The sequence below is a fragment of the Zonotrichia leucophrys genome, chromosome 26 (genome assembly GCF_028769735.1).
Source record: "Zonotrichia leucophrys gambelii isolate GWCS_2022_RI chromosome 26, RI_Zleu_2.0, whole genome shotgun sequence".
Lineage (NCBI taxonomy): Eukaryota > Metazoa > Chordata > Aves > Passeriformes > Passerellidae > Zonotrichia > Zonotrichia leucophrys.
Window position 1 is genome coordinate 7,222,349 of NC_088195.1, and position 67,395 is coordinate 7,289,743.

Below are 67,395 nucleotides of genomic sequence, written 5' to 3' on the forward strand. Positions count from 1 at the left end.
TTAGAACATGACTGTATGGACATAATTGAATACCAAACCAAGGTGAGGGAGGACCTGACTGACCAGCCTCTCCAAGGAGGAAAGATCCTGTCTATAGATGGCTCCTCAAGGTATATACAAGGGCGATGGAAATCCGGGTATGCCATCAAAAATGAACAAAAGATGATGGTAATTGAAAAAGGGAACTTGCCCTCTGCCTAGTCCACTACCCTAAGCTTGTGAGTTGTATGCTTCAGTCCAGGCTTTAAAACTACTAGACCATGAAAAAAGGACAATCTATACTGACTCAAAATATGCCTTTGGAGTAGTGCACACCTTCGGAAAAATAAAGGAAGAAAGAGGGCTGCTTAACTCAAGAGGCAAGGGACTGATACATGAAAGGTTGATCCCGGAAGTCTCAGAAGCCCTGAGGTTACCAGAAGATATTGCTGTAGTCCATATTAAGGGGTCACCCCAAGGGAATGGCCATAGAGAATCAGAGGAAACAATCTGGCCAATAGAGGAGCAAAGGATGCTGCAGAAAATAGGGAGGAGAGAGTGATGATAGTCCTAACATCAAAAGACAAAGAATCAGGGATTCCAAGGTTTAGTAAACCAGAGGAGGACAGATTGAAGGAGATAGGGGCAGAGAAGAATGATGCAGGTATCTGGAGGCTCCCAGACAGAAGGCAAATGTAAAATAGACCCCTTACCAAATAAGTATTAGATAGACTACACCAAAAGACTCATTGGGGTACCCAAGCCCTCTGTGATGAGTTTTTAAAGAATTATGGGTGTGTAGGAGTCTTTGGAATAGCAAACAAGTAATTGGTAAGTGTGGAATTTATCAAAAGGTGATCAAAAAGGCAATGAGAAAAGTAATCTCGAGAGGTCAGGAACTAGCCCTAAGTCTCTTTCAAAGTATACAAGTGGACTTTACTGAACTTCCCAGATCCAGTGATGGAAATACTTACTGGTCTTAGTGATCATTTGACTCGCTGGGTCGAGGCTACACCTGCTGTGTGCTGTTGTATTGTCTCCAAGATGCTGTTAGAACAAATTACTCCCCTGTACAGGATGGTGAAGAGGATTGATTCAGATAGGGAGACACACTTCAATTTCAAGGTTTTACAACAGATAGTCCAAGCAGTGGGAATAAAAAGGGATTCACATACGCTACAGCACCCACAAAGTTTTGGATGGATTGAGAGGATGAATCAGGCCCTTAAAAGAACCTTGACTCAGTTAATGGTAGAGACTCAAATGTCTTGGATAAGATGATAACCCCTAGTGTTACTATGGGCTAGAATATAACCTTGGTCCGACCGAGGTATATCCCCTTATGAGATGATGTTTGGGTTACCCTTTTTAGCTTCAACCCATGAAGGTGCAACCTATGAAGAGGGGGAAGTAAATGTCATGAAATATATTAAGACCATAGCCAAAACCTAGAGTGTGGGATCTCAGCACCTCAGGACTGAGGTGCCGAGTCACCGAGACCACCCTTGGGGGGCTCGGGAGTCCTGGAATGTGCCAGAAGTGTCTGGTGGCTGGACTTTGATCCTACACAGGAGACAACACCTGTATGAGGATAGGAGGATTTCACCGGGGTAAATGGTGAAGGGATTAGTTAATTAGAGGGTGAGACACAGGGTTTAGGATTTCTGTACAGGGGGGTTTAGAGAAGTAAGATGGAGGAATTTGGGCGTGTCCTGTCCTCCTTCTTCTTCTTCTTCTCCTCCATCTTCTGTGGTGATGGTGGCACTTTGGGATTGGTCATTACTAAAAGTGCACCGGGCAATAAGGGTGAAAGATATTGGGGAAAAATTATAAATATTGTACACGCAACTTTGGGTATAAAGATAGGTGACTGTCCGGAGGGGAAGACAGTGTGCTCATGGAGTAGTGCACACTGTGGCTGGCTGCTGAGCAGACCTCTGTCGGGCCGAAAGAAAATCTTTTAGATAAACAATTAATAAACACAGAGACCGAAAGAAGAACTGAAGCCTCTTCTCGTCCTTTGATACACGGGCTGCCCCAAGGCCACCTCGGGCCTTTCCAGGCCCTCCAAACAGCCGAAAACCGGACACTAGAGGACTTACGAAAACAAGGAATGATTCTCCAAGTTTCCCCTCTAGACTTCAAGATACATAAAACCTGGGGATTGGGTGTTAATTAAATCCTGGAATGAACAACCATTGATACCATAATGGGAAGGTCCCTTTCAAGTGCTAATAACAACTGAGACGGGCGTCAGAACTGCTGAACAAGGGTGGACCCAAGCCGAGTCAAAGGACCTGTGGAAGAACCCAAGGAGTGGACTATAACATCTGAACCAGGTGATAAAACTGACTCTTAAACAGGGATTAAGAGGTAATGAACTGAGGTGATCCAAATAATCCAGAGAATGTTCCAAGGAGCACAGAATGGGGAAGGACAGCCAAGTTTGTATGGACTCTGAGACACCTTGATTTCACACCAGGGAAAGACACTTCAGCTCCCAGCAGCAAGACCAGGATTGTATTTGTCAAAAGGGAGGGGGTGTAATGTATTGACATTAGTATGTGATGTATTATTGTGGTTATCTCTCTCTGTGGATGGAAACTACTAGAGTCTGTTAAATGGGAAGGGCTCGGAGGACAAGGAAAAGATCATAATGGAAAAAGTACTAAAGGCAGCTAAAATTGGAAGGTGGCAAAATTGGGAGAAGTAACAAAGGGATGGAGGGCAACTCCGGGTTGGCCTTTGTACTTGCCACCAGGAAAATCATACACATCTGCTATAGGTAGCGACCCTATAAGGCATGGTGGAAGTAAAAGCCATACCAGACCTCTGTCACTCCCATTTTTGTCTGTCACTTGCCTTTTGTCACAGAGGACTTCCCATGCCATGAGAGCCATCAATCATTTTCTCAGGGAGACCCAAGGTTTTTGCTGCCCTCAGCCACGTCAACAGATACTGTTAGGACTCATTCAAGTATAATCAGATATAAGGAGAACAAGTTAAGAGAAGTTGATTTTCCTAGACAATTGGATGTTGTAATATGGTTGATGTTGGGTTGGAAAATTTTAAATAAATATGGTTAATGTTGGGTTGGTCAATTTCAAGTGTTGTAATGAAATTGGAAATGAGACTCATTTGCATGAGCCAAATAAATGAAGTATCAAGAGACAAAGGAGGGGATTGTAATGAATAAGGTGTAGTGATTGGCTCATGCAAACGAGGAGTTATTAAGTATGGTGAGAAAAAGTTCTGTTAAGGTTTACAGTTCTTTTGACATGTACTTTTGTTGTTCCAGTTTGGTTTTGAACCGTTTTCTGCTCTCCCTCCAAGCCTCCCCTCCCCCAGTGTGGTTGCTGCCTGGCAGCTTTGGCCAACAGAGCTGTCAAAATGTGGGGCAGGGCCACATGGATACCTGCGCCTTGCAAGAGGTGGCAGGGACTGGGGGACACTTGTGGTGGGACACTTGGCAGGATAGCATCTCACCACCAATCAAGATGTAAGAGGGGCTCCCCCAAGGAGAGGCACAGAGAGCTAACATACAGACCTTGGGAGGAGCCAAATCTACTTATAAGAATAAGGTCATGGACCCCGGAGGAGCCAAGTGTACATATATATGTATGGGCAAAGCCACGGACTGTGGGAAGTCCTGGGAGGACACAGAGGGACTGTGCATGAATACTAGTGGGGCTGATGCAACCTGGAGCGTATAAAAGGCAAAGATGCCGTTTTGTGAGCTGAGCCTCTGGTGAGCAGAGAGAGTGTCACTATGCTCCTAGCGCTGTTTCCTCTTTGCTTTGTAACTTATCGGGTTCTAATTAAATTTTATGTAGTCATTCCCGCCCGGAGTCTGAGTCGTTTTTACAGTGATGAGCTGATCTCTGCTGGGTGATGAAAGGCTGAGGCCTCAGCTGCTCCCAAAGCCCTGGGCGTGTCCCTGTCTCAGTCGAAGTTGTAGTAAAGGCAGAAGGCGAAGAACATGGCAAAGATCTGGAATGATGGAGATGGGAAAGGATCAGCCCCATGGCAGGGCCGTGCCAGGCCAGGGGCAGAGAGGGGCTGGAGGATCCCTGGCCTGGGGCCATCCTGTGCCCCTCGAGCTCTCCTGGTGCTGCACAGGGACACCAGGGCAAGGAGACCCAGGGGGAGTAAAACAAACCCTTCCTTGTCCCTTCACCTGCACTGTCTGCAGCAGAGAGCAGGCTCTGTACCCCAAGACAGACCTGAGCCCATTTGTGCTCTCTCTGCTCAGTGAGCAACCCCCTGCCACAAGGAGTGGATGTTCCTCCTGCCCTGTCCCCAGCCCCCCTCATTACCTCAATGCCCAGCACGGCTAAGCTGCAGGTCCCAGGGAGGGAGATGTACCTCTGCAGGGTCTTGCCGAAGGTAGAGAAGCAGCCCTGGGGGAGAGAGAGGAGGGAAGGGCTCTCTCATGGTCCCCATGGCCACAGGGAGCCCAGAGGGGCACTGGGTTTCAGGGGGATGGGGGAGGGTCCCCTGTGGGGCAGGACGAGCTGAAGACTTTGGGAGCCACTGGACTGTAGAACCACAACAAGGCAATGTCCCTGGTTTCTGTCCTTCGTGGTCTCCTCCATGAGCCTGGTGAGGCTGTGACACGAACACACACTCAGCAGAGTTGTGCCATACCTGCTCATGGATGTAGCCAGGGCTTCTGTCCTGGCACTGCTCCCAGCCCAGGAGCTCTCCCGCCTGCAGAAGCCCATCCCGGGCACAGCATGCCCGTGGCCATGGCATCCCTGGGTGCAGCTCTTGGAAGCGGGAGCCATTCCCAAAATCTTCGGGTCCTAAAACACCACAGCACGAGAACTGGAACAGAAGGGAAACATCATCACCATGGTCACCCTTGGTGGATCCTGTGCATAGCCCAGGAGCCTCCCAGCTGCTCACCGTGACCATGAGGGTGTTCCAGGCTGTGGAGAACACCTCAGCACCCTCGTCCCCACCATAGTTCCTCTGCAACTCAGACAGGAAGTGCTCAGGCTGGACCTGCGGAATTGGTGCCAGGGCTGGGACTGTTCCTCTCCCACTCTGCTCAGGACTAGCTCCCTTTGAGGGGAATTGGGCACCCAGTGGATCCCCTCCACCTGCTTTGCAGTTTGTGTTGTGCTGCTGATGATGAAGGTGAGGGGAAGGGTGTCCCTCCACCAGCCCCAGTTGCCTGGTGGACTCAGAGCCATGGCCATGGCATGACAGAGGGAGGCTGGTGACACTGGGGATGGTGTTGGTACCTGTTTCCAGTGCACCAGGAAGAGAACGGCCCCAATGAGCTGCATGAGGAAGATGAGGCTGACGAGGATGAAGAACTGGAAGGCAGCAGGTGAAGGAGTCAGAGATCAGCCTGATCCCACCAGCAGCTTGCTCACATCATCCCTGCCCTCCTCTGCACCATCCCTGCCTGTGCCCTGTGTCCCCGAGACCAGGGACATGAGTACAGCTCCTGGGGACGGATGCCACCTCTCTGACCACTGCGGCTGCAAGACAGGGGTTAAAAACAAGCAGTGTCTGCAAGGAACTGATCATGCCAAAGAAATGGGGGTCCTGGTATTCAAACAGGTGTTTTTCTGCCCCTTACCAGCAGCGGGGTCATCTTGGAAATGCCATGTGAGAGAAGCCAGTGGCTTCAGAGAGAATTGACCCTACTTGGTGTCTTTATAAATCCTCTGGGCTCTAAATTGAGACTCATGAGGTGGGGAGTGGATGGCAGGACATGTTGAGGATGAGGAGCACCAGCTCCTCGCTCCCCCAGGAGCACCTGCATCCCAGCAACGCCACCATTCAGCCCGTGACTCCTGCCCCCAGAGCCCCCGGCCATATCCTGCAGCCCTTCCCACCCATCTCCCCTCTCTCACCAGCAGCAGGAGCGGGCGGCTCCGGCGCAGGGCCCCGCAGCAGCCCAGGAAGCCCAGCAGGGACAGGGCGATGCCCACGGCCAGCAGCAGCCACGCGCCCGCACTCAGCACGGCCCTGGCGGCCACGATGCCCTGGAAACCAGCCGGGTCCACGGCCACCCAGACTCCCATGGCTGCCAGGCACGTTCCCCCAGCCTGCAGGGGAGGTCAGGAGATGATCACGGGCTCAGGGCATGTCCCAGGCTTGGTCCCCTCCCTGGGAATGGATGTCACCCACCCCTGAGCCAGACAGAAATGTCTCCCCTTGTGGATGGGGGATGCTTCAGCCCTTGGTTCCCTCCCTGGGACTGGTGTCACCCACCCCTGAGCCAGCTGGAGTTACTGGTCCCCAGGCACAGGTTCCCTCCACCCTTGCACCCCACAGGGCCCAGGGGGACTCACAAACACCAGCACGTTGAAGATGAACATCAGGTACTTCATGCAGCTCAAGACACCCATGGGGACACTGGGAGGGGACACAGGGCAGTATTTGTCCCTATGGAGAGGAGAGCAGAGCGCTGACCACAGCCAACCCTGACTTGCCCGGGACCCCATGGCTCCAGCAGAATGTGGGGGGATGCAGCTTCCCAAAATTCCCACATCATCTTCTATCCCCACCATCTCCCACAACACCCCAAAAAGCCCCAAACCTGTGTCCTCTCCAAATCTGTGTCCCCTCCCAATCACGTCCCCTTCAAACCTCATGTCTCCAGTCCTCTGTCCCGTCTAAACCCTGTGTCCCCTCCAAATGTTGTGTCCCCTACAAACCCAGGTGCTCTACAGACCTCGTGTCCCCATCAAATCGTGTGTCCCCTACAAATTCCATGTCCCGTCCAAAGCCATGTCCCCTCTAAATCCTGTGTCCCTTTCAGCCCCCACACCACTCACCCTGCAGGGACAGTGGGCGACCCAGGTACCTCCAACCTTCCCAGGTGCTGCCAGCACCTATATAACATCACGAAGGTCGGAAAATCTCTCCCCCCTTGCTACTCCAGCAGCCCCCAAGAAATCTCTTCCAGCAGCAAGGCCATGAATGATTGATGGGGAACAGGATCCACTATTGTGCAGCCGGCGGCTGGGAGTCTCCTGCTCTTGTCAGCCAAGGAAATTAAACCTGTGGGCAGGGAAAGACGAGCCACCCCACCAGGCAGGGGGTGACCTCGGCCTTTGATAATTGCTGCGGCCGTTCGGGAAAGCCCTCAATGGGCACACGTGGGCGGGCAGGTGGTGCTGCAGGGCTATCGGCTGTTGGGACGCAGGGACATCCCAGGTGGATGACAGGGTCTGTTTCCTCTTGTTGCCTACTTTAGGAGCTCTCTAAACACAGAGTCACGTTAGAAAGGCAACATTATTTATTCTGCACCCGGAACAAAGAGGAGGTTTCCACAAATCAAGCACACCGAGGGGTAAAAGGTTAAATACAGCAAAATTTACACGAACTGGCATATCTAAAGCATATTCTTCGCCTGCCTAATGCGTATTTGTTTTGGTGATGTAACTTTACTCAATGCCTGAAACACAAAGTTCTTCATTACAGCATCTTCTGATGGAGAAATTGAATTATGACAGCTACGTTTGCAAGAGGTGAGGGAATTCATCCCGAGGCCGATATTCCTCTGGACGGCGGTGTCGGTGTCACCGCGGTGCCACCCGGGGCGCTCGGGACTCTGTCCCCCCGCGGTACCCCGGGCTGCCACCAGGGGGCAACGGAGCGCGCAGCCATAGAGCTGCGCCGCGCGGCCAGAGCGGCTTCCGCCGGCACCCCAGCGGGGAGGCTCGGCCAATCGCAGCGGGCGGCGGCCGTTGGGGCGGGAGAAAAGAGAGACAGACAGTGATCTCGACCAATCATAGAAGGTCTTTTTTCGGGGCGGGGCCCTGGCGGGGGCGTGGCCCCGAGGCCGGAACCAGCGCTGTGCGTTCCCGTTCCCTCAGCGTTGCTTCCGGTGCCGCCGCCGCCGCCCGCGGGATGTAGCGGCCGGTGAGAGACGGGCGGGGGAGTGGGGCGTCCGCTGCTTCCAGCCCCCGGGTAGAGCCCTGCCGCCGGCCCCCTCGGTCCCGGTAACTCTGTGCTTCTTTCCCCCCAGCGCGGCGGCAGAAGGACGCGGAGGGACGTTCACCGGCTGCCTCGGAGCCGCACGCAGCCGCCGCCCCGATGGCGTCCCGCAAGGCCCCCGCCGGGGCGGGCAGCGGGCTTGCGGCCGCCGGCCGAGACCGGGAGCGGGACCGGGAGCGGGAGCGGGCGCACCTGGAGCTCGCCGAGCTGGGGCCGCTCCTGGAAGAGAAGGGGGACCAAGGAGCCACCGGCGCGGCCAGCGTGAGCCCCTCCGAGAGCCCCGGGCGGGAGGGGATCCCGAGCCACGCTCAGTCTCCGCGCTCCGTCTTCGCGGATTATGCCGGGAATCCGCCTGTTATCCCATTAAGAGCTAGAGGAGAAGGGCTCCGTGTTGTTCCTCGGGCCGGACCGTTTTCCGAGCAGGCCTAAACTGCTCCTGCCAAGCAGGCATGGAGCCGGGATAGTCCTTCCCAGAGACGTCACCGGGATCGCTGTGTCTGTACCGGCTGTTTCCAGTGCCCCAGCATTTCCACAGGGCCGGGAATCACCTTCCCGAATTCCTTCCCGGCTGAGGAGAGCGGGAGCTGTGCCGGGACCCAGAGCGTTCCCAGCTCGGAGCCGCCTTTGCTTGGGTGGGCCAGCTCGGGTCTCCCGGCTGGGCCAAGCAGCCGCTCCAGCCTTGATTGTAGGGATGAAAATCCCTGGTGCTAATCCCACTTTTCGACAGGATAAATCTGGGATTAGCATGCCTGGGATGGGTCAGGCAGCAGTGTGTTGCATAAACGAGGGTGACAGGCGGGTCCTGCCCGTCCCGTCAGAGGGATGAAGCGCCAGGTGCTCTCAGAAGGGCAGGGATGGTTCCTCTCCCGGGGGCTGGAACGATTCCCTCCTGGCTCTTCTCGCTGCAGGCCGAGGACCCGCCATGCCCAGTGGCCCGTGAGGAGGAGGAGGAGGTGGTGCGGGTGCTGACCCTGCCTCTGCAGGCTCACCATGCCATGGAGAAGATGGAAGAGTTTGTGTACAAGGTACCGGAGCCTGTCGCAGTCCCCCAGTCTTGATTTTGGAGCAGATTCTCCAGTCCCTGGGTTTGGGGTGGCAGGATGTGTCCACATAAAGCTCCACGTGGCTGCAGCTGGCTCGAGCTCTGCTGGGCTGCTTCCAGCAGCGTCCCTGGGAATGGTGTAGGAAGCGGATGGCTGGATGGGGGTTGACCCAGTCATGGTGAGTGGAAACCTGGGAGCAATTCAGATGTTCCTGCAAGCCTGAGTGGGGCCCAGGGGTCCAAGTGCCAGCTGAGGTGTCACCCACTGCCTGCAGTCACTGTGGCTCCTGTGCTTCTTCCCTGATCAAATGGGAATTCCCACTGCAGGGAACAGTCTGTGGATGTGGAAGGGTTAAATCTGAGGGTATTAATCACCCCTGACTTCCTGGGGGCTCCTGGAATTGCTCAGTCTTTGTGGGAGCTGAGGTGGGGGTACAGTCACTGCCTGGGAGGTTTTGGAGAGCAAAGGGCAGGATGTGAGTGAGTGCCTTACAGGGTCCCACAGGGCACCCGATGTCAGAGGAGCCAAACTTGCTCTCCCTGAGGAGCACCCCAGGGCTGGGCTGTTGCCGTGGGTTCGGGGCTGCCCTGACACCCTGGTGTGTTGCAGGTGTGGGAAGGGCGCTGGCGCGTGATCCCGTACGACGTGCTGCCCGACTGGCTCAAGGACAACGATTACCTCCTGCACGGACACCGGCCCCCCATGCCCTCCTTCCGCGCCTGCTTCCGCAGCATCTTCCGCATTCACACTGAGACCGGCAACATCTGGACACACCTGCTGGGTGACTGTGGGGAAGGGGGAGCCCTGGGGCTGGAGGTACAGATCCTGCATTTGGGTCAGAATGGGCTTGGTGCAGGTTCCTCTCAAGGCCCAGGGCTCCTGTGCAGATCCTGTGCATGCATGAGGATCAGACATGGAGTGCCTGGAGCTCCTGGAGCCCTTTGGGAGAGAAGGACCAGGGCTGGCTCAGCCTCTGCAGGAGTGGGACAGGGAAATGTGTCCTGGGAAAAACAGGGGAGCCTCAGAGGATGTTCCTCTGAAATGAGTCAGAGAAGGCCACAGAGATGCTTTGAGGGCTGGATCTCTTCTGTTGTGGAGCTGGGCTGAGAATGCTGGAAATACTTAGCCTGAAGAAAGCTCCAGGGAGACCTCGGAGCCCCTTCCAGTACCTAAAGGGGCTCCAGGAGAGCTGGAGAGGGACTTTGGACAAGGACCAGGAGTCACAGGACAAGGGGGAATGGCTTCCCACTGCCAGAGGGCAGGGATAGATGGGAGAGTGGAAGAAATTCTTCCCTCTGAGGGTGGTGAGGCCCCAGCCCAGGTTTCCCAGAGAAGCTGTGGCTGCCCCATCCCTGCAAGTGTCCACAGGCGGGTTGGACAGGGCTTGGAGCAACCTGGGATAGTGGAAGGTGTTCCTGCCATGGCAGGTGGTGAGCTTTAAGGTCCCTTCCCACCTAAACCAGTTTGCAATTCCACTACCCTGTGAATCAGCAGCTCTTTGCCCTGTGCCTGCCCCTTCCCCTGACCCCAGCCCTTCTTGTTTGCACAAACAAAGGCCTCAGCCAAGGACCCACTGTGGGTTACTGAACACCCCTGGGATACATCCAGCACTTCCAGGAGCATGGCCAGGGCTGTTCTTATCCTGGCTTTGCTGAAATTCCCACCTGTCCCCCTGACTTTACTCTCCATGTGTTCCTGCAGGGTTTGTTCTGTTCCTCTGCCTGGGGATCCTGACCATGCTGCGGCCCAACATGTACTTTATGGCTCCTCTCCAAGAGAAGGTGGTGTTTGGGATGTTCTTCCTGGGAGCAGTGCTGTGCCTCAGCTTCTCCTGGCTTTTCCACACTGTGTACTGTCACTCAGAGAAGGTCTCACGGACTTTTTCAAAGTGAGTCAGCATGAGTGTGGTTTTGTGGTCTCCTGGGAGGTTTTGGGTTTTTGCAGCACTTCCTCTTGGAAAGCACTGCATTCCCAAATGTTTTATCCCTGGGGTAAGAGAGCGTCAACCCAATCCAGCATGGAACTGAGGGAAACCATAACAGGGTTCTGGAGGGTTCTGCCTGAGCACCTGAAATGTGCCTGGTCAGGGGCCTCAGGTGCATGATAAAGATCCTGGGACCCTGCAGCTCCCAAGGGAACAGGATCCTGGCTCCCACAGGAATGGCCTCTGTGCTCCCAAGGGAACAGGCTCTATGCCCCTTACAGTAGTGAATTGAGGAGGGGTCTCGCTCTCATGGGGCAGCTGGGGGCCACGGCCAGTTTGGCAGGTTCCAGTTTACTGGGTGCTTTTAAAAACTTTTGGTTTGGATCCAGTTTGAACTGAAGCCAAATGTTAAGAAGAAACACAGATTCCCAGGAGAGTGGGAAGGCTAGTCAGTGGTTTATGCCTGTTCCTTGGCTGCTCCAAGGGTCAAGCTCCCATCAGCCTTTGCAGTGAGGCTCTCAAGTGACATTCTGCTCCCAAATGGCTGTTAAAGGCATTTATTTGGGTGCTGCTTGCTGGGAATCCTGCCCATCCCCTTTGCACAACCACCAGAGATCCCATGGGATTCTGTCTCCAGAACAAATCCAGCAGGAATTCCCTTGTGTGGCTGGGAAGGCAGTGGGGGCAGTTCAGGGGCCATGTTTCTGTGGTGAGATGAGTAGAGGATCACAGATCTATGTGCACAGGGATTTGTTGCCAGTGCTTTGAGCTCCATCCTCCTCTTGCCCCCCCTCAGCATTCCCACTGTGCCCAGGCCCTTTCTCCTGTCACACCTGCCCAGCACACTCCTCCTGCCCAGTGACTCCACTCAGGTGCAGGCTGGACAGTTCCCACACATGGAGGGGGTGGATTTTGGGGCTCACCTGTGGCTCTCTGTCATTGCACCCTGCCTGCAGGTTGGATTATTCAGGAATTGCACTGCTGATCATGGGGAGCTTCGTCCCGTGGCTCTACTACTCGTTCTACTGCTCCCCACAGCCAAGACTCATCTACCTCTCCATCGTCTGTGTCTTGGGTATCTCTGCCATCATTGTGGCACAGTGGGACCGATTTGCTACCCCCAAGCACAGGCAGACCAGAGCAGGTAGGAGCTCCCTCCTCCCCCGAGTCCTGGGAGGCACTTTGGGCCGATCCCATCTGGGAGAAGCTCTGGGCACCTGCAGGATTCATTCCCCCTGAGCAGCACACAGGACTGCAGGGAGTGGCCTCCTGTCTCCTCTTGCTGCGCTGAGGATTCATCTCCTGAGCAGAGCCTGAGGCTTGGAGTTTAAAAATAGCCCTGGGCAGGCTGGGGCTGTGCCTTTTCTGCCTTCTCTGGGAAGCAGTTTAGCAGCAGGAACCTGCAGCTGGGGCGGAGCAGGAAGGCATTCCTGAGCTCTTGCCTACCAGGCTGGCTGGTCCCTGCCTTCCTGGGGGTGGAGTGGGGGGCTGCCTCCAGCCCCACACCCCAATTTACCCCAGTCTTAATGGCAGATCCCATCAGCCTTGCTAAGCACCGGGAGACACCTCCCTCCTCAGCTCCCAGGGGTCCTGAAGCAAATGTCTCTCAGTACACTGTCCTGGCTACATGAGTGAGGAAGGACCAGGCTGAGACAGGGGCCACCTGAGAGCCCTCAGATGAGGGCAGGGGACAGGCAGGACTCATCCCCATGGCTCCTCCCCACTTCATCTTGTGCCCCCAGCATGAACAGGATCCAGCCGAATGCCACCCAGAGCCTCCCCGGGCCAGTGTCACTATGGTGCCACTTGTTCTCTGTCAACTCATCAGATGCCAGAGTTGAACATTTCAGCTCCTGCTGAGCTCCTTCCTCAGGAGCTGCAAGAAATTACTTTCTTGGAAGGGGTGGCTGTGTTCCTGGTGCAATCCAAAAGGCTGGCGCCTTCCAAAATGTCCATTCCCGTACTCAGGAGCGGGAGCTGCTGCAGTCCTGCATAAGAAACACTGGGTGGGTTCTGCCCAGTGAGCATCAGGGCTGTTTACCTGGGTTGTGGAGCTGTGGGCCCCTCATTTTGTGAAGGATAAGTGCTATGAGGACTGGAGAGGTTTAAGTGCTTGGATAACGCTTTCAGGCACTGGGTGAGATTGTTTGGGGGTCTCCAATGCAGGGCTAAGAGTTGGGCACAATGATCCATATGGGTCGTTTTCAGCTTGAGATATTCTGTTAATTCAGTGAAGAAAAGATGCTTTGCTAGCACAGGATGAGGGATCAAGGGGAGTTTGTGGGAGGAGTGGCTCCCCCTCCACACTTGAGCTCTTTTCCCTGACCTCCTCTCTGGGCCGCAGGCGTGTTCCTGGGGCTGGGACTGAGTGGGGTTGTGCCCACCATGCACTTCACCATTGCCGAGGGCTTTGTGAAGGCCACCACGGTGGGGCAGATGGGCTGGTTCTTCCTCATGGCTGTGATGTACATCACGGGCGCTGGGCTCTACGCTGCCCGCATCCCTGAGCGCTTCTTCCCGGGCAAGTTTGACATCTGGGTGAGTGTGGGGGTGAACAGGTTGTCTGGGGGCAGCTCTGGGGTCAGGGGAGGGGGCACTGAGGGGCTGGAGGCTGGGGGTGTCCGGCTGTGCCTCAGCACATGCTGGCAGCCAGACCTTGAACAGGTTGTGTGCGTGGGCAGGGCAAAGTACAGGGTGGAAATCGCTGCTGGGGGCAAGAGTGGGGAGCAGAGGACAGTCCTGGAGCAGCGCAGCAGAGGAGGAGGTGTTGATAATGTGGCTGACCCCTTTGATGTGGTCTAAAGGCTTTTTTGCTTCCCTGCAGTTCCAGTCTCATCAAATTTTCCACGTGCTGGTGGTGGCTGCAGCCTTTGTCCACTTCTACGGGGTGTCCAACCTGCAGGAATTCCGCTACGGCCTGGAAGGGGGGTGCACAGATGACTCTCTCCTCTGAGAGCGCCTGGTTTTAGTACAAGCTTCCTAAGTGCTTTTTAAACTCTTGTCTTTGCTAAAATCAAAGGAAGACTCAAAACCATTTGGGGTTGTTGGTTTGTTGGTTTTTTTTTAAAGAAACAAAAAAATAAGAAATGGATAAATCCTTTAGCAAAGTTGTTGACCAAATCCTCACCCCCTTCCCCACGCACTGCGCTGGGGCTGCAGGGGCACTCCCGACTCCTCCAGACAGTGTTTTAGCTGCACTGGGATCACCTGCTGCTCTGACAGCACAGGGAACAGCTCCCTGCTCCCACACAGCTGAGCACATCCCGCTCCTCACGCACCAGGAGTTCTGCATATCCCCCACAGCAGTGCCTGGCTGGGGCAGCCCCAGGCATGGGCACACACTCATGTAATTTAAAGTTTTAATTGTCCTTTTTGTTTTGTTCTGTTTTCCTTGACAAAGTAATGTAAACATAAATGAAAGAATATTTAATATTTAATACTAAGCTTTAAGACAACGCGCTGCCACCGCAGTCCTCAGCTCCCTCGCTGTCGGGAGGAAGGACAGTGTTGTAGGGAATGTAGAGCTGCTGTAGCTGATTGAAATAAAAAGGTCAATAGTTCAGTGTCACTGCTGTGCCTGTGTCCATTTTTGAGGTGGGGAAGAGAGGGCTCTGGACACCCCAGGAGCAGGACAGGAGTGCCCCAGGGCAGTGGGATCCCTCCAGCTGCGGTCGACTCTGAACTGGGCTGGAATAAACCAGGAAATTGGGCATTGTGGCGGTGACAGGGCAGGAAATGGCCCTGGTTGGTGACAGCTCCAGGACTGTGACTTCCCTTGGGGCTCAGTAGGGCAGGAGAGGTGTCACACACAGGTAGGGTGGGGGCAGTGCAGGACTGTGCTCTAGGCAGGGGCTTCTCCTGGTGCACAGGGGACAGTGATTATCAGGGGGTTTGGAGAGGCAGAGGTCAGCACAGCAAAGCCCAGTTCAGGCAGTAGAAGGCCATTGCCTGACCTATGGGTGGAGTGTAGGCAGAGCTGCTGGAGCCCCTGTGCCACCTGTCCCTGCCATCCCCCAGAGGTGAGGGTGTCCTTTTGCTGAGCTGTTTGGATGTAGGCCAGCTTTGGAAATCCCCCAACCTCCATAACGTATCAGGAACTGCCAGCAAGCAACGGTGTCAATTAGTTAATTAACAAGTTACAACAAAAAAACTCACTGGATGTGATTCTGTAACTGCTGGCAAGAGGGGAAGGGGTTTCTACAGCTGGAGTTTAAGGACAAAACCACAGAGCAGATATGGTCACTCTGCTCAGGCCAAGATCTGAGATGAAAAGCAGGAGGCCGTGGTGGCAGCAGGTGCAATGCTTCCCCCTCCAGCCCCATAACCTAAATCTAACAGGGAAAAGGCGACATTCCAGCTGCATTCACTGCAGGCACAACATCCCAGAGGAGACTCCAAGACTTTCACTCCAGTTTGTGTCCAAAGGATGACAAGACTCCATTTGGTCCTTGTCTCAAACTTCCTTGTATTCTACCAGACATGTGTAACATTACAGCAATGGAATATATCAGGAATAAATAGATTTTCTTTTCTAAAAGTTCTCCTGAGCAGTTTGAGGTTGAGAAATGCTGCAGGTCCTCCTCGTGTGGTGTGTAACGGATGACCACTGGTGTTAGGTACAAACCCCCTCCACATCCTCCAGGTGGGACCACTCAGGGAAGGAAAAGACAAGAGGAGGCGGAGGAAGAGGAGGAGGAGGAGGAGGAGGGGGGAGGAGGGAGAAGGTGGTTGGGGACCATCATTGATACTGTCGGTAGTCGCTGAATGGGGGTGGCTGGAGCTGGGATGGATCCTCTGACAACTGTGGGCCTGGAGGAGGGAAGAGGAGAAAAGGAAAATAAATACCAAAATGCAGACAATTCTTCCTATTAATAGAAATCACAGCTGGTTTGTTTATATAAATCCCTCTTAAAATGAATCATAAACCCTGGAATTGTTTGGGTTTCATAAAAAGTTTCAAAAGTTGCATAGAATCAAAGACTGGTTGGGCTTGGAAAAGACCTTAAAGCTTATGCAGTTCTACCCCCTGCCATGGCAGGGACACCTTCCACTATCCCAGGTTGCTCCAAGCCTCAGCCAACATGGCCTTGGACACTTCCAGCATTGGGGCAGCCACAGATTCTCAGGGAAACCTGAGCCAGGGCCTCACCCTCAGAGGAAGAATTTCTTCCCAATATCCCATCTCACTGTGCCTTCTGGCAGTGGGAAGCCATTCCCCCTTGTCCTGTCCCTCCAGGACCTTGTCTGAAACCGCTCTTCAGCTCTCTTTTAGGAAAGTACACTGTGCAAGCTGCTCCAAAGACAAACCACTTCTCTCTGAGTTTCATAGAATCCATAGAATTGTGGAATGATTTGGGTTGTCGCAGCTGGTGGGCGAGCCCACCAGGGGAGGGACTATGTTAGATCTGTTATTTGCAACTAGACACGGGTTGGTGGGAGATGTGGTGGTTGGAGGCCACTGGGGGCATAGAGAAATTATAAAATTCTCAATATTTGGTGAAGTCAAGAGGAACACTAATAAGACTTTTACACTGGATTTCGGAGGGCAGACTTTGGTCTATTCAGGAGACTTGTTGAGAGAGTTCCTTGGGAAGTAGTCCTTCAAAATAAAGGAGTTCAGGAAGGGTAGGTGTGCTTCAAAATGGAGATCTTGAGGGCACAGGAAGAGACTGTCCCTGTGTGCCCAAAGACAAGTCCACGAGGCAAATGCCCAGCCTGGATGGGCAGGGAGGCTTTGAAGGAACTCATGAATCAAAAAAGGATGTATTATCTTTGGAAGGAGGGTCAGGTTTCTCAGGTAGTATTTAAGAGGGCTGCTAGAGCATGTAGGAAAAAAATTAGAGACGCTAAAGCTCAGCTTGAACTTAAAATGGCGACTTTTGTAAAGGATAACAAAAATGTTTTTATAAATATATTAGTGGTAAAAGGAAGAGTAAGACTAACGTTTGTTCTTTATTAGATGCAGAAGGGAACTTAGGAACTGCGGATGAGAAGGCAGAGGTGCTTAACGCCTTCTTTGTCTCAGTTTTTAGTGAGAAGACTTGCCTTCAGGATAACTGTCCTTTTGGGTTGCTCAGTCATATCAGGGAGCAGAACGGTCCCCCCACTATCCAAGAGGAGGCAGTCAGAGAACTGCTGAGCTGCTTGGATATTTATAAATCCCTGGGAGCAGATGGGATCCACCCCAAGGTGATGAGGGAGCTGGCAGCTGAGCTTGCCAAGCCAGTCTCCATCATTTACCAACAGTCCTGGCTCACTGGGGAGGTTCCAGATGACTGGAAGCTGCCCAATGAGACACCCATTCACAAAAACAGTGGGAAGGAGGATCCTGTAATCATAGGCCAGTCAACCTGACCTCAGTACCCAGTTAGATCATGGAACAGTTTACACTGAGTGTCATCACACAGCATTTATAGGATGGCCAGGGGATAAAACCCAGCCAGCAGGAGTTCAGGAGGGTTGGGTCATGTAGAATCAGTCTGGGATTCTATGACAGAGGTATTTAGGATTTTCCACAGGAAGCATTCACACAACAGTCTGAGACTCAGTGAGATATTGAAGCAGTTTAGAAGAGAATCACCAGCACCATTTTTGGAAATCATGTATCTGCACCTGCCAGGTCTTCATCTTCTCATTTACCTGGGGTTCCCCAAACAGACTACAGCCTGCCAGAACCACCCTCCCTTTGCACAATTTGCTGCCTGCCATTCCCTCAAACCATTGTGTCTCACCCCTGAAAAAAACCCTTCTGCCACCATGTGTGTGGCAGAAGCCAGGGACAGCAGGCACATCCCTGCTCTCAGCCATGCTAGCTCACATCTCCCAGCAGGAGATAATCTCATGTCATCAGCACCTGCAGCTTCTCCTTGGCTTTCCACAGCCACAGGAGCTGGCAGGGCAGTGCGGATTCACTCTAGGATAAGATGACTGCTAGGGGCCCATCAGCAAAGCAAATCCTTGTGACATATCCTCTGCCGGCTCCTTACCATTTGGGAATTGTGTGGAGGCAAATCTAGTCAGCAGAATTCCAGCTCCTTCAATCAGGGCCAGGAGAATTCCTCCCATTGCAGCAGATCCAACCATGGCAACAGGGCCATCTGGAAATGAAAAGCACAAACCAACACTTAATTTCTGTGCTGCCTGTAAGAATCCATTGAATCCCAGGATGGTTTGGGCTGGAAGGGACCCTGAAGATCCTTTAGTTCCACGCCCTCCATGGGCAGGGACACCTTCCACTATTCCAGGCTGCTTCAAGCCCCATCCAACCCAGCCTTGGACACTTCAAGGGATGGGACAGCCACAGCTGCTCTGGGTAACCTGTGTCAGGGCCTGCCCACCCTCTTCATGCCTTAATCTCTCCTAAAACAGACTCAGAGCAGTAATTTTGCATCCATTAAGATGCATTAAAGATAATTACTGGGCAACTCCCCCTGTCCTTCCTTCAAGGAACACTGGGAACATTTGGGAGCCTGATTATTACTTTCCTAAGCACAGGAAAAATGTTTCAGATTATTTTTCAGCATCTGAGACAGCAGATGCCAATTAGGGTTCACAGAATGTTGCTTTGCTATACAATGAGAACTGAACATTTAGAGAATAGGAGATTTTCAACTGATATCCCCAGTTTCTTACTTCTTGCAGCTAAAATGGCTCCAGTCAGGGCTCCGCTTGTGATGGAATTCCAGGGATCTTCCTTCCCTCTCATTCTGACCATACTGCAGTCAATCATGGAGAAGAGACCTCCCCAGACAGCAAAACTCCCTGTTCCAAATCAAACCAAAGCCACTTTGAAGACAGCAGAGAAGCCAGTTATGCTGCACAACAGATGTTGTGGTGTTACTGGGCTCCCTTTAAGACATGAAGTAAATTCAAACTCATAAAGAACCAAGTACAGGTTAAAATCAATACAGGGAAATTTCCAACTTGACATGACATCATTGGCCTCTCGTCCCATTTTATATATGATCTCACTAATCTACAGTTAACTACAGAAGATTTATCAAACTGTGATTATAAAGGAACTTTCATTCTAACAAAGTCAGATTAGCTAAGGGAACTTCCAAATTTATCCATTTTTAACATAGCTCCTTACAGACAATGATGGAGAGTCATGTCACACCTCACACTTCACCCAACCCTGCTCCTGTGGCCTCAGGAGCTTGGCATTCTACAGCACATGCATGGATATCCCCAAGTTCTATTTTTCATCCAAGCTGGACCACTTCTTGTAATGAGTTAGTTTTATCTCAACCCCTTCCACACCATGAAGAGGCTCCAGGGATCTCTGCTGTTTAAGATATGACCAGTTATTACAGCTGTCTTATAATTCCAGGAACATGGACTGTTTCCTCCCCATCCAAACCACTTTTGGATATATCAGAACTGTATTTACCCATCGCTTGGGCCAACAAATGTGCTGAGACTCAGCGCAGGTGTCAGTGTTTGTTACAGTTTGTTACATTCCCAAAACAAACTCTGTTATCTAGCAACAGTCAATTCTGTGTAACAAAACCCCAAAATTCATTACCTCCCAGTTGTGGAGCTCTGGTTTTAATAGCCGTCAAACTGCCCCGCAGCCGGTGGTTTACACCCTAAAATAAGAGAATTCAGTCAAAAGAAAACAGTCAGATCTTACAGCCAAGCTGAGTCTATATTGCAAAACCCTGCCACAGGCCCAACACATTTCTGAGCTCCCTCAGCAGCTGTAAGGAGCTGAGACAAAGTGTACTTTACACCTATTGCACTATTTATCATTCCCATACAATATTCCTGTCAGGTACAGATGGGAATTACAGTCACCAGGCAGGAAACAATCTGGGTTCACAGTCTCAGTGGGACTGAAGGAGACATTACAGTAACATTTTATCAGGATAAGCAGTGATTTTTCACAGGTATAATTTTTTCTTCCCAGATGCTGGGCAATCCCACTAGTTGTCCTATGTTCAGTCATTCCTGCAGGTGCAATTGTAGGTGTCTTTGTAGCCAAGAGAAGCAAAGTCATGCTGAGCCTTCCAGAGTCCAATACTCAACATGTCACACAGGGCCCCACAGAACAACTGCACATTCTCCCAGACTTTAACACAGTTTAAAGACTATCCACCAAGTTTTATTTTTGTTACAATCACTCAGAAGTGGGGACAGGTATATTTAGCAAGCCTTAAGCAAAATTAAGACTCTAATTCAGAACACAGTCCTTTGCAAGTGAAGTGTCTGCAGGATCTGACTAGTTTGGAAACAGTTATTTATTAAACCCACCTCAAACCAACAGCTTATTGTCAGACTAATATCAAAAACACCTTATCTATGAAGTTAGAGAAATTTTAAAATTAATGTTCAAGCAGCAACTGAATCTTAATTTATCAAATGTCTCTGCAATGGGTTTATAGCCAAGATTTTGCAGCAGATATCCCAAAAGTGAAAACCGACTTGTATCAGCAAAACTTCACTTCCATGTTTACTCACTCCTGCATTGAAACCAAATCTGAGCACTAAGAAATCGAGCTAATAAAAATGGCAATGATTAAAAAGAGATTAATTAAAGAAAAATATACCCTTTAGATAAATCTGAAGGAGAAAAAATTCTTTGAGTCATTCCATGTTTTAAAAGAAAGGGAAAGGCCAGGAGAGGAAGGAGAGCTTAGCTTCATGTCCCTCCATGCAGACAGAACCACAGGCAGATGAATCTTTCCAGCTGCACTTCCTATCCTGAGGGAAATGTTCATCAGTTAGGGAAGAACACGTGACCAGTGTCCCACTGTGGACACCAGAGCAAACGGGGGAGCAGCAATTTTATCCCAAAAGATGAAGAAAGGTCTTGAACCAGGACAGATTCTCACGGTGTGGATTAACAATGTAGAGGTCTTTAATCAGCCCTGCTCCCTGCACAGGGATTTATTCTCCTTCCCCTTCACTGTCACACTCCCTGGGGAAGGGCAGTGGAGGCAGGACTGCAGTCAATGCACCTGCAGAGGATTTTACTCACCACTGGGGAATTTCGGAAGCCTTTGATAGCCTGGAAAATGCCCCCTCCTATGGCCCCCATGGTGAAGGCCCCTCCACAGTCATCCACTATCCTCCAGGGACTAGAAAGAAAAATAGAGATGAAAACATTAAATCCCATCATGTTAAACCATGTAAGTGAGTGGGATGGATCCAGCACTTCAGCACTGGTATAACTGGGGTGAAGACTGAGCCTGGTGGCTACACCATCTCAGCTAACTGAGCAGGCAGCAACAAAAAATCAAGAATATTACAGCAAAACAGACTCAACCTTTGCCAGAGTCTCCTGGCCCACTACCCCGAAGTGGGAAGTACCAAATATACAGAAATGCCTGAACTCCTCACACAAGGCAGAGAGACATACCTCCATCATGGAAAACTCCTGAAGAATTCCAGCTCTGCCCTACACTATTTACATAGTGTAAATAGCTTTACATTCCCTGATCTCATTCTTCTCTTGACCTACAGAGAACTGAGGTACCAAATTCCATGAGACGCAGCTCCCAGGTGGCACAAAACACTTTTTCTTGAATCACTCATCCTTTTCATTAGCTCTGCTTATTTAAGTGAGACTTCAAAGTCATCTTTGCTGAGCTGGAAAGGTTTTTCCTGATGCATCCTGGATCTCTGAAGTCCATTCCAACAAAAGAGATCTCTCCTCAGAGGTATAGCACCCACAATTCCTGCTCCAACACCACAGAGCAGCCAGGAAAACCTTGCATAGAACCTTCCTGCAGCACAGGCTGTCAGTATCTGACAAGGGACCCTTATTTACAGGTTCAGAACCTCCGCCAAGAACTGGAGCCCTGCAACTCCAAACCAAACTCTAGAATTAGGTGAGTTTTAAGATGCCATTAATTTCTGGTGTCACTGTGGGTAATTTCAGAGCACAGAATAACAAAGTTGTTTGGTTTCTTTCATCTTGTATCTAGATCTTCCAGCCAAGCACTCAGGTAATTTAAGTCCTACACTGCCAATCATCAGAAAATGCAAAAATCAGCCTACAACAGCATGCAGGTCACAAATGGGAGCACCATGGCAAGCTCAGTGTTTCTGTCAGGCAGGAGCATCAATGAGCACTTCCAATTTCACTTGTAATGTCATGCTTCTGTTCCTGAGGAACCCCTACAGCTTCCAGCTCCTGCACATGAGGACATCATCCCTGATGATCCCTTACAGACCTCCCCTAGCGAGGGGTGATCAATCCCCCTCACTGTGCTGCAGCATTTGCCACACGGTGTTTTCTTCCTGGAGAAAGTATCTCTAATTTTCAGTCCCTCTCCCTGAGTGTTCTCCCAGGCTCTTCATGTTCACAACCTACTTCCAAAGCTCCTCCTCTGCAGCCAGCCCTGCCCCCTACAAAGAGAACCCCGGCGTGCACAGGTCACACTCAACGTCGGCTTTGCTTTTGTGCCTTGGATCGCTGGGTTGTTCCCAAGACACCAGGACCATACCCAAGTGTCACCACTGAGTGTCCCCAGAGACAGCCACATCCAGGTCCCAAACCCACAAGGCCTCAGGAAGCAGGGGGGGCATTTTACCCTCCACCACCTCCTGTTTGTCTGCCATGCCCGCATATGGTCTCATCTCATTACAACCCCCTCAGCCCCAACTGCATTCAATAATTCAACAGTTTATTTTCCTTCCACTTTTTCCTGCATCAGGAAAAGCTCCCAGACACACTCTTGTCCAAGATGCCAAGATGAAAAGAAACTCACATTTTTCTCAGGGATTTTTTTGTTTTGTTCTTACATCTCCTGTGCAGATTTTTATCTCCTCTGCTATGAATAAAACATCCTAACCCTCTTCCTTTGTTAACTCTCTGAGAGTGATCTCGTTAAAATGCTTTTTGGAAATCTAAATGGAGTATATAAAGTGGACTTCCCTTATCCATAAAGTCAAGGGATTCCAAACTACAAATCATGGCTGCTTTATTCTTGAAGCCTTGTTAATGAGACCCCAATCAGGGAATGCTTCCCTCTTTAACCTCATTAACTGTTACCTTCAGGGTTCCTAATTTTCCTTTTAAACTACTCTCCAAACTTTTCTGAGCAGCTTTTAAATGAGAACATCTTTGATGTCAGCACAGCCAGCACGTGTCAGCTCCTCCAAACTCCCTCAGAGCTGATGCAAAATACCTCTAGCCCTGGCACTGCCTGACCTCATAAAGAACTGGGGGAGAAGAAAAGAGATTATTTCATTCTTCATCTGGCACTTATCTACAAGCAAAACATTCCTGTTAATTGTTTAACTGTACTCAGAGGGGAGCCCTGACTATAGGGAAATGACACGTGGATAAGGTTGGGTTCCTGCTCCTGATGGCACCAGAAATTTCTCAAAGATGAGCAGAGCAGAGGGCAAGACTTCACCTTTTCCCAAGGCTATGGGACAGCCACACACCAGCTCTGGCTGCCTGGGAGAGGGGTGAGTCCTCCCTCCAATCCCCACAGCACCCTCCAGCCCTCCTGAAGGCTCTATAACAACTGGAAACAGAGGCTGCCACAGTTTAAATGAGCAAAGGGGCCTTTTCTCTGTGTCTCTGTGCCAAGGGTTCACAGGAACCCAGCTTGAGCCCAGGACAGCTCCAGGGGCTGGGTAACAGAAGGGCCACAGGGTGACCAGCAGCCAGAACAATGGGGGACACCAACAGCCCCACATGGTTTGGCAGCAAAACACCTCAACTGCACAGCACTAAGGACACAGCTTCATGCTGTGCCTGGGGAGGGTGAGGACAATACTAGGAGGAATTTCTCAACAGAAGGGACTGTCAGGCAGGGGAAGGGACTGCCTAGGGAGGTGGTGGACTCCCCATCCCCCGAGGTGTTCAAGGAATGATTGGACATGGCACTCAGTGCTCTGCTCTGGTTGACAAGGTGGGGTCACAGGTTGGACTTGATGGTCTGAGAGATCTTTTCCAAGCTAAGTAATTTTGGGATTACCTGGAGCCCACAACAATCTGTTAATAAGTACTATTTACTTTGCACGTGTCCCAGATGTCATGCTGTGAAAAGGTGATGTTTATGGACAAACCTAATGCACGCCAGCAGAGCAATCTGCAAAGTTTGGGAAAAGCCTCATGAACAGTCACAGGTGTCTTGTCTGCAAAGGTGAGCAGAATCTCAGACTGGTTTGGGCTGGAAGAGACCTTGAAGCTCATCCTATTCCTCCCCCTGCCATGGGCAGGGACACCTTCCACCACCCCAGGTTGCTCCAAGCCCCAGTGTCCAACCTGGCCTTGGACACTGCCAGGGATGGGCCAGCCACAGCCTCTCTGGGTAACCTGTGTCAGGGCCTCATGAAACAGGGAAGAATTTTCTCCCACTGTCCCATTTAACCTTGCCCTCTGGCAGTGGGATGCCATTCCCCTCTGTCCTGCCTGTGACTCCAGGCCCTTGTCCCAAGTTCCTCATCATGATGAGAAACTTCGCCCATGATTCAGTAACCCTGCACCTGAGCTTGCATTTAATCCTTTCACTACTACAAATACAACCTCTGACTTGCAACTAATGTGCCTGTGTAGGTCTACAAAGACAGTGCTGAACCATGACAGGATTGGCACGGAGGGGGCCAGGCTAGGCTTATGGAAATGGAGAGGGAGAAGGGCAGGGCCACGGGAGGCATGAGGGGAGCCTGGGGGCCAAGGATGGGGGAGGACTTGGGGACTGAAGGGAGGCTGAAGATAAATTAAGGATGAGACAAGGCTGAGGTGGGACGTGGCAGAGACTGAGAGTGCGGTGGGCTGCAAATGAAAGGAAGGCTGAGATGGGAGGCTGAAAATGGTAGCACTGAGAATTGGGAGGGCTTTGGATGAGAGGGAGAACTGAGGATGGCGGGACTGAGATGGTGGCTGAGGATAAACGGGGGACTGAGGATTGGAGGGGCTGTACATCGGGGGGAGCCAAGAGGCGAGCTGAGATAGGGAGCAGAGGGGGAGGGGAGCAGCCTGTGGGGGACGAGGAAGCGACCGAGAATGTGAGGAGCTGAGGATAAGCGGGAATTGAGGACAGGGAAGCCGATGATGGGGGACTGAGAGTGAGGAGGCACTAAGGACAAGGGAAGGCTGGAAGGGAAGCTGAGGATGAGGGACGGAGGCAAGGCTGCGAGGAAGGGGCTGCTGAAGGACCGAACGTGGGACCGTCAGTGCAGGCCGCGCCGCCCCCGGAGGCGCGTGAGCCGTGCAGGCCACAGGACCCCGCCGGCCCCTCGCCGCTCCGGGAGGCCTCGCGGGGCTCGACGGCGGAGGGGTTTGGCTGCCCAGGCTCAGAACGGGCCGCACGGCCTCCCCCGCCTCCCTCAGGGGGCCCCACCAAGGTCAACCCCGCCCCCCCGACGGGCAGCGGCCCCGAGGAGCGGCCGCGAGGGCGCCCGCACCGCTCCCTCGCACCGCCCCTTCCTGGCGCTCGCAGATCCCGATCCCAGATCCCCGATCCCCGGTCCCCGGTCCCGATCCCCTCACCAGGGCTCGCGAGCGTACTCCTCCATCTTGCTCGGCCCCACCACCTCCCCACGCGCGATTGGCTGCGGCGGCCCCGCGCCGGCCAATGGCAGCGGAGGGCGGGACGAGGTGACGATTAGGGACGTGTCTGCGCATGCGCCATTCCCTGGCCCCGCCCCCGGCGCTGATTGACAGGTGCAGTGACGGTGGGAGGGTTGCCCAGCCGTGAGGAGGGAAACGTCGGCGCGAGGGATGCGTTGGGTGCGATGCCCCTGAAATTTCATCCAGTGCCACGCCTCGCCATGGGCAAGGACACTTTGCACTATTCCAGGGCGCTCCAAGCTCCGCCTATCCTGACCTTGGACATTGCCAGGCATGGGGCAGCTACAGCTTCTCTGGGCAACCTGGGCCAGGGCCTCACCATCCTCACAAGGAGAGGAATTCCTTCCCAATACCCCATCTCACCCTTTGTCAGTGGGAAGTTCTTTGTCTTGTCACTCCAGGACTTTGTCCAAAGTCCCTCTCCAGCTCTTTTAGAAACTGTACCTGTGTAAGTTGCTCCAAGGACAAACTACTCTGCCCCAAATTTAATGGAATCAAGGAGTGATTTGGGTTTGAAGGGACCTTAAATCTCAAATCATTCCCCCCCCTACCATGGGCAGGGACGTCTTCCACCAGACCAGGTTGCTTCAAGCTTGTCCAACCTGGCCTAGAACGTCAGGGTCCAAGCACACGTTATTCCTGATGCTGCTGCATGAGCTGGGCTGACCTCACATGTCCCAGGGGATGCTCTTGTGGTCCTGCATGCAGCTGGAGCTGGGACTTGACATTCCTAATACCAAGTCAGTTTCCTGGACAGGCAGAGCTGGAATCAGGGAACAGTGTCTGTGCCTGCAGAAAATTCCTGGGCAGCTTGCAAAGCTCTCAGCACAAGATGAGGGTGTTCCCTCTTGTCCCATCACTTGTTCTCTGGAACCAGCTCTACCCCCACCTGGCTCCACCCTCCTGTCAGGGAGCTGTGGAGAGTGAGAAGGTCTCCCCTCATCCTCTTTCTGCCTTGAAGCCTTGCCCAACACAGTGGTTTGCAGCCTCTCTAACTTGTAAAGTGCTTATTCTTTTCCACTCCTAATTTAACAATACACACTCTGCTCTCTTTGAAGGGCAGCAAATAATTTGGTAGCAAAAAACTGAATGCAAAACAAGTTGCTCTCCAGTGACTTAACTGTTTTAATAAGTAATGGTCTGAAGCACCATGAAGGAGCAAGAATGCTCCACCTGCTGTGCTGGGTTTTGATGCTTTAAAAGATTCCTACTGTTTCATGAGCAGGTATGTTTGGCCTCATTTAAGGTGGGGGAGTAGAGGTGATGCAATTTTGGAGATTCCTGGGAATCTCCAGGTATTGTGGTATTGTTGTTTCTGCTTTGACCAAGAAGGAGAGATGGGAAAAGTAGGAAATATTGGCCTCTCTCAGCCACTGGAGCAGCTCTCCCTACTCCTGTGCCCTCTGGCACTGCCGTGACTTGATCCCCCTGTGCAGGGCAGTGGTGAGGCAACACCTCCAATCCTGGGGTCAGCTCTGGGCCCCTCAGTTCGGGAAGGACATTGAGGGGCTGGAGCGTGTTTAGGGAAGGGAACAGAGCTGAGGAAGGGGCTGGAGAACCAGGAGCAGCTGAGGGAGCTGGGGGGATCAGCCTGGAGAAAAGGAGGCTCAGAGAGGACCTGCTGGTTATGCACAACTCCCTGGCAGGAGAGGGGAGGAAGGGAGGTGTCAGGTGTCAGGCTCTGCTGCCAGGGCACAAGGGACGGGTCAAGAGGAAATAGCCTTAAGCTGGGCCAGGGGAGGTTCAGTTTGGATACTGGGGAAAACTTCTTCCTGGAAAGGTTGGTCAGGCACTGGCACAGCTGCCCAGAACAGTGGTGTGATCACCGTTCCTGGAGGGATTCAAAAAACATGGATGTGGCACCTGGGGACATGGGCTAGTCATGGCCTTGGCAGTGCTGGGGGAACTTACAGGGCTTTTCCAAACTCAGCAATTCTATTATGTTGTGACTGATCCAACCCTTATCAGGGTGGCAATCCTTTGCTGTAGCCCTTATTATTTCCCCTAATGATTGGTAGATTAAATCAGGCCAAATGATCATTCTGGTCCCACCTTTCACAAACTGTAGGAGAGCTGGTGAAATGTGATGAGTCCCTGAGGTGCAGGAGCTTCTGCATCACCCAAGGGACTTTGTGCCACCCTCGGGCAGGCTCATGGGAGATATCCAAGGGCTTTCTGGGATTTCTGAGTTCCCCCATAGCCAGGATTTGGTTAGTTTCCCAAAATATATCACCTTCTCCACTCTTGTTGTCATGTAAGCATGTGTCTGGAGAGGAGGTTTTGGATAAAGATGCAGTGGGTTTGGGAGAGATTTCTCTCACTGGCCACAAGACATCCACCGCCTGTTGTGGCCAGGGGAAATGTCACTCTTCAGTGAACAGCTTAGAAAATAAAATGGATAAAAAGATCCATTTTCAGCTTCTCCTTCTGTGGGCTCTGAAGGAAAGAGAAAGATAACAGGCTAGAAAACTCCATTCAGTTGTCCTTTATCAGCTAATAGGGAAGAATAAAAGCAGATGGATGGTCCCAGGTGGCGATGAGAGAGGTGCAGGCACAGAAAGTTTTCACAGCTCTACCAGAGTTTGTAAATATACCTGGAAAAGCTGCTTAATCTGACTCTGTCCCTCCTCTTTAATGGCTTGTTGTGGTGCTTCAAAGCCAGTGGTTTGGAAATACTCATTAGTGCCCTCAAGGTGTTGTTTGCTACGGACATGGGACCCCAATAAATCCAGGACTAATGGATTCAGAGCTGCCAAGAGCTCCTGTGTGCCAAGCCACACAGCATCCCAGTGCTCTGAACCACACAGGGCCTGGACCATCTCTCTGATGAGGAAAGACTGCAGGAGCTGGGCCTGGTGAGTCCAGAGAACACTGAGAGGGGATCCCATCAATCCAGACAAATACCTCCAAGGGGTGTCAGAGGATAGTGACAGACTCTTTTCAGTGGGTGCCCAGCGATAGGGTGAGAAGCAATGGCCATAAACTAAACCCTAAGAAGTTCCACCTCAACATGAGGAAGAACTTCTTGGCACGGAGGAGGGCAGAGCACTGGAACATCTGCCCAGGGAGGGTGTGAAGTCTCCTTCTCTGGAGATACTCCAAACCCACCTGGGAGTGTTCCTGTGTCACCAGGTGACCCTGCCTGGGCAAGGGGGCCAGACTGGATGATCTCCAGAGGTCTTTTCCACCCCAGAAATCCTGGGGTTCTGGGATTCTGTATATCACTATTCCACACTGTGGTGGCTGGAACCAGCTTCAGAGCATGGCCCAAGGGTCTGTAAACACATCCCCCTTCCCAGTTGTTAGCCCATGAAAGACCAATCAGTGCAGACATATCCAAGCTTCTCTGATTCTGGGGTGAAAACACAATTTTTTTTTCCTACTGTTTTCTTTATACAGCCCCAAGAACCCTGTGGGATATGGTCTAACAGAACTGTGCCAATATCCCAGTTAAAAAGGACTGTGTGACAGCCAACAAATTACAGTGAGACCATCCACTCCGAACCATGACAAGTTTGAAGTGTCCTCTGCTTCTCTCCCTGACTTTCTGCTAATGTAGGAATATTTCCCCACAAAATTATGCTCTGTGCTACCTCTGCCTGGCTCTGCAGTGCAGGGGAGGAGTGGCTGATCTTTTCCTAGATCAGGAAAGGATGGGTGATACTTCAGGAGAAACTTGGAGTCTCCCAGGCCACATTCACAGCTTCTTAGGAGTTTGGTGTGCGGTACCTCTCATCACAAGAATCAAGGTTTGGGAATGACAAAATAGAGATTTTATCAAGGTGTTGATAGTAATTATATTCTGTTGAAAACCTATTTACAACACGGGAAAGTTTGCAACAATTTACTACGAAGGAAAGGCAGACAGAGAAAATTCAAGATTTCCCTTTTAAGTAGAAGGATTCTTTCTCTAGCTTAGCACTGCAGATTGTCCCTGGGGCTGTCTACATGTCCTGTCCCTTGAGCCAGGGCTGGCACACCTGGGAATGCTTGGATTGTTCCAAGAAGAGGCTGACACAAAGATGTGATTCCTCACTACCTTTTTGTTGTGTGCTTTCCAGCTGGGAAATTAGCTTCCAGTTTGTTGCTCACCTCTTATAAGCACTTGATGACTGAGCACAACAATACCGTAGAAATACTGGAGGGTTGGACATTTATAGAATACTTGTGGACATAAATGTTGGACATTTATAGAATGGACTTGTATAGGTTGGAAAAGCCTTCTGAGATCATCTAGTCCAACTATTGCCCCAGGACTACCACTAGCCCAGTAAATTCCTCCAAGGAATGGGGACTTCACCGCTGCCCTGGGCAGCTGTGCCAAGACTGAGAAATCCTTTCAGGGAAGAAATTTTCACAATATCCAACCTAAACCTCTGCTGGTGCAACTTGAGGCCATTTTTTTTTGTCCTGTCTCTTGTTCCCTGGGAGAAGAGCCTGACACCCACCTAGGTCCACCCTAGGTCAGTTAATTTCTTCCACCCCCAGACTCTGTAACTCAAATTTCTCTTCCAAAACGCACAGTGTTAAAACATGTCCAGCCTTGTATCCTGAAAAGGGACCAGACAGAACCTTAAGATAGATTCAGGGCTGTATTAAGGTGGAAAAACAAGACACTCATCTGGCTTCTTCAGGCAAAATGGCACCAAATGCCATCTTTCAGGTAAATTCAGGCAATTTCAGGCAAGTTCAGGCAAATTCAGGCAAAGACTAAATTCAGTGTGGTTTCTGTTGCCCTCAGCACTGTCACCGCTGTGGCAGCGTTGGGGAAGGAGAGTTAGAGGAGGTGGAAGGAACTTTTCATCAGGAACTGGAGGGACAGGGCAAGGAGGAATGGCTTCCCACTGCCAGAGGGCAGGGTTACATGGGATACTGGGAGGAAACTGTTCCCTATGAGGGTGGTGAGGCCCTGGCACAGAATGCCCAGAGAAGCTGGGTCTGCCCCTAGATCCCTGGAAGTGTCCAAAGTCAGGCTGGATGGGGCTTGGAGCAACCTGGGATAGGTGGAAGGTGTCCCTGCCTGTAGAAGGGGCTGGAACATGGTGAGCTTTGAGGTCCCTTTCCAACCCAAACCATTCCAGGATTCTGTGTGTGAGGCCAGCTGGGGAAGAGAATGCCTGCGTCCCTCCTAGTGCAAGCAAGCACCAAGACCCCCTGGTTGCAAGATCAGGGAAACAGAAGTGAGGGAGATGGAATTCACCACAGCAATGTTTAAGTTCGTGCACTTAGAGACTAAAACCAACAAGTTATTTTACAATCTGGAAAAAATCTCAGCCGTGCTGATGAATCATAGGAAGGATATGAGCACGACCTGGGCACTGCTGTGCTGGAGATAAAGGAAATTCTGGAATACACCAAGAATGTACATTTCCTGTCAGGACAGGGAATGTCTAGTTTGTCACTAGGAGACTCACCTGGAGCACCTGGTGCCTGTGTGCAGGGTGGGGTCTGGCCAGGAAGACAGGCAGAGGAGGTGATTAGGCTGAGGAAAATCCTAGGGGAGCTTGTTTAGTCAAAAAACACCAAAGGGTTCCTTGCTTGGATCAGCAGAGAGAGGCCTGGGAGCAGGCAGTAAATATTAGGAGGATGATAGAGGATGAAGAAAACCAGGATGAAGCTGGCAGGATAACAAATGGGTACAAAGTGCTGGACATGGGGTAAGGCTGCCTGTAAACTTGGAGAGAAAAGCCTGTCTCCCATCCCTGTGGGAGAACTCCCACGTGCCAGTTAAGCTTCTGTATGGATTAGGGAAATGGAAAGTTGGTGCTGCCAGCCAAAGCCCAGGCTCAGGTCACTGCCTGGACCAGGAGCAGGGGAGATTCAGGAATTCCCTCTATGCAGAAGAAAGGGATGTCTTTGGGGCTTGGTGAGGGCAAGTGGGAGTGTGTGAGGAAGAGCAGCTGCGGGCACAGCCCCTCAGGGTCTGCGGGTCGGGAGGAGCTCTGACAGTCCCGGGGAGTCAGGTCTGCAGAGCCGGAGCAGTCGCTACCTGCTGCCTCCATCCCGCCGGTTGAAGCAGTCTGCCGGCACCTCCAGCCCTTTCCTGTGGGGCAGAGCGCGAACAGCACCGATCGCAGGCTGCAACGGGATAACAAGGAAAATTTCCTCTGCAGTGGGTGCTTCCTTGCCGATTTTAGCCAAGAGCTGTCACCGCTACAGCAGAGGCTCCCCCCATCCCTTTGTGGCCACGCTGCCCACTTTAGCAGCCCCCCATCCTCCATGACACAGGCTGGGACTGCCTCCTCCATCCCCCATTCCCGGCCTGCCGGCTCGTGCATTTTTCCCTGTTTTCTCACTAGGTTGGCCCATTGCCTTTAAAAGGCGAAATGCTCCGGACTAAATTTGGTCATGTAGCTCTGCACGGTTCCCTGGAATGTCCTCGGGTTTCAGGCTCCTCTGATAGCACCATTCCCCGCCTCCCGCCGGGCTCCATTGGCTTCCCAGCGCCCGAACCGCCACTGGATCCTGTTATTGGCCAACTCTTGGGCCGAGGGGTGTCCCCTCTGGATAACCACCGTATCTCGGGCTGGAGAGCTGCTGAGATTTAACACTTCAGCACCTGCTGCCGTTCGGGAAGCAGCCTTGGAGCTTCGGCTTCTTTTTTTTTCTCCTGCTTTGGGTACCACACAACCGCCACCGTGTCTCGCCAGCGAGCCAAGATGTCCAAAGTGGCCAAATACCGGCGACAAGTTAGTGAAGATCCAGATATAGACAATTTATTGTCTACTTTGTCTCCAGAGGAGATGGAGGAGCTGGAAAAGGAGCTGGATGTGGTGGATGCGGACGGGAGCATCCCTGTGGAGCGCAGTCAGACAAACCAATCGGAAAACTCCTTACCTGGCCCACACAACTGTGACACGGCGCTCAACCATCACGACAAGGACACCAAGAGGCTCCTGCAGCGGGAGCACTCGATAGACGTAAGTCACGTCCCCACTGCTGCTGCGGGAAAAGTGGGAACACACCTCGAACCCCCCCTTCCCCCGGGCTGAGTGAGGGACGAGATGGAAAGCGCAAAACCTGAGAAAGGCGTGGGCTTGCTGAGGAGGAATAGCTGTCCTGGAGAGACCAGGGAGCTGGTCCTGGCACTCTGGGAGGAAACAGGGTGTCCCATAAAACCCTGGTGTTACTAGTAAAGCCAAATTCTGTGTTGGTGCCAGGGATTTTCTCCCTGCCCCTTCTCTAACATCCCTGGGCAGGGCTGGGAGCGGAGCTGGGATTCACAGGAGGCTGCTGGAGGGGCCGGTGCAGTGACAGGATTGCCACGGGCTGCATTTTTTCTTTTATTTTTTTTCTCTCCCTCTCCTTTGGGGATCTTGATTCTTTCAGTTCTTCTTATGCAAAAGATTAAACAGTCTCTGGTTCTTGTGGAATAAAAATGTTTCCTGCTCTGTGGAAATCACATCGAGAAACAGGTTTCACCCTGTGCCATTTGTTTTGCATTTATTGTTCACTTAAAATTCCTTCTTTTAGTTTGATTTGGGTATATTTATCTCCCTCTCTGCACCTGGCAAATTCTTTAAGAGTTTGCTTGGAGCTCGAGAGCTTCATGTCAGTCCTTTTCCTCTTTTTGTGTTGTGCCTCAGTGGGAGACAGTCCTGCTTTTCTGTAACATTTATTAAACCTCAGTACTAAGAGTATTTGCTATGTACTTTGTGCTTGGAAGCCTGGGAAGTGTCTGGTTTCCCTAGTTTTCATGGCAGGCTGAGCCAAAAAATGAAAAACAGCAATTCTGCAGCAGCTGATCCATGTGGTCATGGGTGGTTTCATGTCACAGGCAGGACTCACATCTGCTGTGCCGGAGCTGGAGAGTTCTGGCAGCACAAGAAGTGCCAAGTGTTGTGGGGCACTGCTCTGCTCTGGCTCTGATTCCAGATCTATCCCAGGTCACCCACCTGTACCCTGGGTCTTCCAGCTGGGTGATCAATCTGTAACTACCCCAGAGCACTTGGATATTTCTCTTTCTGGATATTTATGGAGTTTATTCAGGAGGGGCCTCTCCTGACTGTGACATAGATACCCTTATTCCCTTCTAAATATTGGGGTGAATGGGAATGAAAATTGCACCAGTAGGAAAAATAACTGAAGCTTGATTTTGGAGAGCTGAACAAGAGTTTAAATTGTTCCTTCCCACCCCTGTCCTGGGCAGCCTAGGAGCTCACTCTGGCTCTGAGGATAAAGGAGCAGCTTTCACCTTCTATGTGTGGTGCTTGACATGGGCTGGGGGGCAGTGAGTGCCGTGCCCCTCACCACAAGGGCTCTGCCTTGATTTCCTCACCAGTGGAAAATTTCCCTATGGTGGGGAAGTGCAGGTGCTGCAGAACAAACCTGCCTGGAGAGGGAAATGCTTTTATGTAGGACCAGTCATCCCAGTGACCACTGTTTTGCAGGTGATCCCAAGAGATGACACTAAAAAATTTGCTTTTTCAGGTTGGGGGGACATTTGGGGCTGACATGATTTGTGTTGCTGTTTCAGTGTTAACTGTTGGAACATGAGGCCTTGCTTGGGAATTGGCATAGGGAAGTGTCCATGACCAGGAGGAAGGGAGGAAATTTGTGAGTTTTGTTAAAAAGAGATCTGGCAAATTGCCTGATTTAACATACTGTTGTTTGGAAATGCCTGAGAGTGTGTGTGCAGTGGGAGAAGAATTGGGTTGTAGAAAGGGGTGGCCTGGGGAGGAGAGACACCTGGGTTATGGTGTAGGGCTCTGGCTGGAGGGGAGGGCAGCACAGGGGTCCTGGAAAATCTCCTGCTGCCCTCTGAGTTAAGGAGATTCAGGCTGTGGAAGACAAAGCAAATTGGCAACAGGTCAAGTTTGTCAGTGAAAATGGCCCAGTTTGATTGTATTGCAGTAACTGGATAGGGCAGAACTGACTTTCATCTTCTATTTCAATCCCTGGAGGCCAAGGAAAAAAGTATATCCTACACCCCTTCCTCCCTGCCATTGTTAGGATCTGGGATTAATACCTAGAAAATGCCAGTTTACAGCGCTGGCACAGCAAAGCATACTGGTGGTGGAGAAGGGCTGTCTTCTGCCATGGGGCCCAAGGATGGGGTGGGATGGGATGGGATCATGAGACCACATGAACAGTCAGAAAAAACAGTGCAAGAAGCCAACTCTCTCAGTTCCTCTGTCCAAGGAAGCCCCAGGGCTATGTTTTGCTGAAGGATGGAATGAGAACATGAAGCCATCCAGAGCACCCCAGGCAGGTGTTGAACTCTCCCCCAGCTGTTCAGGGCTCTGAGGTCTCCAATGACAAATCCCTCTCATGTGTCAGCAGATTCCGTGTTGTGCCAGCCAGCACAGGCATGGTGGCTGCCCTCCCACGGGCTTGGCATCCCCCCAGGGTGTGGGAGGTCACAGACATGCTCTGAGGGCTGGACCTCCTCCGATCTGGAGACAGGCTGGGAGAGCTGGGGATGTCCAGCCTGGAGAAGAGAGGGCTCCAAGGAGATCTCCTGAAGAGGCATCACAGACACAGGATAACATCTTCTAGATGTTCACAGGTAATTCCCACTGGAATTACCTCCCATTCCTTCCCTGATCTTGTGCCTGTGCTTCACCACCCCCCTCCCACCCCCTGGCCTACTCACACATCTGCTTCTGGCTTGTAAACATTTCTCTTGATGCCTTAAATTAGGAATGCCAGGCACTGTGTCTGTGATGTCTCTTCAGTAGGGAGAGACAGGAGGGCAGATTCTCGTCCTTAGTTCATGGAATCATGGAATGGTTTGGGTGGAAAGGGACCTTAAAGTTCATCCCATTCTAACCCTGCATGGGCAAGGACGCCTCCCACTGTTCCAGGTTGCTCCAAGTCCCATCCAACCTGGCCGTGGACATTGACAGGGATGGGACAGCCACAGCTTCTCTGGTCACCCTGTGCCAGGGCCTCACCACCCTCACAGGGAACAGTTTCCTCCCCATATCCCATCCAACCCTGCCCTCTGGCAGTGAAAAGCCATTCCCCCCTGTCCTGCCTGTCAGTCCAGGCCCTTGTCCCCAGCCCCTCTCCAGCTCTCCTGGAGCCCCTTTAGGTCCTGCAAAGGACTCTGAGGCCTCCTCGGAGCCTTCTGTGCTCCAGGTGAACACTCCCAGCTCTCCCAGCCTGGCTCCAGATAAGAGGGGCTCCAGCCCTCAGAGCATCTCTGTGGCCTCCTCTGGACTTGCTTCAGAAGTTCCATGTTCTTCTCATGTCCTCCCTGCTGTTCTTCCATACCTCCTGATGGGAATCTCTGTTGTGGGACATTGTGTGTTAGCTGGGATGTGCAGGAATCCCTCCAAAGTGCAAAATAAGGTATTTTGAGGGGGAATGTTGAGTTTCTGCCCATCTTACTGTTCTTGCAGTCATTGCCCTGTTCTTGGACTGGCGCCAGGCACCTACATTTCCACCTAAATACTGGGAGAAGTGGATATATTTAGAAATATTGTTAACTACATAATAACACATCTTCTTAGTGATGAAAAGGGCAAACTAGGGTAACTAGGAAGCAGATTATAAACAGCCCAAAATAGATGTGAGCTTTGCCCCTGCCTTTCCACACTGGACAGCCAAATTCCCATCTTGGTGATGCAGTAATAAATTAATCTTAATTTTGTCTTGCTAATGAGTGGAAGTATAACCAAGCTCAAGGGTGGGGCTTGGGCCAGTGCCCCTCTCAACAAGGCCCATGTGTCACAGAGACTGGCCATGAGTAGATAAATGAAGAGATGATTTCTATTAGCTCATGGCTCTTTATTGTCACAGGCAAAGGCATAACAAGAAAAGTTCCAGTTAGAAACATGCTGTGAAGTATGTGCTGTGGTATTAAACTGCCAGAGGGCAGAGTTAGATGGGATATTGGGAAGATATTTTTCCCTGTGAGGGTGGTGAGGCCCTAGCACAGAGAAGCTGGGGCTGCCCCATGCCTCGAAGTGTTCAAGGCTGTGTTGGATGGGGCTTGGAGCAACCTGGGATAGTGGAAGGTGTCCCTGCCCATGGCAGGGGGTGGGACTGGATGATCTTTAAGGTCCCTTTCCACCCAAACCAGTCTAGGATTCCATGAGTTACCTGGGGCACAGCTGACTTGCTGTCACTTGAAATCCTTGTATCATGCCTGGGATTTCTGTCCAGAAGAGGAAAAGCTGTGTGTGCCAGGGCACAGGGGTTCTGTTCAGCTGTCCCTGTGGGATAGGTTTCTCTGAGAGCTGAGCTGTGTGAGGAAATGTGGTCTGTGGGAGCTGGTCCAGTTCCCCTATTGCTGGTGACATCTATAAAAGCCATGTGTCTGTGCACAGAGCAGTTATACCCTGAGAACACCCCATCCATGGGGTCTCTTCCATTATGGTCTTTAAGGGAATGATCTTTAAAGTCCCTTCCAAGCATAACCATTCCATGATTCCATGATCTTTCCTACTGGCATTTGTTTAGCCCTAAACACTCTCAGGGAACCTCTGCCAGATGGGACCTAGATGAGAAGAGCTGTATCATGGGAAGGATCTCCATGTGAACCACACGTGCCATGGACTGGTGCTTTGGTGTATGAGTCCTCCTTAGCAGTTGCCAAGTCCACAACAGGAAGTTTTACTTTCTGAAATATCCCACAAAATCCATCTGCCGCTGTTCTTGGCTTTCCTTGGATTCCCAACTCACCACAGCACCCTGGTGACTCCCAAAACACCAAGCCCCTGATGGCAGAGACAGCTCCTCCTTGTGATTTCCCTTCTCTAGCATCACCATCGTCCCTGGGAGTGGATGGAGTCTTCTTCCCTCAGTTCACATAATCCTGGAATATCCTGAGTTGGAGGGGACCCACAAGGATCACTGAGTCTAGCTCCTAACCCTGCACAGGACAACCCCAAAATCCCACCCACCATGTGCCTCAGAGAGTTGTCCAAATGCTCTTTGAAGCTCACCTGTAAGGGGAGGGCACCTGCATGTCCCAGTCCCATCAGAGTTCCCAGTCCTGCCTCCCAACCGGGCTTGCTTTGATTTGATTGCATGCAGCTTCAGGCAGGGATGGCTGGGAAGTGCAGGGAAGTTGCATGAGGGAGCATTATCCTGCTTATATAGGGGAATCATTCCAGGGCCACAAAGCCAATTTTTTATGAAAATACTCATGTCATGGGTGTCTCTTTCCATGGAAGCCCACTCACCAGCTTCCTTGAGGAGAAGACTCTGAACAGGAGATGCTGGATGTCGGGGCAGTTTTGCACAGCCAGAGCCAGATGTGCACAGTGCAGATGGTCCCTGTATTTTCGTCTCATGAAGGCTGGACCCCCTTCGCACAGGAGAAGCTGAGGTGGTTCAGTTATCTTCCAGCACCTTTTTGCCTTCTCTCAGATATCCCACTCCTCTGCAGGCAAGACCTCCTCCTGTTCCAGGTCCATGCATCCTTATCCCTGCAGGCTCCTGGGAATGTCTCCGTGTCCCCAGGCTCTCTTCTTGGAGGCTGGACAGGCTCCTTCTAGCCTGGTCTGGATGCAGAGGGATAAGCAGTGAGCTCAGAGAGGTTATTTAATCCAAATTCTGTGTATCTGAAGGATGACGGTGCTGGAGGACAGCAGGTCCTGGAGAAAGATTTGTTTTGACAAGACCTTGGGAAGGTCTTCTAAAAAGTCCTCCCTTCCTTTTTGACTCTCTTGGGCTTGGAACTTGCTGCTGGGTGATTTTTATCCTATCACCTAATTTCCCTCTATGGAAAGTGGAGATCCTCAGCAGTGAGCCCTTCTTCGACACCACAGGCAAACAAGTCAGGATTTAATTTTTTTTATTAATGCTCAAAGCTTGTCATCTTTTCATTAAAATATCTGGAGGGAAGAAAGGAGCTCTTTATTTAACTTGCTGGTTCAGACTCGAGGGAATTTGCAAACAAAGGTACAGCAGGAGTTATATAATTTCTTGAGCATCTTCCCAGTTTGTCCCCAACACATGTATTGAAACTCTGCTCTTCTGTTTATCAGCCAGTTCTCAGTTCTCTTGACTGCCAAGACCATTCCTCCTCCCTTCCAAGAGTCTTCACTAATTCTCAGCTCTTGCCTTTCTTTTAGCCATGTCCTGACCCGGTCTCTTCTCCCTCATCAGAGAATCTTTATGATTGGAAAAGGCCACTAAGATCATCAAGTTCAAAGAATCCCAGAATCCCAGACTGGTTTGGGTGAAAAGGGACATTGAAACCCATCCCATTCCACCCAACCCTGCCATACGTAGGGACACCTTCCACTACCCCAGGATGCTCCAAGCCCTGTCCAGTCTGGCCTTGGACACTTCCAGGGATGGAACAGCCACAGCTGCTCTGGGCAACCTGTGCCAGGGCCTCTCATCTCTCTCACAGGAGAGAACGGACCATAATAAATTGTTCTGAACAGCTTCTGGCCCCCCAAAAGAGATGAAAGGGGTGGGTGACACTGGGACATCCATCCAGAGGCTTCTGCAGTGGCTTCTGGCCCATAGACTGAGCAGTGGGTAAAGCTGTGGGTGCTTTCACTAGCACACAGAGAGGAATAGAGCTGGCAGCTTCCTGGGCTTTGCATTCCTCCATGGATGATAGCCAGGATATCCAAACTAGTCACACATTTGGAAAGAAACCAAAGGTATTGAGCCATTCCTATTTGGTCTTTAAAGGAGGCCACAGATGGTCCCTCCAGCTGCACAAGTCACTCTCCAACTCCCTGACAGGAGGGAGCAGCCAGGTGGGGGTCAGGCTCTGCTCCCAGGGTTCAAGTTGGACATCACAAGGAATTTCTCCATGGAAAGGGTGGTCATCTATTGAACAGGACAGGACTGCCCAGGGCAGTGGTGGAGTCCCCTTTCCTGGAGGTGTCCAAGGAATGCCTGGATGTGGCACTCAGTGCTCTGGGCTGGGTTACAAGGTGGGGGGATTGGTCACAGATAAGACTGGATGATCTCAGAGGCCTTTTCCAACCAAATTGATTCTGTAATTCTGTGAAGTCCAGGAGATCCCTTTCACTGCTCAGAAATGAAAACTGTTGTCTGTGCTCTGTGTTTCATTCTGACTTTCTGAAAAAGTCCCAACCCTGTCACAAGAGGGATGAGCAGCAGCAGCAGGAGCTGTTACCTGCAGCAGATGATAAAACAACCCTCAAAGGTTAACATAGAAGCAAGAACAATACCATGACAGCTCCCAGAAGGATCTGCATTGTGGAGAACAGCTGAAAAATGGGAAGCGAGAACACAGGCATCTTTGAGCTGCATTCCTGAAAAAATGGTGTGAGAAAGACCTTCACAGCTGGATCAGTGTTTTTGTGATGCCCTTGGGGGCAGAAGCTTTGCTTTCCTTGTTTTTCCTGTTGTGACCAGGGTGAGTTGCAGCACAAAGCGTTCCCAGTGACTTGGAGCTCATGCCAAAGGCACACACAAGTCTGGGAGATCCACGGTCCATCTAAGGGCATAAGCAGGGAAAGAAACCCGTGGATTTCTAGTCAATTGGGAAAAAAGAGTAAAAATCCGAGTTCTGTGTTTACATAAAGCACAACAGAGATGCAGATAAATCCATGGAAGTGTTTGGAGTGTTTAGCTTATATGGGCTGAGCTGCCCAGGAGGTTTAATATGTGTTTATGTTGAGCTGATAAATAGACATGGAGGAGGAGAAGAGCTGGGTCCATTATGTGTCCCTCTCTTTCGCAGCACTGTGACATCACTTGTGTGCTAAAACCATCTCAGTGACTCAGCTTCCAGCAGGACGCTGGGATTAACCGCTCCTGTTGCTCCAGCCCACCCTTTGCTGTGTGGGAATCGTGTCAGGATGGAGCAGGAGGATCTCAGTGGCAGGGCATATGTTTGAAGTCAAGGTGTGGCTGGCGGGATGGTGGGGGACAGACACACCATGGAGGACCAAGGGTCCTGCTCTGTCCTTTCCTCTGCCCAGAATGTGAGCAAACAGGGATGTAAACAGCAAGGAATTGGAGCTGTGGAAGCAACAAGAGCCTGTCCCAGCCATGATGTGGCAGCAGGACCAGGGCAGTGCCCATGCCCTGTGCTGGCACTACTGGTGTCACACCTTCCATCCCAGTAACAGTTTTGGGCTGCTCAGGAGAAGTAAGTCATTGAGGGGCTGGAGCAGGACCAGAGAAGGGAACAGAGCTGAGGAAGAGTCTGGAGCCCCAGAAGTGGCTGAAGGAGCCTGGGGGGGCTCAGCCTGGAGAAAAGAAGGCTCAGGGGGGACCTGGGGACCTTCTGGCTCTGCACAACTCCTGACAGGAGCCATGTGGGAGTCAGGCTGAGCTCCCAGGGAACAGGAGGAGAGGAAATGGCCTCAAGCTGTGCCAAGGAAGGTTCAAGTTGGAAACAGGGGGAAATTTCCTGCATGGAAAGTTGTAAAGCACTGGCATAGGCTGTCTAGGGCAGAGGTGGAGTCACCATCCCTGGAGGGATTTAAGAGCTGTGTGGAAGTGGATGTGGCTGTGGTGGACGTGGGTTAGCAGTGAACATAGCAGTCCTGGGGGAATGGCTGGACATGTTGTGCTTAGAGGGCTTTTCCAACCACAGTGATTCCATTATTCTGTGATTTCCTGAAACACAACTGGAGAGGTGCCAGCCCAGGTCATAGAGGTGTCCTGTGCAACCTCTTGACCATGTGTTGAGCAGCCTAGGGCTTATGCACAGTATTTGGGTCAGGATTTATGCTGCATGCTGCTGAGGGTTCCAAGGGGTCCCTCCTCCTGACAGGGGCACCATGGCATATGTTGGACATGCCCAGCACAGGAATGAGCTCCTGCATAGCCATGGCAGACTCTGCCAAGGAGAGTGATTTGCCATTTTCTTCCTTGCAGGGAATTCCCCAGGTCCCAAGAACCAGAGATGGTGACCCCTGGCATGCCTGGCTGTATGCCTACTAAGTGCTCTGTCCTGGGATGCAGCTCCCATGTGGTGCCAGAGCCTGAGGAGCAGGTGCTCCTGTTTCCCACAAACTATTTAAGGGAATGACCAGCAAAACTGGTCTGATTTTCCAGGTAGGCTCTTGGAGCTTGGCTCATCTCACCTGCTTCAAGAACCTGGGATCATCTTCCAGCACCAGGTGCCCGCTTCCAGGGGGTATCTCTGATGGTTCCATGGGCTGCTGGATGGAATCCATTGGATACTTGCACCAGCAAGAGGCCTGGAGATGTGCCCATGTGTTGCCAAGAGGCTGGGAGCAGTGTCCTGTTCCTTGACTATCCAGCATTTATGACACAGAGGATGGAGATAGGATTAAGACTTGCTAGGACTGAATTGCAATTCTGCTGTTCCTAAAAATTCAGTGAATGCTTGATGTGGGCTTTCCACAAAATGCGCTGGGCAGAAATCCAGCCTAGAGGTGTCGTAGTGTTAATTGCTGGGATTCCCTGCTCTTTTCAATCCCTGATGAAGAGGAGACAACCAGGGAGAAGGTCTCATCTTGGAAATATCCAGTTCAGCCATGGCAGTGCCAGTAGAAGGGCTGGGAATACAGCAAATAGAAGAGAAAAACCTGGACTTCTAAAACTTGATTTTGTTAGATGAAAAGAAGTTTCCATTTGCATAGTATTCAGTGGCTTTACAGCTTTCTGGAAAATGGCTGTGTCTCCATGGAAGGGCTGGAGCTCTTCTGTTAAAGGAAACCCAAGTTAAAACATTTATTGCTTTAATTCAGGGGAAAATAAGAGGCATAATCAGGGCCAGTTTCTGGAGAACAGCTCTGCATCTCAGGAAGGGGACTTTTTAAAAACATTGGTCTGAGACATGCAAAGACCCGGTCATATTTGGGGTCAGAGAGATCTGGGCAGAAGGGAAGGGGAAAAACTGAGTTCCTTGTTAAAATGACAGGATAATATGTAAAGCAGGACAGGGCAAGGAGTTGCTTACATCTCTCTGGGCTTTAGCACACAGACCATGGCCAGAGGTCATGTATGTCCCAGTGCTGAAAGCTGAGGTCCTTTCAACCTTCCTTCCTGCCAAAAGAGCCCAAATGTGCCTAGAGAAAGAAACTCTTGGCTGCCTGATCCTCTCAAGAAGCCCCGTGGATGTGAGCAGGGTCTCCCACAAATCTTGCCATGGTATTTGCTGAGGAGCAGGAGGGTTGTCCAGGGTGTCCCAGAGTCGGCAGAAGCCTCGCAATCCTGCTTCCTTTGCAGGTCACTGGCAATCCAGATTCAGCAGCTCCCAGGACTCAGCCAAGGACACAGCATTATTTCTGGGAATGTCCTTAGCTCTGAGTTGTCCCTAGGCTACTCAAAACAGGCTGAGGAATGGAGGAAAAGAGCTTGGGCAGCTTGTTGTGGTTTGGCTTGACTCTAGCAATCCTCTCCAGGAACAGGTACCCAAATACCAGGAACACCAAACAACCTGCAACCCCCCTGCTTTTGCCCCCAGCCACCTCGACGGCTTCTCCATGCAGTGGGACAGTCTCAAAGGACATCCCTGTCCCATTGGAGCTCCCACAGGGCTCCTGCTCAGCCTCCTCAGCCCTAGGGTCACACTGAGGGTTGGAAGGATGCTGGTGCCTCGCTCATGGGCTCTGGCTGGGATTTGGGATAGGTGGGTGGGACAGAGGGAACATAGGAGTCCTCAGAGTCTGGCAGGCAGGCAGGGATCTCCAGAGAGTGATTCCCAAAGTTAGAGCTGTGGATTCAATCCTAGAGTCTTGTGGTAGCTTTGGAGACTTTATAGGGCTTGGGAGCAGCCCTATAAAGAGCTGTAGGACAGACTGAAACCCCCCCAGGCAGTGAAAGAAGATTGGCTTGTTAGTCATGGATCATAATTCCCTAAATCTGCTAATTCAGGTAACTCAACACAGTTTTCTTCCCTCACCAGTGTGGTCTGGGACCCCCCACAGCTGACCAAGAGATTTTGGTGAATTGTCTGTCTGTGTCTCAGAGATCCCACCTCATTGATGGGCTTCCCCACTTTCCCAGTTTTCCACCACCAAAAGCCACTCCGAATTTGTGTGGGACCAATGGAATTGTGCTGGTGTTGTCAAAGCCATGCCATGCCAAGAGATGATCTGAAAAATGTCTCACAGGCTGCAGCAGGAATTTATTATCCCAGCAAAGGCTGGGAGAGAGGAACAACCCCTTGGCCTGGGCATTATTCCCAAGTGTGCAGCTCTGGAGGGATTACAGTTGCTTTGTAAGGAGCTTGGTTCTGGTGGGACAGTCTTTGTTGGTGGCCAAATCCACGTGCCAGACAGGCAGCATGGCCCTGCCTGGGGAGCTGCTGGAAAGGAGGGAGGCAGTGGGTCCCCAGAGGAGGGTCGTGGTGGGCTGCAGTGCATGTGCAGAAACCATATCAGCCACCTTGGAGCTGACCCTAGATTTCCCAGCAGCACAGATGATTGGGATGGACCTGATCCTGGCTCAAGCTTCCCCTGTTGTCCTCCTGACGTTCTCATATCATCACAGTCTCAGCTTCCAGAGGCCCCTAGAGCTGCAGGTGACATTAGAGACCAAGCCAGGGTCATGGCTGCAGGTGGAGTTGAGTTCAGTGTTCCTGGAGCCACTTTCACAGGAGCTGCAAGGGCAGGTTTGGCCTTTCCTCATGGGGACCAGCACGATTCATGTCCCCAACAGTCACCATGGTATGGGTGGGAAGGGACCTTGAAGATCATCCCATTCCAGCCCTGCCATGGGACACCTTTCACTGTCCCAGGTTGCTCCAAGCCCTATCCAGCCTGGCCTTGGACTCTTCCATGGATGGGACAGCCCCAGCTTCTTTGGGCAACCTGGGCCAGGGCCTCACCACCCTCACAGGGAGGAATTCCTTCCCAGTATCCCACCTATCCTTGCCCTCCAGCAGTGGGAAGCCATTGCCCCTAGTCTGTTTCTCCAGGTCCTTGTCCCAAGTCCCTCTCCAGCTCTCCTGGAGCCCCTTTAGGCACTGGAAGGGGTTCTAAGGTCTCCTCAAAGCCTTTTTTTTCTCCAGGCTGGACGCCCCCAGCTCTCCCAGTCTGTCTCCAGATAAGAGGGGCTCCAGCCCCCAGAGCATCTCTTGGCCTCCTCTGGACTCGCTCCAAAAGCTCTGTGCCCTTCTGATCTTGGGAGTCTTCTGGCTTCCCAGCCAAGCCCTCTTTGAACCTCAGTGGGGTACTCCTCCCTGGAGCCAGCACAGAGGTGCTCATGCTCCCAAGATTCCATCCTCACCTCTTGTTCTTTGCCTGAGCCAAGCATATCCTGCCATGGTGAGACTCTTCCCAGGACATACCTCTGAAAATAACTGCAGGCTGGGGAAAGCTGGGCCCTTACAAAGACTAAACTTGGGCAAATGCATTTCCATGTCTCCTCTGCCAGGGACTGCTGTTCCAGCAGCTGCTGAGCCACCAAGTGCCCCTTCCCCCATCTTGGGTACAGGATTTGTGAATCCCTGGGTAACCTCTCCTCTCCTCTCCTCTCCTCTCCTCTCCTCTCCTCTCCTCTCCTCTCCTCTCCTCTCCTCTCCTCTCCTCTCCTCTCCTCTCCTCTCCTCTCCTCTCCTCTCCTCTCCTCTCCTCTCCTCTCCTCTCCTCTCCTCTCTCTCCTCTCCTCTCCTCTCCTCTCCTCTCCTCTCCTCTCCTCTCCTCTCCTCTCCTCTCCTCTCCTCTCCCTTTTGCTTGGAATCTGCTCTGGGCACAGCAAGGTGACTGTACCCACCTTCTGCCTGCTAAACAAACAGTCAGATCAATAACTGCCATTAAACCAGCTGTTTTCCACCCCAAAATGAGCTGTGGGGCTTTTGGGGCAGGAAGGGAGACCCTCACTCCACCTCCAAATTCATTTTCGCCATCCCCAGCTCTATCCCCAGCCCCATCCCTTGCTCAGTGCTGGAGCGAGTGCTTGGATTCCAGGCAAGAAGTTCCCAGTCTCCTTTGCCTTTTAAGGCAACATCTGAGTGGGTTTGAGGGTTACAAATGCTAACAAGCCATGGCAATGCTCATTTTAGTCTATTTAGAGGAAACGGGAAGGCATTTCAGTTCATCAAAACACTGGTGATTAATCAACCGACTACCAGGCTGTTTTCATTAGGCTTATTTTTAAAGGTCTGACATGCTGTGTAAAAATATTCCCCTAATAAATGTGCTTGTGGCAGAGGGAAAGGCACAGAGTGCGTGCAGCAGCACTGGTTTCCAGGTACCCAAGGTAAATATGCCAGTGGGCAGAGAGAAATGAGCAGGCAGCACTCGGGATAGCCATGAAGAGGGGACAGCTGGCCCTGGACTGCAGGGCGGTGGTGCCACAAGCTGTGCTGGTGGCCATGGGGGCAGACAGGGGTTCCAGAGCAAGGGAAAGGTGCTTATCTCTCTCCTGAAACACAGCTCTGCCTCCTAGTTCCAGTTGCACTTCCAGCCTGGCGGTGAGGACTTTGGAATTATCAGCAGTGGTGGGCCGGTGACACCTGAGGCTGGCTGCTGCAGCACGTGCTGAGCCAGGGGGACACACCGAGAGCCCTGGGGTGGTGGAAAGGCAGGAGGAGACAAGGACATGTTCCCTCTTGAGCACACATGTGGCCTCAGGCAGGGCCTAGAACAGACCTGCTTTGGAGATGACCCCAGGCTCCAGCAAGGGATGGAGCTGGCCCACACTGACCCTTGGGTTTAGAAACACAGATCTGGTTTCTTGCCTGAACTTTTTTTCCTCCCGATTCCTGTCCCTCTGCTGCCACTGGAGCTGGGTGTGTGCCAAGGGCTCTTCCAAGGCAGCTCCACAGGAGATGAAGCAGCTTGAGCCCCTCTCATCCCCTGCAACCATCCAGCACTTCTTCCAATAACCTGCATCTCTTAGATGGGATTTTCTGATGCATCCCAAATTTGCTGTAAGCAAATGATCCCACAAGTGCTACCCACAGTGGCAGGAACACCCGTGATGGTCACTGCATATCTGTGGCATTCCCTTGTTCCCATGCCTGGGGCCACAACTGGCTCCTTTTCCCCCAGCTTCTTTCCCCTGACTTCTCCCAGCTCTCTTTCTCCTGATTCCTTTGCCCTCACCTCTTTTCCCACATCCCATTCTCTGGCTCCAGGTCTCTCCTCCCCCAAACTGCAGCACGTGGACATGTGGTCACACATCCATGAATGGAAGCTTGAACCACACAACAGTACTGTCATGGTTTGGGCCTGGCACAGAGCCACTGCCCCCATGAAAATGCCCTCACCCTGGTGTCTGCTGTGAGATGTGACCAGGAATAAGCAAAACAGGCTCCAGCTTAAACATAAAGAACACTTTATTACCTAAACTACAGGAAAATAGGAAGAAACTATAAGGAAAAGAAAAAAAATTCAAAACCTTACAAAAAACACTTTCCTCCTCCCCACCACCAGAATTTCCCAATCCGATACATTCTCCCAAATCACCAACTGCCCAGCCTGGCACCACCCTTTAGTCTACTCAAACTTCAGTCCATGAAGAGGAGAGGAGTCCTTCTTATTCCATAGTCTTTCCCTGGAAACACGCTGAAACCTCGTGTGCTTCCAATGTCACTCGGCACTGCCCGGAAAAATCCTTTTGCCGCTTGTGACATCTTCCTTCCATGCCCAGTGCTCTCACCACTGTGCATGGACCAGAGCTGCTTCTAGGGCTATCTTTTAAGGATGCCTTGTCTCACTCCAAAAAGGCACAGTCTCTGCTTTGGGACATCTGTCCCCCCCAGTATTTTTCCAACCCCCTGGGGCCGAGGGGTCCCCACGATGAACCCTCCTGGTTCTGAGGCACTGCTTCCCACCCAAGTGCAGTCTCTGTGTCACAGGAACAAACTGAGTCCATGGCCACAAGAAAAGTCCAGCCAAAAGGCAACTCCAGTCATCTCTCCCACTCACTTATCTCCACATCCTTCGGGCCAGGTCCTTGTCTCATCTCATCTCTTATCTCCCTTCTTATTCAACTCTGAGGATGATCAGCATTTTTGCAAGGCCCCAATCACATAAGAAAGGGTTAAAAGTTTCAGTCTCTGTCTGTCCCGGAATGCCGGTACTCCCACAGGTGCTGCTGCTCCTCCGGCCAGGCTGCACTCTTCCCTCCCCTTTCTCCTCCCGGGCTGGCTGCTATCACATTCAGACGCCGGCTCTCCTCTCTCTCCCTCCAGGGGGGGATGACTGCCCGATGTCTCTTGGGGCTGCTCCTCCACCCTTCCATCCTCAAGGGCCTTCTCACCCCCATCTCTGTCCAGGCCCCGGGCCTACCGCATGGCTGCCCCTCCCCCGCCCAGCAGCAGCGGCTGGACAGGGGAGGGAGATCTGACCTCTTCGCCGACGTCCCAAGAGAACATCCCAGGGCCGAAGCTCTGCTTTTAACCCCTGTGTATTCTCGGAGGTGTGTCCAAACCGCACTGGTCACACCAGGTGCCAATATCAAACTCCAAGCATCCATTGGTTTGACCACAGCCTCCCAGAATTCCCACTTCTTCCTGGTCAAACCACCACAAGTACACACTCAGCATGTGCTGCAGCACCTTTCCCAAGTACGGATTTTCCATGGATTTAATTTTCTTCTGGTTTAATTTGCCGGGAGTAAACCATCACCTTCTTCGAGCATGGGAGAGGTTGCTGATAATTTTCACCAGGGTCTTTCTCCCTCTCTCCAAGTTCTGTTCATCCCTGGCCAAAGCCTTTTTTCCTCTTTGTCTTGGATGTGCCCAGGGTGCTCAGGGGAGATTCAGAGCTCGCCAGTGTTAAGCTGGGTGAGCTTGGGCTGGGAAGGAGAAAGATTTCTGGAGCAGTTGGTATGGAGATGAGGCTGCTGGCTCTGACTCGATGGGTGCTCAGCCTGGGGTCACCAAAGTGTCACAGAGCCCTGGGGAGGATAAATGTCCCTTCTCAGAGGAATCTGCAACCTGGACACTCCCAAACACCTTGGAGAGGCCCTGTTGGGGGCAGGGCAACACCAGTGTCCTCATCCCACAGTCCTCCTGCCAGGGCCCTTCCTCCACTGAGGTGCTTCAGGATGTCATGAGCATCTGTGCACCATTCTGGCGCTGGGAATAGAGCACAGCTTGGTGACAAGGACCCCTGGCTCAGTGCCAGAGGAGGTAGCATCACCTGGTCCCTGCAGCACCCAGGACTGGGGTGCATAGGAGCCCCATGCCTGGTCCCTGGGGCGGCAGCAGTGGGGACTGTGGGCCCCCAGGCCAGGCCAGGCTCTGTAGGGGTCTGGCAGGAGCCTTCCTGTCCCTGCTCAGCCCTGCGCCAGGAGCCAAGAAATCGCTTAACTAAACAAACAGCTCTCTCGTCCCTGATGGCATCTGTTTATACACCAGGTACAAACAGTCCCCAGGGCTGCCCGTGCACAGCCAGTTCTTTCCACAAAAGTCTGTCCCTGAGCGCTGGCAGTACTGCATGTGGGGAAAGTTCAGCCTTATGCTGCCCCAGCATGGACACTGTGGAGCAACAGGATGAAGAGGAGGAGGCCAGCCTGACTGCAGACTGTGGTGTCAGGATTCAGATCTGCGGGTTCCAGGCACTGGGTGAAGCCACAGTGCTGTCCTGATCATGAGAGGATCCAGGGAGATTGTAAAGGCATCCCAGATGCATCTCCCAGCGGCATCTTCCTTCCTCCTTTCCCTGGAGTCCTAAAATCCCTCCAGCCAAGGTGATGAGCCAGGCCAGTGCTGAGGACCTGTGTGTTCCCTAGCTGTGGAGGAGGGAGAAGGGCATTTAAATTGCCAAACCTTGATGTGAAATTTATGGTAGTATCCTCCACTATGCAACAAACTTGGTCCCAGTGTCAAGTTCATCTCACTTCAGCCACCTGAAGCATTGGTTCCTCTCCCTTGGAAATGGATGTGTTTCATGTCATGGAGTCCCAGACTAGTTTGGGTTGGAAGGAACCTTAAAGTTCATCCCAGTCCACCCCCTGCCATGCGCAGGGACACCTTCCACTATCCCAGGTTGCTCTAAGCCCTGTCCAACCTGACCTTGGACACTGACAGGGATCCAGGGGCAGCCACAGCTGCTCTGGGCATCCTGTGCCAGGGCCTGCCCACCCTCACAGGGAGAATTTCTTCCCAATATCCCACCTAACTCTGCCCTCTGGCAACTGCCAGAGAGAAGGATGGGAACCATATCAAAGGTTGTACCAATGCTGATGGAGACCCCTCCCAGCCCTTCAGCCTTGGTTGAAGGCTGCAACAAGGCATTGGCTGTGTCCCCAAGCTGCTGGAGTTGGCTATGGCCAGCAGCAATGCCCAGGACAGGCTGTACCAAGGGCAAGGGTCACGTGCTTGTAAAAATGGCCAAAACTTCCTTCTGACTTTCCCCCAGACTCTCCAAGCCCTTCCTTCTTTTGATGTCTTTGGACACTGGGAGCAGATATGCTGGGAGAACCTCATGCATTAGAAAGCTATAAATGCCATGCTCCCATTTCCTCAGTTTTCTGCCCAGAAGTGCAAACTGCCATTGAAGGCAGAATGGTTTTGCAGAACCCAGGGCTGGAGCGACTGCTGGGTCAGCAGTGTCACTTAGGGACACTACTGTGGGCTCTTCCCTGCTTGCACACACATCCAGGACAGTGTGGAGAGTGTTGGGCTACAGACTGGGAAAAGCCACCAAGCATCCAGCTGGAAACCATTTAGGAAAGGTGGGAAAGCACCTGGGGCTCACAGGCACTACCTCCATCCCTAGTTAGAAAAATGATTAAAAAATTATAACTTAGAGGGGGTGTCAGAGAAGGTGCCTCCTACACCTTGTTAGTTTATGGCCTGTCAGGGGGGATGTCCTGCAGACCTCCAGAGCCCTTTGGGATGGGGGACTGGAGGCAAAAGAGAGTAGAGCTGCCTTAGAGAGCTGCAGCAGGACCTCATCACACCTGAGTCCTGCAGGCTCTGCCTACATTCAAGGCACTCACATGCTGAACGCTTCCCTGGAGCTGGGACCTCGGCTGGGCCAAACGATCCTCTTCAAAGGCCAGCCACAGGCTGCAGGATGTTCCATGTGACAGTCAGTGACCGTGGGACTGGGGTGGCAAGGCTGTAGGTCAGAGGCACCTGTGCCTGTAATTCCCAGGTGTTTTTCTCTCACTAGGAAAGCAGGTTGAACAAGAATGAGGGAGACAAAAATCAAGAAGAAAAAGGAAAAGAATCTCCTTCCAAAGAACTGGCCCAGAAACAAGATGCTGAAGTGGGGAAAGACTCTAAAAAGGAAGAAGGTGTTGAGAAAACAGACCTGAAAGGTAAAGCTGAGACTGAGACCAAGAGCAAAGAGAACAAAGCTATGAATGATAAAGTAAAGGCCATGGAAAAAAAGCTGATGGGGAAGGACAAGAAGGAGGAAGAGAAGGGTTCAGTGTTGAAGAAGGACACAGTGAAGAACAAAAAGGAGGAAGAGAAGAGCTCAGAGTTGAAGAAAGATGCAGGGGAGGATAAAAAGGAAGAAGAGAACAGCTCATGTCTTAAAAAGGAGGATGCAGGGAAGGATAAAAAGGAAAAAGAGAAGATCTCAGCAGCAAAGGAGGAGACAGAGAAGGAAAAAAAGCAAGAAGAAAAGGATTCAGCATCAAAGGACACAGGGAAGGACAAAAAGGAGGAGAACAGTTCAGAATCAAAGAAACAGGCAGAAAAAGACACAAGAGGGGAAGATAAAAAAGAAAATGACAAAAAAGAAGAGGAAAAGGCTTCTGCTGTGAAAAAATCCAAGGCAGATGAGAATGATAAATCCCAGACAGAAGCAGAAAAGGCAGAAAAGGTGGAGGAGAAACAGGAGGCCAAGGCAGCAGCTGAGAGCAGCCCTTCCAAGTCTTCCTCCAACAGCTCTGCAGATCAAGCCAAGGATGATGAAGCCTCCAGCATCTTTGACGAGCTCATCGAGAAGGTGAAGAACAATGACGCTGAGGTGACCGAGGTCAACGTGAACAACTCCGACTGCATCAATAACGAGACCCTGGTGCGCTTCACCGAGGCCCTGGAGTTCAACACTGTGGTCAAGGTGTTTGCCCTGGCAAACACCCGCGCTGATGACCACGTGGCCTTTGCCATTGCCATAATGCTCAAGTCCAACAAGGTGCTGACAAGCATCAACATGGACTCCAACCACATCACAGGCAAGGGTATCCTGGCCATTTTCCGGGCCCTGTTGCAGAACAACACACTGACAGAACTACGTTTCCACAACCAGCGGCACATCTGTGGGGGGAAAACAGAGATGGAGATTGCCAAGCTCCTGAAAGAGAACACCACACTCCTGAAGCTGGGTTACCACTTCGAGCTGGCTGGGCCACGCATGACTGTCACCAACCTGCTGAGCCGAAACATGGACAGGCAGAGGCAGAAACGCCTCCAGGAGCAGAAACTGGCACAGGAACGGGGGGAGAAGAAAGACCTCCTGGAGGTGCCCAAGCCTGGAGCAGTGCCGAAGGGGTCCCCCAAGGCATCCCCGCAGCCATCCCCCAAGGCTTCCCCCAAAAGCTCTCCCAAGAAAGGAGGGGCACCCACCATACCACCCCCACCTCCTCCTCCGCTCGCCCCACCACTGATGATCAACGAGAACCTGAAGAACTCGCTCTCGCCAGCCACACAGAGGAAGTTGGGAGACCGGGCGCTGCCAGTCCAGGAGAAGAACTCTCGAGACCAGCTCCTGGCAGCCATTCGCTCCAGCAACCTCAAACAGCTCAAGAAGGCAAGTGCAGGGCCAGGTGGGGCCCATGCACAGGGTGGGGCTGGGGGCTGAGGTCATGGTGGCTGCCACTCTGGCAGTGTCCTTCTCTGGAGTGGGGCTGTGTTCAACCCCTGCACAGGGGCAGATCCATCCCTTTGCCAAGCACATGGGGAAGGAAGATCCATCCTTTAATCCCATCCTGCAGAGCAGATGAGGTCAGCAGGTCCAGCCTTTGGCAGAGCATCCAACAGGAGATCCATCCCTTGGCAAAGAGCATGACAGGTGCAGATCTATCCCTTGGCAGAGCTCCTGTGTTGGGCAGATCCACCAGGATCCAGGGGCTGGGACACAAGGAAAAACCCATCCGTAAGTTATAACTCACTGGGCTCTTGATATCTTGTTGGGGCTGAGCCCATGCCCCTGAGGTAGAAGGTGGCCCAGGATGGCTGGAGAGGTTTCATCTGCATTTAAACAACTGAAACATTTCTTGATGTCAGCCCCAGTCTGGACTTGACTAATGCTTTTGAACTCTTTACATATGAGTTAATGTTGCTCTGAGAGTACTGATACAGCACTTGGGGACCAGCAGAGAGGTGTGGCCTACTTCTCAAACAGCTAGACTTAGCCAAGGGTGGCCTGGGTGCTTGAAAGCTGTGGCAGCAGCTGCCCTCCTAATACAGGAGGCCCATAAATTCACCCTTGGGCAGCACATTGTCAAGTATGTACGCCATGCAGTAATAACTGCTGGAATAAAAGGGCTAATGCTGGTCCCAGCATGGAGCCTTGAAACCTCTCACACACTCCAGGTGGTTTGTGTCCCTGCTGGGCTGTCCATGGGCAGCCTGGCCAAGAAAAAGAGGTCATTGAATGGTCTGGGTTGGAAGAGACCTTAGAGATCATCTCTATCCTGTCATGGGCAGGGACACCTTCCACTAGCCCAGGTTGCTCCAAACCCCATCCAACCTGGCCTTAGAACACTGCCAGGGATGGGGCAGCCCCAGCTCTCTGGGCAGTCTGTGCCAGGACCTCCCCACCTTCACAGGGAGGAATTTCTCCCCATCTAATCCTGCCATGGATGTCCCTACACCGTGTCAGTGACAGTCCTGCACCCCGTCCCATTGCTCGCCCAGTAATGGGGTGTGCTTCCCTGCAGGTGGAGTTGCCGAAGCTGCTGCAGTAGGGAGCAGGAGGATTTTTCCCCTGCAGCCCATGGCAGACCCCCAGACACTCACCTTTCTCGTGACAAGCCCTTTGGAACCTGCAGTGACCGACGCCAAGGAGCAGGGATCTCTCTGGGACACGGAGGATGGGCCGGGCCCAGCAGGATATGATGAAGGAGGTTGTATTTATTTTTTGATGGTTGTGAAGCCTTCAAGCTCACTCTTCTACCAGCACTGTGCCCCACCGGAGATGCCAAGAATAGAGCAGGGGTCTGCAGAGCTGATCCTTATGGAAATCCCCCATCAGAGCATAACAAAGGGGTTTGGCACCCCACTCTATCCAGGGTCCAGCCTGGGGTGAGCAAGAGTACCCCCAGCCGTGGGGAGGAGCAGGGGACACCCAGACCATCACCACATCACCACAAGGTTTCTGGGTGGCCAGCAGAGTTTTGGGATTCAGGCACAGCAGTGGCTGCAGAGCTGGGGGTTCAGGCTTGATGTCAGGAGGAATGGGAGGGTGGGAGAAGGGAGCAGCCAGGGAGAGAGGGGGTATGGAAGTGGTGGGACACAGGGAGCCAGGCTGGGGCCAGGAGCTCGGGCATCTTGTACGCACCCACAGTACTGCAGGGGGACCCCCAGGACCCTCAGAGCATGGAAGCCAAATCCGCCTCAGAGAGAGCAGGGAAAGCACCAGCTCAAGGGGGGCAGTGGGTTTTGGGGTCATGTGATGCCCATCCTCCTCCCCCCATCCTTCCTGTCATGACACCTCGATTACGATTTGTATGACTGTGGCCACTGCATCAGCAATAAAGCTCACCCAAATGCTTCCTGTGCCTCTGGACTGGTCCACGCCCCCAGACCCCAAATTGAGGTGCAGGGGGTGTCTGGGAATGGACTCAGCAACCTCAGCCAGGGACAGCTTTTCCCTCTCCCACACCCACAGCCCACCCTGAACTGGGCACCCTGGGACCACCTGGACAAGCCAGCCTGGGTGTCCCTCGTCACCCACTCAGAACTCCTGAAAATGGGGCACCCAGGACCCCCCCAAGTGGGACAGCCCAACCCCCAAAATGGGGCACCCTGCTGCTGCTGGACACAGACAACCAGGCACCCAGAGCCATGCAGACACCCCAAAACTCTGGAGTCATGAAGAACTCAACACCCCAGGACCACCCCACAGTCACCTAAAACCCTTTGAGTACACCCAGAACTGGGAATCCTGGGGCAGCCCCAGGGTCACCCCAAACTCCAAGGTAATACAGAACTGGGTGCCTCAGGGTCACCCTAAAACTCCGGGGTGACCCCAAAACTGAGCACCCCAAACCCCCGGGGTCACCCAGAACTGTTCTCCCGTTCTCCCCCTGGCACCACGGGGCGGGGGTCGTTTTGGGATGCAGCAGCACACGGGTGCCCCCTGGGAGGCTCCCCCTGCTCCGGGACACCCACATGCGTGGCTGAGAGGCTGCTCCCGGTACAGGTGAAACGCCGTTTTGGGGAGCATTTCTGCAGCCGCGCAGAGCCGTGGCCCCAGCGGGAGGAGCAGTATCCGCACCACGGGGTCGTCCTGCCCCTTGCCCCCAAGCTCCTGCCCCTTGGGGCGGCCCCTGCTAACGCGGGCACCACGGGCCCTTGGGACATCCCACACCGAGCATGCGGCCGGCCCCGGGGTGAGAGCACCAGGGGCGTCGCCCAAGCGCCGACGGTGTCACTAAAACCGGGGGGCCTGGGCGGAGCGGGGCGGTGCAGCCCCCGATGGGGGAGGGAGCGCGCCCGGCAGGGGGCGCCGTTACCGAGCCGGGGGCGCTGCTGTGCGCGGCGGGGCCGGCAGGGGGCGCCGCTGTCGCACCGGGGCCGCCGTTAACGCTCCGGGGGCGGAGCGGCGCGCGGCGGGGCCGGCAGGGGGCCCGGTGCAGCCCCGGCCCGTCCGGTCCGTCCCGGATCCGGTTACGGCAGCGCCCGACGGGGGCTGCCGGGGGTCTCCGGCTCCGCTTCCCCCGCTTAGTACCGGGGAACCGGTGCAGGGCACACGGCGGCGGCAATGGACGGCGGGGCGGCGGCATGAGGCGGCGGAGGCGGCGGGGAGCATGGCGGCGGCGGGCGGCGGCGGGGCGCGGCGGGGACTGCTAAAGCGGAAGCCGAACTTCACGCTGCAGGAGCTGGAGGTGCTGATGAGCGAAGTGCTCCGGTACGAGCCGCTGCTGTTCGGCGCCGCCGCCGGTACCGTGAACGCGTACGAGAAGCAGAAGATCTGGTGGCGGATCACGCACAAGGTGAACGCCGCCGGCCGCCACCAGCGCGACATCGGCGAGGTGAAGAACCGCTGGCGGGGGCTGCGCCGCCGCGCCGGGGACAAGATCAGCCGGCACCGGCTGGAGCGGCAGGGCCCGGCCGGCAGGGCCGCCGCCAGGAACGGGAGCACCGGGAATAACGGGAGCAACGGGAACGGCGCGGCCGAGCCCGGAGCGGGGCCCGCCCCCGCCCCCGTCTGGGGTCCTCGCAGCGCCGCCGGAACCGAGCCTTCGATGCGCAGCGCCGAGGGGTCGGCACAGCACGGTGAGTGCGCGGGCAGCGGCAGCGGGACGTGGCAGGGACACGAGGGTGCTGGCCCGGGACGGAAGAGTGGAGAGACGTGCACGGAGGACACGGACACGCACATGCGGGACCGGGACTGGGACGGGGGAGAGCGGGGCAGGGTCGCGGGGGTGCTGGGACCGGGTTCCGGGGGGACCGGCACAGATGTATGGTGGGACAGGGACATGAGGAACCAGGATAGACATGGGGCAGGGACTTGCTGGGTGACCGGGATGGGGGACGGAATAGGGGCCATGGATGAGTTGGAATGGGATATGGGGAAATGGGTTTAGGAAGTGGGGCAAGCAACATGTACATAGGGATGCTGGGGCCAGGACATATGCATGGAGGAACTTCTCCCCAGTATCCCATCTAACCCTGGTCTCAAGAAAGATGAGGACCAGCACCAGAACATGCAGGACCAGGACATGGACATGGGAAACCAGGACACAGACACAGGGGCCACTGGGACTGGGAGAGGTTGGGAGGAAGAGGGACAAAAGGGGACCGGGAAGTGAGGGGATCGGGATACAGGAGACCACGATAGTGACATGGAGATACTGTGACCAAGATGTGGGGGTCCAAGACACAGACATGAGTGACTGGGACTTGGATGCAAGAGAACTGAGCCTGAAACAGGTCACTGGGACCAGGACAGGTGCATGCAGGGACACAGGGGACCAGGACCAGCAAAGGGACACAGCCAGACCAGAACACAGGGGCAGGTGCATGGGGAGATGGGGATGGGGACTCAGGAGGTCTGGATTAGCACGTGGAGAACCAGGATACAGGGCATCAGGACAGGGAATGAGGAACTGGGACAGGGACACAGAGACACAAAGGCACAGAGGCACTGGTCCCTCCAGTACAGGGACATGGAGTAACCAGGACACAGAGGACCAGGACAGAAACATGGTTCTGAGACAGGGACACAGGAGACCAGGACCAAGAGCACAGGATGAGGAGCAGGAAACTGGAACCAGGACAGAAACACAGGAGATAAGGGCCAGGACAGGGACACTGGGACCATGCCATGGGGGACAGGGACATGGATACAGGGGACAATGGCAGGGACATGGAGAACTGGGACAGGAACATGAGGGATATGGGGGCATCCTAAGGCATCACTAGGCCTGGGAAGATACATGGAGGGACTGGGACCAAGATGTGGGAAAAACCAGGACCAGGACACTGAGACTACTACAGGTGCATGGAGGGGACTGGGCAGGAGCAGTGGGGCAGGGACACAGAGGGAACACAGAGTCAGGGCAAAGGGATACGAACATGGGATATTGGGACAGGTGACAGGGATGTGGGAGGACCAGGACAGGGACATAGGAGACAGGGAGAGTAATAGGGGCACCTATACCAGGACAGAAGGGTACCAGGATCAGGACAAGGATATGGGTGACTGGGATTAGGACAGGGACAAAAGGCACAGGGTACTGGGACCTGGACGGGGATAAGAAGGGGCTGGGAACAGGACAAAGATGTGGTGGGACTGGGACAGTGACATGGGGCAGGACCAAGACAGAGACAAAGAACATTCCAGTACTGGGACCAGAACAGGGACATGGGGGTTAGTGGGGTGAGAACTGGGACGTGGTGGTACCAGGACCAAACAAGGACGTAGAGGCACCATGTTCAGGACAGGGATATGTGTGGACTGGGGCAGAGACGGGGGGGTACCAGGACCATACAGGCACATGGGGGCACCACATTCAGGACAGGGGTATGGGGGTACTGGGGACAGGAGAGGGACAAGGGACTGAACTATCATGAGGGACACGGAACTATGGAGATAGGTATAGATGGAACTGGGGCTGGGTGCAGGAGAGGGGATGTATGAGCACAGGGATGGAGACAACAGGGTCTGCCACTGGTCCGTGGGACACCGGGAACACGGGAGATCCCTGCAGCTGCCCTGTGCTCGCCCTCGGTCCCACAGGTGTAAAGGAGGAGCCGGTAAAGGAGGAGCCTTTGGAGGTGAAGACTGAGCCCTTCCACGGTCCCGCTGCCGACGGTGCTCCCGGCCGCGGCTCAGACTGTCGGCTGCCCCGCACCGGCATCTGCCCGCCCAGCGAGCTGTGCGAGGGCTGGAGCCGGAGCCCCCCGCGCTCCGCACCCTCCGAACTCCCCCTCGGCGACCTCCGCGGGCCGCAGGAGCCGCTGGGCTCCGACTTCCCGAGTCTGCTGTTGGAGCAGGAGGCCGAGCAGCTCAGTCACTGCGGCGCGGGAGAGGCGGGGCCCCCCAGGGGGCTGGACGGGACCCCCGAGCGCCCCCAGCTCAGCCTCGTGCAGTCCAACGAGCGGCTGGTGCAGGAGCTGCGGGCGTTCCGCCGGGAATACGCCGAGAGCCGCCGGGAGACCGCGGCCGTGCTGCGCGGCATCGCCCAGGCGCTGGGCGGGCTCAGCCGCAGCCTGGCCGAAATCCGTGACCTCTACCTCCGGGAGCGGGGGGTCCCCGAATCCTGAGCCTCCCACGCAGCTGGCTGTGTACACACACCCCAGAACCCATGTCGCTGCTTTTATTATTATTTCTTTTCCTGTCCATCCCACTTCAATAAAACTCGGAGCTGCTCCCCCATGGCTCCCCCCACTCCGGGCACCTCAGACGGCTTTTGGGGCTGATGCAGAGGGCTGGGAGATGGAACAGCGGTTTGTCCTTCCAGGCGGCTCTGCCTGGCTGTTCTCCTGGACTGATGGACTCTGGTCCCAAATTTAGCCAGCAGTTGAATCCCACCAGGAACAACATCGGGGTGACACACCAGGCACCCTCCCCTGCTTATTCCTGTCCAGGGCAGGGGGCATGGATAAAGGAATTGTTCACATGCCCACGGTCTCAATCCCGGCGCAGAATTTGCTGTTTTCTCACCCGAAAGATTCCAGGGGTGGTTTCACGCTCCGTTTTGAGTGAGGGGGGCTGAGTGGGCGGCCAGCACTCCAGGCTGGCTCATCCAAGCGGCTGATTTGGTGGGAATTACTCATCCCAACACAATTTTGGGAGGGAGAAGTCTCGGGAGCAGAAGCGACAGAGCAGAATTCATGTTTCCCCACATAACAATTCGCGGGAAGGGTTTGGGGGCGTTGCCCTTCCTTTTTTCCCCATTAGAATCACCGAGACGACACCAGACTGTGGGCACAAGACGTGGTTTAATGCCAACCCCGGAGGGAAGAGCCGGGGTGAATCCGGGGGTAGTGTGCAGGGAGACAGCGGTGCACGGCCCTCGGAGGACCCCCCGGGAACCCCTCCGCGGCTGCTCGGGGCCACTGGCACCCGGAGCCGGGGGAGAAGGCGCCCACAAAGGGCCCAGTGTGCGGCACAAGGGCCGCCCTGTTCTGCTGGCACCGGATCACCGCAGGATGGCTGGGGAGAGCCCGATCCAGCGCTGGCTAAGGCAGCCCCCCGGCGCCAGGGGGATCCCTGGGGTCCCCAGCCCGGCCCCGCTGGCCGGCGGCGGGTACGGGGGTCCCCGCGGGGACTCATGCTCCAGGGTAGCTGGGCTGCGCCGGGACGTAGGGTGGCGGTGCTGCGGGGGGAGCAGGAGCGGTGTCACCAGGCCACCAGGCCCCCTGGGGAATAGGGAGGGTGCCCGTTCCCCCCCGGTGCTCACCTGTGGGGTTGTAGACGGGGGGCCCGGAGGGGTACATGGGGTACTGGGCAGCAGGGCCGGGCGGGGGGTACATGGCCATGGGGGTGAAGCCAGGCTGGGGAGGTGTGGGGCCGGCTTTGGGGTCCACGGGGAAGGGAGCTGGGGGAGCTGCAGGGTGGTAGCTGGACAGGGGAATTTCCGGGCCTGTGGGAGAGATTGGGGAGGTCTGCAGCAACCCGACACAGGGACAGGGATGGTGCCTAAGAGTGGTGGTGGCCCTCAGGTTGGTGGCCGCTGAGGTGTCAGCCAGACCCTCACCACACTGCACAATTTTCCCCCCCGCATCCCTTCAAGTCCCACCACCTCATCCCCCCACAATCCCTCCACCGTGTACCTCAGCACCTCTCCTTCTCCCCACCCCTGTACCCTACCCCTCCTCCTACACCTTAATTCCTGCAGTCCACCCCCCACCCTCCTGATCCCCCCCTTCATTCCAACAGCTGCCCTTCTCTTTGCCTCCCCTACCATTCCCGCCACCCCACACCGACAGAATTCTTCTGCTCTCTCTCATCTCTCATCCCTTTAGCTTCCACCTTTTACCCCAACACCCTCCTTGCCTCTTCCCAAACCCCTCCACTCTCTACCTACAGGACCCTCCTGCACCTCCCACCCCTACAGCCCACAGACACACACCAATTCCCACAGGCCTCTGTCGAGGCCCCCCCAATCCCCCACCCTGTACCTACAGCATCATCATGCACCAAGCCTCCTCCTGCACCCCCCATCCATGCATCCCCCATTCCTGCACCCTCCCATTCCCCCAGGTCCTCTTAACCCTGCACCTCCTTAGCTGCAGGACCCTCTTGATCCTCTCTTCCTGCACACCCTGCATCCCCCATCCCTACAGCCCCCACCAGACCCCCCTTCCCCCTGAAATCCTCTAGGCCCCCTCAACCCCACTCCACCCACTTTTCTTACAGGACCCTCCTGCACCGCCATCCCAGCCCCCCAGCCCCGCACCTTGCAGGGGTGTGCGGGAGTGCTGCCGGCGCTGGTACAGGTAGCAGCAGGAGCACATGAAGCAGCAGACGATGGTGGTGACGATGGCGATGAAAAGCACCACGGCTGAGGCGATGCCCGCGATGGTCTTGGGGCTGTGGGACCCCCGGGCATGGGGAGCAGGGCCAGGGAGGCACCCGCGGCACACACCCCCAGCCCAGCCAGCACCCAGTGACACTGCCCAGTGCCCAGAACCAATGCCCAGTGGCAGTGTCCAGCACTGCTATCAGCACCCAGTAGCAGTGACCACTGCCCAGCACCCAGTAGCATTGCCCACCCAGTAGCAGTGCCCAGTACCCAGTGCCAATGCCTTGTACCAGTGCCCTCTCCCAGTGACCAGCACCCAGTGCAAGTTTCCAGTACCAGCATCCAGCACCCAGTATCAGTGACCAATCTGCAGCATCCATCCCCCAATGTGCAGTGCCCAGTATCAGTGCCCAGTACCAGTGTCCAGCACCCAGAACCCAATGCCAGCACCCAGTACCAATGCCAAGAGCCTGGCACCCAGTACCAGTACCAAGTGCACAGCACCTAGCAGGAGTCCCAACACCCACTGCAAAGCACCAATGCCCAGTTCCACTGGCCAGAGACCAACAACCCAGTACCAGTGCCCAACACCCAGTACCACTGCCCAGTGCCCAGCACCCAGCACTCAATGCCCAGCACCCAATGTTAGTGTCCAGCACCCAGAGCTAACAGCCTAGCAACCCAGCAGCACTGCCCAGTGCCCAGTATCACTCCCCAGTGCTCAGAACCATTGCACAGCACCTGCATTCATCATCCAGTAACAGTGCCCAGTGCCCAACACCCAGTGCCCCCACCAAGTACCAGTGCAGAGCACCCAGCATCCAGCACCCGCTGCCACTGCTCAGTACCAATGTCCAACCCCCAGTACCAGTGCCCAGCACCCAATACCAGTGTCCAGCACTACTGCCTAGTGCAGAGCATACAGTGACCAGCACCCAGTAAAACTGCCTGTCCCCAGCACCCAGTACTAGTGCACAGCACCCAGTCCTAGCACCCAGGCTGCCCAGGAGAGCCCCCAGCCCCATCAGCCCCGGCTGTGGCACCTGAAGGCAAGGCAGTGGCGCTGCTGGCGCTCGGTGAGCAGGCGCAGAGGGTCTCGGCAGCAGTACCGCTGCTGGCACGTGCCACAGCAGAAGGTGAAGAACTCGCAGTCGAAGCCAGGGTGCCATGACCCGTTTCTGTCCACGTACCACAGGCAGTCTTCGCCCCCGGCCACTGTGGACAGCCACCCACCACCGGGGCCTTGGAGCACCTGGCCGTCACCACCCTCAGGGGCATCAGCAGCACCCCCATGCCCTTCCTCTCCCACGTGAGCACAGCCTGTACCCCACTGTGTCCTATTCCCCTTGTACCCCAGTCCATCCTGCCCCATGGATCCCCAAAATAGCCCCTATACACTCCCAAATACCCCACTGCTTCCTGTCCCCCTCATATCCAGCCCCACATCCCCTATACCTTCCTGTGTCCTGCCCCATGGCCCCACAAACGGTGTCCTTATGTACCCCCAAACCACTGCTCTGCTCCATCCTGCCCCACATCCCTTAAAACCCTGCTCCATTCTGCCCCTGTGTACCCCCATATCCTGCCCCATCCCACTCCACTTCCTTGCAAACCCTGCCCCTATGTACCCCCATACTCGGCTCCATCCAACCCTACACCCTTGCAGACGCCACTCCATCCCACCCAGCTCTCCGACCCCTCCAGATTCCTCCAGATCTCCCTCGCTTCCCCTCCTTCCGCGTGTTCCAGTGGCACTTCCCACTCTATTTCTGTCCGGAGCCACCTGTCTTCCCAGAAATAGCCGCGGGCCGAGGGCCGGGGGCGGCCGGAGGTGCCTGAGCAGCCACGGAAATGGGCTTTGCGGAAATCTCACGTGGCGTTATTACACATCCCAAAATGGGATCACGGCAGTTCAGGGACAAGTGGAGAAACTGAGGCACAGGGCTCGTCCATAGGAAGCCCCCAGGTTCCCCGGGGCTGCGCATCCCGGCTCCGTCAGCCACCGGCTCCGTCCGTCCCTGCTGCTCCCGGGGTCACCCCGAAAGCGGCGAATGGGAGGCGGGTTCGGGGGCAGTGGGCACCGTGCCCAGGGGGACACTTTGTTGCAAGCAACCCCCGGTGAAAGGGGCCGTGTGTGACACGACTCACAGCCACGGCCGGTGGCACGAAGTCCCTCCCACCCAGCGGGATCCCCGTGTCACAGATGTGGCACAGCGTCCAGTCGCAGGGTGGCACCGGGTCCCCCGGCCCTCCCCGGTCCCCGTATATCTCTTACCCATCGAGGCGGCCACGGCCACCAGCAGGGTCCCGGCCAGGGGCCAGCCGCTCCCGGGGCCCCCGGGCCCCATCCCGGGGCCGGGCCTGGTGTCCCCGCTCAGAGCTGTCCGGGACGAGGGCGGCGGCTGCGCGGCGGCACCGGGACCGGGGCCGCTCCCGTGGCCGGTCCTGGTGCCGCCCGGTGCCGGTGCCGGGGGGCCGCTCCCTGTGCCGGTGTCTCCCGGTGTCTCCCGGTGCCGTGCGGGGCCGGCGCAGGCCCGCAGTGACGCCGCAGCCCGGCGGCGCTCGGTTGCTGCCCGGTGCCCCCCCCCTCCCGTCCCCCCGGCGCCGCCTCCCGCCGCAGCCACCGGCCCCCGCCCGCCCCCACCGGGAGGGGCGACGCCGCCGGCCCCGGGCACGGGCAGGGCCGGGCGGGAATGCGGGGACCGGAGCGTCTCTGGCACTGCCCCCCACCACGGCAATCCCCGGAAACCCTTATTTCCCCCCTTCTTGCACCCCATCTCTTCACTCGTCCTTGCACCACTCCCCGCACCCCATCCCCGACATTCAACCCCTTCCCTACCCCCTGCTCCCCATCATTTCCCCTCCCAGCACCCCTTCTCCCACCTCATCCCACCCCTGCACTCCTTATTTGCCTGCCCAGCACCCCATCCCCTCCCTGCACCCCACCACTTTGGTTCACAGCACCCTTTCTCCAACCCCATCCTTTCCCGGAGCACCTTATTTCCCTCCCCCGGCACCCCATCCCTTCACCCATCCTTGCAGCCCTCCCCTGCACCCTTCCTGCCCACCTTCCTGCACTCCAACCCCACACCCTTCACCTCCATTCCATCCTTCCTTTCCACTCTTTGCCCCTTTCCCAGCCTGGGTCACTGGGTGCCAGGGTTGCACAGCTGGATCTGGGGCACCCTCTTGCCATTGGGATCACCCCATTACTGCCCTGAGCACAGCCAGACCCCAAATCCACGGAGTCCCATCCTGCAATGCCAATGGGACCCAGGGATGGGGGTCCTCAGAGGGGACATGGAGGTGACACATCCTGAGAGTGACGTATCCCAGAAACCATTTTTATTAGAGACCAGAACCTCAAATTCAGGGTTGTGGTGACACCAAGGTCACCATAAGCACTGGGGTCACAGTGTCCCTATCAGCATTGCAGTGCCAGTGAGGGAACACAGGGTGGGGGCCAGCCCCTGCCACCCCACTGTGGCTCCCTCCTGTGCCCCACGCCGGGCTGGGGAGGCGCAAGACGTCCCTGCCGCCCCTGGGCCAGCCAGGATGTGCCCCCGCCCGGGGTGAGGACATGGCACTCACACTTGGGTGACAATCTCGCCGTTCTCGGGCATGTAGACCTGCACGGGCACGCCGGCTGCCGAGCGCCGCAGCACCTGCACCGGGGGACCCTGGGGGACAAAGACCCTGTGAGTGTTGGCATCATGCCTTGTCTGAGGGGCACCACTGCGGGCACATCCTGGCACAAGGGCTGGGCTGGAGGAGCTGTGGGGGCACGGCCACAGGTCCTGACTTGCCCAGCCTGTGTCCCACCTATGCCACAGGTGCATTTGTCCCAGTGAGACTGCCAGGTGGAAAGGGGAGCTGGTCACTGAAATGCCTGCAGGGATCCTTCCCTGCTCAAGGGCACCCCAGTGCTACCCCAGGGACCCACATGGATCCTGCCCTAGGGACCCCCCTGAAGTCCTGGTCCTTCCCATGGGACTCTCATGGGACCCCAGTTTTCCCCCAGTAATCCCCTTAAGGTTCTGGTCTTTCCCATGGGACCTCAGTTCTGCAACAGGAACCCCCGTAGGGTCCTTGTCTTGCCCTTGGGATCTGCAAGAGAAAGCAGGAACCTACATGGAACCCCAGTCCTGCTCCAGAGACACCCTTAAGGTCCTGGCCCTATCCCAGGGACTCACATGGGACCCCAGTCCTGCCCCAGGGGATCTTGGTTCTGCCCCTGGGACCTACACAGAACTCCAAACCTGTCCATGGGACCCTCAGCAGGCCCTCATCCTGCCCTGAAGGACCTTAAAGACCTTATTTCTGTTCCCAAGAACAGTAGACCCTGGTCCTGGCTGTTGGACTTCCTTAGGAACCTAGTCCTGCCCCAAGGACCACTCTGGGACCCAAATTCTTCCTTTGTGATTCCCTCAGGACCCTAATCTTCCCATGGCGACCTACTCAGGGTGCTGGTCCTGCCCAAGGAACTATGAGGGACCTCCAGACCCAACCTATGGGACCTTGGACCTGCTCAGAGGACCCTCAGAAGGTCCCAATCCTGCCTCAATGGATCTTAAAGGACCTTGATCCTCTCCTCAGAACCCTCCTGAGACCATGTTCCTGCCCCAGGCTCCTTTCTGGAATCCCAGGCCTGTCCCAACAACCCTCACAGGACCCCACGGACTCCCTCAGGCCTTCATCCCTGCTCTAGAAATCCTCATGGGACCCCACCAGAGCTGCATGTCCCTACACTACCTCAGGGTAACAACTCATGTCACCTGCAGGACAGCACCCAGGGGGTCCCTCTTCTCCCACGTGGCCACTCCCAGCCAGACCCCGTGTCATACCTGAACCAGTGACAGGATTCCATGAGCAATGGGCACGTCCCTGGTGGTCCCACCACGGGGTCTCTGGAAAGCCCCTTGCCGGTCGAGGGAGTGGGGCCGGGCACTCCTCAGCCGGGCACGCTGGTGCCATGACTTGAGCTCCTCGGTGACGGCGGCTTTGGAGAGCCCCCGGGCCCCGGCGGGTGCGTAGTCTTTGAGTGAGGGCGTGCGCACGATGCGGCTTCGGGAGGGCACCAGGCGCTGGTAGCGCAGCGGGGCCAGATCCTGCTCGTACAGGAAAGTCAGGGGGCCAGCAGGTGGCAGGAGCTGGAGGGCACCCCGTGGGTAGTAACCAGGCTCGGCAAGGGGCAGCGGAACCGCAAAGGACACGTCAGGGCTGCTGCTGCCCGGGGAGGTGGCATGGGAGATGCTGGAGAGGTCGGAGATGCTGTCATCGGAGCCGGAGCGGCACGCAGGGCCGGGGCTCAGGAGGCACGAGGTGGGCACAGTGACTGTGTAGTAGGTGGGGCGCCGGCGGGGAGTGGCGCTGCGGCCCCGGGGCTCAGCTGGCTGCCAGCATGGGTCCACCCTGCAGGCAAGACACTGTGGCTGCAGGAGCACCCTTCCCCTCACCCTAAAGCCAGGGCAAGCTCTGGGAAAGGTGTACCCATGGGTACAGCCAGCCACCCCGTGGGGAGACATCTAACTTCCTCCCATGGAATTAGTTCCACCTTTCCTGTGGGGCAGTCTCCAGCCTCCTCCCAAGGGATTAGTTCATCCTCTCCATAGGCTTACTTCCATTCTCTCCATGGGACCATCTCCAACCTCCTCCCAATGGATTTCTGTCCATCCTCCCCACAGGGTTTTCTCCCACATTCCCATAGGATTATCCTCATTCTGGTCTCTGGGATTATCTCAATCCTCGCCATAATATTGTCTCCATCCTCCCAATGACTGAGCTCCATCATCTCCATGGGGTTAGTTCCATCCCCTCCCCATGGGATCATGTCCATTCTCCGCAAAAGATTTTCTCCATCCTCCCCATAGAGTTAGGTCCACACTTCCCTTGGTGTTCTCTCCATTATCTTCTCCATAGGATTATCTCCATCCTCCTCCCCATGGGTTTAGCTCCATTATCTCCATGAGGTTCTCTTCATCCTCTCCCACAGGATTACTCCCATCCTCCTTCCCACAGGGTTAGCTCCATTTTACTGCCAGTAGGACTATCTCCACCCCTCCTATGGGATAATTTCCAACATCCTCCCCATGAGCTGAGCTCCATCATCTTCACAGGGTCATTCCCATCCTCCTTCCCATGGATTGAGCTCCATCCTCCACATGGGATTATCTCCATCCCCCTCTCCATGGGGTTATCTCCATCCTCCCTAGCAGAAACCCTTGTCTACCCTCCCCAAGCTCAGGACATACCTCAGAGATTGGGTCTGTCCCTGCCGTCCTGATGGCTCAGGGGTGCTGGGAGCACTGGAACCTGCCTGCCGGCACAGCACCACGGTCCGGATGGGGACAAACCGGTAGGAAGGGTCCCCTGTCCTGGACACTGAGGGGCTTGCAGAGTTAGGGCTGCTGGGAGCCAAGGAACTGGCAGGGTCAGTCATCAGGGACCCAAGACAGCATTGGGAGCTCTGGGTTTCCCCATCCTCAGGGTCGATGCTGGGATTTTTGGTCCTCTTGTAGGGTCTGTCCAGGCTAGTCTTCTGCCGGGGAATGGGGGCGGGTACCACAGGCCCTGACTCCCCCTCCTCCTCCTTGGTGGGGTCCTTGGGAGATGGGGACCTCTGTGGAGAGGCAGGTCCTGGTGGCCGTGTGTCCTCTGCAGGAGAGATGGAGGGTTGGGATGGAGGGGACACAAAGGGAGAGTTGGGATGGAGGGAACAGGTGGATGGTTGGTATGGAGGGGAGATGTGGGGGGCTGGGATGGAAGGGACACACAGGGGAACAGCATGGAGGGGATACATGGCAGCGGAACGGGATAGAGGATACACAGGGAGAGTAGAGATAGAGGGGACACAGGAAGGGCTGGAATGGAGGGAACATGCCAGGGATCCCCCCCTGGTCCCCACAGCCCCCTCACCCTCCTTCAGCAGGCCAGAGTCCAACATGGAGCTCTCGTCGGACGCACTGAGCTCTATGGGGCAGGGCCCTGTGAGAACAGAGCTGGGGCCGCCTCCGGGTGCCAAAGCGCTCCCACGG

The 67,395-nt window shown here is 54.3% G+C and overlaps 7 protein-coding genes across 8 annotated transcripts in view; 3 read left to right on the forward strand and 4 right to left on the reverse strand.

The window, feature by feature from the left end:
- Positions 1–3,921: 3,921 nt before the first annotated feature.
- Positions 3,922–6,347, reverse strand: LOC135457976 (tetraspanin-18-like). Its single transcript, XM_064732826.1, has 7 exons — positions 6,291–6,347; positions 5,850–6,044; positions 5,229–5,303; positions 4,888–4,953; positions 4,627–4,806; positions 4,296–4,379; positions 3,922–3,969 (listed from the first exon to the last, which is right to left on the reverse strand). The coding sequence occupies exons 1-7, from the start codon at positions 6,345–6,347 to the stop codon at positions 3,922–3,924; spliced, it is 705 nt and encodes a 234-aa protein (XP_064588896.1).
- A 1,432-nt stretch (positions 6,348–7,779) lies between these two features.
- Positions 7,780–14,476, forward strand: ADIPOR1 (adiponectin receptor 1). Its single transcript, XM_064732848.1, has 8 exons — positions 7,780–7,866; positions 7,973–8,202; positions 8,850–8,966; positions 9,594–9,765; positions 10,686–10,872; positions 11,865–12,052; positions 13,253–13,446; positions 13,733–14,476. Exons 2-8 carry the CDS (start codon positions 8,041–8,043, stop codon positions 13,859–13,861), a joined length of 1,149 nt encoding a protein of 382 aa, XP_064588918.1. The 5' UTR covers positions 7,780–7,866; positions 7,973–8,040; the 3' UTR covers positions 13,862–14,476.
- Positions 14,477–15,348: 872 nt separating this feature from the next.
- TIMM17A (translocase of inner mitochondrial membrane 17A) lies at positions 15,349–25,493 on the reverse strand. Its single transcript, XM_064732849.1, has 6 exons — positions 25,364–25,493; positions 20,891–20,990; positions 19,436–19,499; positions 18,541–18,669; positions 17,895–18,005; positions 15,349–15,717 (listed from the first exon to the last, which is right to left on the reverse strand). Exons 1-6 carry the CDS (start codon positions 25,387–25,389, stop codon positions 15,647–15,649), a joined length of 501 nt encoding a protein of 166 aa, XP_064588919.1. The 5' UTR covers positions 25,390–25,493; the 3' UTR covers positions 15,349–15,646.
- A 6,480-nt stretch (positions 25,494–31,973) lies between these two features.
- On the forward strand, positions 31,974–53,920 carry LMOD1 (leiomodin 1). Its single transcript, XM_064733004.1, has 3 exons — positions 31,974–32,364; positions 50,383–51,972; positions 53,105–53,920. The coding sequence occupies exons 1-3, from the start codon at positions 32,104–32,106 to the stop codon at positions 53,129–53,131; spliced, it is 1,878 nt and encodes a 625-aa protein (XP_064589074.1). The 5' UTR covers positions 31,974–32,103; the 3' UTR covers positions 53,132–53,920.
- A 1,064-nt stretch (positions 53,921–54,984) lies between these two features.
- On the forward strand, positions 54,985–58,282 carry LOC135458071 (myb-related transcription factor, partner of profilin-like). The gene is made up of 2 exons (XM_064732984.1): positions 54,985–55,664; positions 57,631–58,282. Exons 1-2 carry the CDS (start codon positions 55,196–55,198, stop codon positions 58,155–58,157), a joined length of 996 nt encoding a protein of 331 aa, XP_064589054.1. The 5' UTR covers positions 54,985–55,195; the 3' UTR covers positions 58,158–58,282.
- A 534-nt stretch (positions 58,283–58,816) lies between these two features.
- SHISA4 (shisa family member 4) lies at positions 58,817–62,957 on the reverse strand. Its single transcript, XM_064732985.1, has 5 exons — positions 62,637–62,957; positions 61,405–61,576; positions 60,296–60,429; positions 59,297–59,479; positions 58,817–59,212 (listed from the first exon to the last, which is right to left on the reverse strand). Exons 1-5 carry the CDS (start codon positions 62,707–62,709, stop codon positions 59,166–59,168), a joined length of 609 nt encoding a protein of 202 aa, XP_064589055.1. The 5' UTR covers positions 62,710–62,957; the 3' UTR covers positions 58,817–59,165.
- Positions 62,958–63,802: 845 nt separating this feature from the next.
- INAVA (innate immunity activator) overlaps positions 63,803–67,395 on the reverse strand; it is a 7,120-nt gene continuing 3,527 nt past the window's right edge. For both annotated transcript variants that reach the window (XM_064733077.1, XM_064733076.1), the window contains exons 6-8: positions 66,613–67,015; positions 65,206–65,773; positions 63,803–64,041 (exon numbers count right to left, since the gene is read on the reverse strand). In XM_064733077.1, the coding sequence (XP_064589147.1) occupies positions 63,949–64,041; positions 65,206–65,773; positions 66,613–67,015 (1,064 nt within the window). In that variant the 3' untranslated portion in view covers positions 63,803–63,948. The remainder of the gene's footprint in view (positions 64,042–65,205; positions 65,774–66,612; positions 67,016–67,395) is intronic.

Coding starts and splice junctions, on each gene's coding strand:
- LOC135457976 (XM_064732826.1), bottom strand. CDS start 6,347: ATGGGTGTCTTGAGCTGCATGAAGTACCTGATGTTCATCTTCAACGTG. Junction 4,380..4,626: donor CTGGCTACATCCATGAGCAG/GTATGGCACAAC, acceptor TCTCTCCCCCAG/GGCTGCTTCTCTACCTTCGG. Junction 3,970..4,295: donor TAGCCGTGCTGGGCATTGAG/GTAATGAGGGGG, acceptor CCATCATTCCAG/ATCTTTGCCATGTTCTTCGC.
- ADIPOR1 (XM_064732848.1), top strand. CDS start 8,041: ATGGCGTCCCGCAAGGCCCCCGCCGGGGCGGGCAGCGGGCTTGCGGCC. Junction 8,203..8,849: donor GAGCCACCGGCGCGGCCAGC/GTGAGCCCCTCC, acceptor TTCTCGCTGCAG/GCCGAGGACCCGCCATGCCC. Junction 9,766..10,685: donor CATCTGGACACACCTGCTGG/GTGACTGTGGGG, acceptor GTGTTCCTGCAG/GGTTTGTTCTGTTCCTCTGC.
- TIMM17A (XM_064732849.1), bottom strand. CDS start 25,389: ATGGAGGAGTACGCTCGCGAGCCCTG. Junction 18,670..19,435: donor CAGAGCTCCACAACTGGGAG/GTAATGAATTTT, acceptor GATTTGGAACAG/GGAGTTTTGCTGTCTGGGGA. Junction 15,718..17,894: donor CTCCACACAATTCCCAAATG/GTAAGGAGCCGG, acceptor TCCCTCCTCCAG/GCCCACAGTTGTCAGAGGAT.
- LMOD1 (XM_064733004.1), top strand. CDS start 32,104: ATGTCCAAAGTGGCCAAATACCGGCGACAAGTTAGTGAAGATCCAGAT. Junction 32,365..50,382: donor AGCGGGAGCACTCGATAGAC/GTAAGTCACGTC, acceptor TTCTCTCACTAG/GAAAGCAGGTTGAACAAGAA. Junction 51,973..53,104: donor ACCTCAAACAGCTCAAGAAG/GCAAGTGCAGGG, acceptor GCTTCCCTGCAG/GTGGAGTTGCCGAAGCTGCT.
- LOC135458071 (XM_064732984.1), top strand. CDS start 55,196: ATGGCGGCGGCGGGCGGCGGCGGGGCGCGGCGGGGACTGCTAAAGCGG. Junction 55,665..57,630: donor CGAGGGGTCGGCACAGCACG/GTGAGTGCGCGG, acceptor TCGGTCCCACAG/GTGTAAAGGAGGAGCCGGTA.
- SHISA4 (XM_064732985.1), bottom strand. CDS start 62,709: ATGGGGCCCGGGGGCCCCGGGAGCGGCTGGCCCCTGGCCGGGACCCTG. Junction 60,430..61,404: donor CGCCACTGCCTTGCCTTCAG/GTGCCACAGCCG, acceptor GGGGTCCCACAG/CCCCAAGACCATCGCGGGCA. Junction 59,213..59,296: donor CCCCGTCTACAACCCCACAG/GTGAGCACCGGG, acceptor CTCCCCCCGCAG/CACCGCCACCCTACGTCCCG.